This window comes from Vigna umbellata, chromosome 10, assembly GCF_029865625.1.
Source record: "Vigna umbellata cultivar VRB3 chromosome 10, Vumbellata_1.0, whole genome shotgun sequence".
NCBI lineage: Eukaryota > Viridiplantae > Streptophyta > Magnoliopsida > Fabales > Fabaceae > Vigna > Vigna umbellata.
The window spans coordinates 6,844,049-6,916,137 of NC_142174.1; the positions used below are offsets into that span (position 1 = coordinate 6,844,049).

Sequence of the window (72,089 nt, forward strand, 5' to 3'; positions counted from 1 at the left end):
GCAAAAATATATCAGTTTGACGTGAATGGATTTTTTTGGGCAACCCTAATCACAAAACATAAATCTCCTCTGTATCTAAAAAAAACTTAAAGGGTAAAATATTTATGGAAATAAAATATTTATAAAAAGGGCAATGGTGTGGACGTCATTATTTAAAATAATAAAACATAAGTATTGCAAAAGTAAAGGGTAACACAAATGATTAGAGTTTTTTTGTTGTGGATTAGTGATCATGTGTTTGATTCTTGTTGTGTATAAATGAGTTGCAATTATTATTATATTAAATGATCGTGTGGTATGATGATATATTTATATTATTTGTTATGTATGATTGAAGTAAAGATGATTGTGATAGTCATTCATGATAACTTTTTGGGTGATTAATGCAGGGTCATTTTCACGTTGCTTGCTTTTGTTACATGCACTAGTGGAAAAAAATAGGTTTCTATGAAGACCTATTATAACAGGTGAAAACCATCAATCATAAACTATCTCACCCATCGACCCAGGTCATCCCGTCTCTACTCCAACCCAAGCTAATCCATCTCAATTTCATGTCCATGTGAATTAGTTTGACACATGTTCAACTGTTGTCAGCCCCTCCCAACCTTCTTCCTAAGCCAGTCTATCTTGATGTTGCGTCTGGGTCGATCCATCTCAACATTGCTGAACCAAGGCCATTCAATCACAATTTCATCTTGGGCAGGCTCGTCTCGACGTTTGGAAAGGCTCGGTCGAATTCTACCAAATTTCATTTGAGGACGACTCGGTTAAATTTTGGCCTTTGTCGACTCTATCGAATTTTGGCAAAAGTTGGCTTAGCTAAAGAGGCCATATTTTGGTAAGAAACGGCTCAACCAAATTAAGTAAAATTTTGGTCGAGGTTGACTTAATGAAATTGAACAAACTTTCAGTCAGGGTCGAACTGATCAAATTGTTTATCTTTAACTAAAATTGTTTATCGTCGGTGTAAGGTAAGGGAAGCTAGATGTTTTATCTTTAACTAAAATTGTTTTGCAAGTTTAGTGGTTATTTTCTTATTAACTTGAGTGAGTATTAATTTGAGTAATTATGCTGTTAGTTAAATTAGATGTGTATTTTATTGTACTTTATTATCTATGTTTGGTATGATGAAATTGGATGTCCTTGCTGTATTGAACGATGTTGGTTCTGTAATTGGATGTTAAGGTGTTGCAATTTTGTTTTGAGTGTGTATCATGAAATGTAAGGATTCAAGAATTTAAGATAAAGAAGTTTTAATGGTGTTTTGAAGAAAGGAGGTGATATCTTAAATGGTGTTATGGTGAAAAAGAATTGATGAACTTGCTGGTTGCAGTTGGGGTTGGTTATACATGTTCAACATTTTAATTGAGAGAGATTTGAGTTAGGAGTGTGGGGTGGTGAATGTGGTCGCCCAACGAGCGTGGTTGCTGAGCAATTGGTCCAAGTTTTGTTTTATTCTTTTCATTATTGTGTCTTGATAACTTTGAGTTATGTTCTGATTCATTGTGGATGAGGCATAAGTATTTATAAGATTATCAGTGATGTTATATATGGGAATTCAATGAGATAGTATGCAATGTGGTATGTAAATAAAGTTATGAAGATGATTATGTATGAGGTGTGATGATGATGTTCAAATAATGTGAGTTGTGGATTTCAAGTATCATGTGGGAAAGGAATTCCAAGGAGGAATATCCTAAGTTGGTTATGTTGTGTTATGTATTAAAGTAGGGGCTCCTGGATTGGGGAATGACCCTGACACTCTCAATAACCCCATTTCACTTAGAGATAAGTGATTATGTCGTGGAGAGTAGTAGGAGGTCCTAGTTTATGGTCAGTGGTTAGGGCCATAGATGTTTGACGGATTAACCTTGGTGTATGGTATTATTGGTGGTGGTTGAGGATGTGGTTATTATTATTTCTGAGCTAGTTTGCTCCACCATACACGGGTGCAGGTTCCCCATGAGTCCGACATCAATGCATCTATTCGGATAGCAAAAAGGGTTACAAGTGGAATGGACAAATTGCTGTGTTGTTTGATTCATAACATGCGTGTATATTGTCATTGTTTTAAATTATATGTAAAATCTTTTGATACTCTAGCTTACCCTTGCTTTTTTGTAGTTTGTATTTGTTTATTGTTTCTTTTTTGCAATTATCACCTTAATGGTGTGAGCTTAAGGATATAGTCTTTTCAGTTGGCTCAACGAAAGTTTGGGAGTGAAGCTTGCAATATAGGTAATTACTTTTGTTCTTCAGGTGAATAATTTTATTCATCACAATATGTAGTTCTTGTTCTATCATTATCCATGTAATGTTCATTTTAGTAGTTTTATACTACTAAATTGAGATGTTATACTATTTGACACATTTTCACATCATCGTTATTTGAAACATCAAATAAAATTTGGTTAAAATAATTAAATCTATAGAATTCTAAAAATAAAAAACTAAATTTGGTTAAAAAACTAAATCTATAGAACTAATTTCAATTTTTACTAAATTGGAAATAAAAATATATTTAATCCTATAAATTATTAAGAGTAACTCTATGATTATAAGAATATCTTATTTAATAATCCATTAATCAAATATTTGTTTCGAGATTCCTAGTCAAATATTCTACAGTGCTAATATGCTTTTGCACAAAATGAAGACGTTGAGAAAAGAAATACAATTCTCATAAGCATTAGATCTAAGTTTTTTTTTTGTTCGGGTTCTTACAATCTTGCATAAAAATACATTATTTTCCATTTGTATTCTAAAAAATTTATCAAAAACGTAATTTCACTAATTTACACCTGGTGAGCAACAGGCACAGCATAAATTAGTTCATATCTTACTAGAACAATACAAGCAAGGTACATACAATAGATAGTATAAGATACGTATAATAGTTAATACAGGCTGTAAAACAGATACGGTCATAACTGTCTTTACCATGAACCATAAAGCTCAAGTGTAAAAAAAGCAAGTAACATCAAATGGTCATTACGAAGAATTCAGCAGAACTTAAACTGTGCTCAAACCAAACTTGCATTCTACAAAAGGCAACTAGCTTAGTAACGGTGAATGAGTTCCTTGTATGCATCCTTGTGCTTGGTGTAATGCTCAATTTCTGCCTGATAATATAAGTCACATTAAGCATCAAAATTAAGAATGAGGACTACTTAAAGCCTAAGCAGGTCCATACTTTAGATCTCTTAGATAAAAAGCCTACAAAAAATTTGATACTAATATATCTCTATTAAATTAATTATAAAATTATGTTTGAGAATGAAATTTAATTAAATTATTATGAATAATTATTAATTTTTTATAATAAATTGTTTTATTAATAAAAAGGCCTTATTCTTATGTTTGATTTATTCCTCTCAAAATTATGATATATTTTAACATGAATAGTTTTATTAGTAAATAAAAAAGTTTTAATCTTAAGATTGTTTTAAACTTCCCAAATCTTTGAGATATGCATGATTCTCCACTTAGCTAATCACTAACTTATGAACCCGCTGCAGAATAGCCAAAACGATATATCTAACATGAAGGGTAAAAGGCATCTACATCGAATACATCATACCTTTCGAATTGCTTTTATGGCAGTTAGCAACTTCTCGCTGATAAATTCCTTAAGGAAGTCATCCTTATGGAGAGCATCCAAAGATTCAGAAAGAGATGCTGGCAATCTCTGAAGGGTTTCCGGGTTTGGATTTGAATCTGTTTCATACATGAAATGAGAGGTTTATATTGATAATTTGTAAAGGAACATGAAAGAACCCAGCGAAAATTTATGCAACCGTTATGCAGATTGGTAAAAGGAACATGAAAGAGAAAACGGAAAAAAAAGGCTGCAAATTTGGAATTGAACTTGATAGAAGTAAATAAAATTTAGCATCCACTGTGCTTCCTAGGATTCTGATGAAAAACTCCAATAAGTATTTCACTGCAATTGTATTATTTGATAAAACTGTTGAAAATAATCGCGTGACTAAGTCTCACATTTTGAAAAAATGACAAAATTAAACAACATAAAGAAAAATGACCCATAAATCTAATATTTCGAATTTTTAGGTTAAAAATGGTATCAGTATCTTATCTAGATTTGATATATATAATCTTCCCTCATGAATATCCCATTATTGGTATCAAAAGCCACTGTTATTCCCAGGCTAACTATTTTAATATTTTGTGCAGCTCATGGTTGATTTAAACATTATAATCAAGGTTATATGATCTTACCAACAGGTTCAGGAAGAGGAAGATGCCTTCGAAGCCCATCAATGCCAGCAGCAAGTATGGCAGCTAAGCCCAAGTATGGATTGGCAGAACCATCAAATGATTTCATCTCAAAGTTGGTGGCTAGACCGTCGAGAGTTCCAGGTGGAGATGAAGCTCGCAATGGAGCCTCCTTATTTTCGTTTCCCCAGAAAAGGTACGCACCACTCCATGTATTGGGTTGCAATCGATCATAACTGCCACGAATTCAGATAACAAAGTAACATTGCGGCATAATTCCAAAACTTGGTATTTGCAATTTAAAATAACGCTTGTTAGAGAGGGAAAAAAGAATCCTATCTTACTCATAACAACTTAAACTTTATCAACGCTGGCAATATAATGTCATACAATAACATCAGTTTCAGTCAAAACACACAGAATAAGACCAACCTGTTAGGGAGTGGTGCTATAAATGCCAAGATTGAAGGAAGATGTTGTAGAATTCCTGCCATAAATTCTCTTCCCAAAGTTGATATTCCATGCTTAGATGATGTACCAGATCCCATATATACATTTTGGCCATTCCGCCACAAGCTAAGATGAACATGCGATCCAGAACCCATATCATCTAGTGCGTACCTAAACAATGTCACGATAAAACTTCTGTTACACCAACAAAAGTAATTTTAACGGTTTCTTAGATAGTTCATCAGCTGCAATTATGTTTTATTAACTAGTCTATACATAGAATGTTAAATGTTGTTAGTTATGTTTAATGTTTTGTTATAATTAATTGTGTTGGGGGATTACAAAAGTTAGGAGTGATTCTTAGTGTTAATTATGTCTTGTAATAGAGTTCATTAATTATGTTTTGTTTGTAGTTGTGTTTAAGACTTGAAGCTGAAAGGCCATGAGTTAAGGTCTAAGTATTGATGTATTCTTCAAAAGCTAGTGACAGCAAGTAATAACATTAGAGCATCTTTCCAGAAAGACTTGTTGTCAACATACACCACTAGAGCATATATGATATGTGACTTTATGTTAGATTGTAAAAGAATGGACTTTTAATAATTTTATGATAAAAGAAATGATTGTATACAAATTTACTGAAGTTATATATTTTAACATTTTAATCAGGATATTTTAAAGTGGTAGTAAGAGAAATGGTCCTGAAGTATAACTATTGTGTCTTGCTTAGATATTGTTATGATAGTGTATATTCAAATCATGAGGGTACTTTTATCAACACAGTAACACAATCAGGAATATTCTCCATAGAAGAAACAAGCAGGGGCTCCTTTTACAACATTATCGCCATACAATTGTGTCCATATGGTGTCAAATATGCTGGCACAGTCTTTAAAGCAGCTCTGAAATGCTACTTTGTTATTCTCTGTCGTTCAAAAATCTGAATACAAAGATATCATATAAAACTAAGACAAACTTTGCCACTTACTTTGGAATAAAAGTTGCTAGCAAGCCATGCTTTCTGGCAATTGCCCTAACAACTTCACGGGTGAAAATTAAGTTGTCTGCTGCTTTAGTGCAAATGGTATACTTCAAAACCACCTCAAACTGACCTTTAGCAGCTTCACAGTGTATCTAGGATATTACAAGAAAAGGTTAAGCTTAAAAAGTGGGCTGCAGCTTGAAAAGAAGTATCAGACAATGTCTGAAAACATGCTATAAAGGATAATCCTTATGAGGACTTGGTCATGCTTAAACCCCCAAATTATTCATAATTGATGGGCTTTTCAGAGCTTACGCTCAGTTTCAAGAATATAGTGTTGTGGTAGTGCGCTGTTAATCACTCTATTACTCTGGGTACAGGGTGTATTAGGTTTACCTTAATCTGGTTTCATTTGTGAAAGAAATCTTCAGAAGATAAGAATAGTATAATTGATCATGTTACAATTCCTTTTACCTGTTCAACTGCAATTCCCAAGGAATGAAGAGAATCAACAACTTCATGAAGTACGGGAGAAGCAGCATCAAATGCTGATGTGGAGCAGTATGGACTCGAGTCAAATGGCACCCATTCCTCTTTACCTTCCCTGAATATTTTTTCACCACATTTTTAACAAATTGTCTGTAATTTGCATTATTCAGATCACAGAGATAACATTATATAACATACCTTTTTAGCATCTTTAAGAGAATAAATTCATTCTCAAATCCTGCATTCATTTCCTGGAAGTGGAAGCAGAAAAAGTTAAACATCCTATACTTCTCAACAGATAGATGAACTCAACTTCGTACCAAGTCAAATTCATCTTTCAGAATTTTAGAAGCTCTTCTTAGGACATCTCTTGGACAATATTCCCAAGCTTCACCAGGTTTAACACACATATCAGCTAAAACCATTTCATCTTTTTTATTCCTATTCAAAAGAGAGATGCATTAGTTAACAAAATTGTATCTATCTTCTGAAGAATATATTTCTGAAAAAAAAAAAACTACAGCTTAAGATGATTTCCCTTCCAGAAGACACTTGATCCATGCAATGATGCAATTACTATTTACTTAATAAACAAGGCAACAATTAAATACAAAATTTATTTAACAGAAAGAAGAAAAGAAAAGAAATAAGATAAACAAAACATGAGCAGTAAAATAATTTCTGATAGAAAATGAAATGAGAAACAGACACATGTAAAAGAAAAATATAGGATAATAATCCAAAAATATCTGGTCACAGCTTCAATGACATAGATAACAAAATGGTAGTTGCCAATTGAGAGAGGGAAACTGGAAGGCTCATTGTTTCGACTTCTTCATACAATTCATAAAGACTGAAAACGGTTATAATGCGCATAAACAAGTATATCTTACATTGGCAAGGAGAGACTTTAAATGGAAACAAATTTTCCTTTCAGTTTTTCCCTCGTTAATTAATTGGAGAACATTATATGTTTGATAACTTGAGAATCAATTGAAAAAGAAGTTTAATTTATGAAAAAGCTCATATCCTGTAAAGAAAAGCAGTACTTACCAGGGAATTCTCCTTAGAGTAGACAAATCAGGCACTAATCTTGTTTCACCAACTGCAGTTAGACCAGACCCCTCTGCAGGTCCATCCATTTGAGAAGAGAATCCCATAACCGCAAACGCTAAACCAACCCCGTTCTTAACAACCACATCATTGAAACGCTTTTTAGGAACAGCCTGAAATAAAACACAACTCCATCTCAAGATGTAATTTTAAGAAAAGAATTTATAAACCAGCTGAACCGAACTTTTCCAGGCCTGTACAGCCAGAAGTTCAAGTTCCTAAAGACAAAAAATTTGCAAGCCCAGTATGTGCACAAGGAATGAGAGATGCAGCATTAGAACTTCCAAGAAAGTGATTCAGTATTCTGTTTTTCAAGTTTTAGAACAAAAGGTGAAAGGACGGCAAAGTGTAAAAAACATTTAATGTGATTTCTCATTATATTTGCATTTGGAGATAATGTCTCAGTCAATTCAGTGGGGAGGGGGACATTTTCATTTTATTTTTTCACTTGTGACATAAACCTGAAGTCAGTCAACTTGTTTCCGAAATTTCTCTAGAGATTGAAAATGTATCTAGCATCCAACATTATTTCTGAGTACTTTTATGTTCACTGTGTCAACAATAATGCAATTGAAACTTTGTCTTAGTGCAAAACGATAGCAAGTATTCTGTTGGAAGTCTCACATCTACTAGAGATAAGGTCAATTCATAGTTTATAAGTGGGTGCAAACCTCACCCTACAAGCCGGTTTTGTGGGGTTGAGTTAGGCTTAAAGTCCACTTCTAATATGGTATCAGAGCCATGGTTAGAGCCTATCCTAACGAGTTCTATGTGGGCATTCTATTCTTCTATTCCACCCGTTATCGGGCCGTTATCGGACCATCCAATTTCTACTATCACGTACGAGATATCTATACCTCGGCGTGAAGGGGGTGTGTTGGAAGTCCCACATCGACTAAAGATAAGGCCAATTCATAGTTTATAAGTGGGTGCAAACCTCATCCTACAAGCTAGTTTTATGGGGTTGAGTTAGGCTTAAAGTCCAGGTGGAGATGGATAAGAAAAAGACTTCCGCTTCTAATATAACTTGGTGTCAGAGCTCCTGATCTTGGGGCTCGATTCCGCTGCAACAAGTCGCACCGCCGTCGCTGTTCGACCACCGCCGCTGCCGTCGTCGCCGATTGGGGTCGTTGATAGGGCAAAAAGGTGCGCCCAACACCGGCGATCAAAAGGCCGGAAGTCGCTCCGTGAGAGGAGCCGCCACACACCGCCATCGTCGCCGGCACGTGTAGCCCTCGCGCCCACCTCCGGCGAGACCCACTCGTCGCCGCCGCCATAGACAGGGTCGCTGGAGCCCCTTGAGTCTATTCCTAGGGTCGGTGACGACTCATTTTGGCTGTATTTGAGTAGATCTGAGTTTTAAGTTTTGCTCCTTTCTTCTCGGTGTGACCCACTGGCCGTCGCCGCCACAGAAGAGTCACCGGAGCCTCCTAACTCTATTTTAGGATTGGTGACGACCCGTTTGGCCTTTATTTGAGTAGATCTGAGTTTGAAGTTTTTGCTCTTTTTTTCTTGGGTACGGGATGTCTGAAGAAAAAAGTATTCCTTTGGGGGTACCTAATGACCTACCAAATATAGGAAGTACCTCTTGGTTGGATGGTCAGAATTACTTGCAATGGAGCTAATTTATTCTAAGGATTCTCAAGGGTTGTTCAAAACTTGATCACATAGATGGAGGAGCACCAGGACCAGACGATCCTCATTTCAATTTGGGACAAGGAAGATTCATTAATTATGACTTGGATGTGGCAATCCATGATTCCTGAGATAAGGAAAAATTATAAGTTTCATTCTTCTGCAAAAGAAATATGGCATGATTTACAAAGTACTTTTTCTTTAAAAAAGGATCTTGCTGCTTACTATGACCTCAAGAACAGGATATTTAATACAAAACAGGGCTCCCTTTCCGTATCAGAATATCACGAAATCCTGAATGGTCTTTGGATGGAACTCGATCACATCCAAACAATAAAGATGTGTAAAACAGATGCTGCCGCTCTTGCTGAATTCATTGAAGGTGAAAAAATCTTTAAATTTCTCCAGGGCCTGAATCATGAGTACGACCGAATCCGGGTTCAAATTTTTGGAAGAGAAAAATTACCACCCCTGTCAGAAGTTTTTTTTATGGTAAGAGGAGAAGAAACTCGGATCCTTCATTTAGAGTTTGATGACCAAAGCAACACACAAATCATGAGTCAACAAGCTACATCTGAGACGTGGGCAAAATCTCAAATATGGTTACATCATCAAAGGCTTGGGCATCCTTCATTTAGTCTTATCAAGTCCTTGTTTCCCATTTGTTTACCAAGGAGTCTGTTGAGTCTTTTAATTGTGATATTTGTCAATTTCAAAACACCATCGTGCATCTTATCCTATTAGTAATAAAAAGAGTATTTCTCCATTTTATTTAATTCACTCTGATGTTTGGGGTTTTGTCATAGATTCTATTTCCGGAGTCAAATGGGTCAAATGGTTCGTTACCTTTATTGACGATTGTACCCGTGTCACGTGGACATACCTTATGGAAAATAAATCCGAAGTTTTTCAAATTTTTGTTAATTTTTTCCGTCTTGTCCAAACTCAATTTGGAAAAAATATCAAAAGAATTAGGTCTGATAATAGTACTGAATATGTGAATCATGAATTTCTCAATTTTTTGTCTCATAATTGTATTGTTCATCTTCTTGAAGTAACTAGACCTCTTCTTTTTCAAATGTTTGTTCCAAAAAATTACTGGGGAGAAGTTGTGTTAACTGCCACATATCTCATCAACAGGGTACCCACTCGTATCTTAAATGGCATTAATCGTATAGAGTCTCTATTGTCTTTTGTTCCTTCTTCTTCCCTAATAACAAGTCTACCTAGTCGAGTCTTTGGATGTGTTGTTATTGTTCCCTCTCATCATCCTAAACGTGGTAAATTAGATCCCAGAGCTCTTAAATGTGTCTTTATTGGGTATCCTTCTAATAAAAAAGGGTACAAATGTTATCATCCTCAGAGTCGTCGTGTCTTTATCACCATGGATGTCACCTTTCATGAAACAAAATCCTTTTATGACAGTCCACCACTCCAGGGGAGAAAGCACTTGAAGTGGATGAACTCTCCTTCTTGTCATTACCATGTTTGTCTTTGCAGGATGCCCAAGACCTGAGCAATGAAGCTACCATAGTCCACAGTGAGGAAGAAGAGGAAGACAGATTTTTTGGCAAAAAATATGAAAGAAGAGAACAACCCACTTCGACTCTCGAGCAAGAAAAATTGTCTAATCCGGAGGTGAGTATTCCTAAAGATATCAATGAGGAAGAGGTAAGTATTACTGAGGACTTACCCATTGCATTGAGAAAGGGAAGAAGATCATGTGCTAAATATCCTATTTCTCAGTATGTTTGCACTAACAATCTCTTTGATAAGCACAAAAGTTTTATTGCTGCCATTGATGCCACAGAAATTCCTACCTCAATCCAGGAGGCCATGAAACTTGAACATTGGAATCAAGCCATGAAAGAAGAGATGAATGCATTAGAAAGAAATTCAACTTGGGAGATTGTTGATAAGCCAAGAGACAAGAAGGCAGTAGGGTGTAGATGGATATTCACAGTGAAACATAAGGCAGATGGGACAATAGAAAGATATAAAGCTAGATTGGTGGCAAAAGGATATATACCCAAACCTATGGGATTGATTATGAGGAGACATTTGCCCCAGTGGCAAAGATGAGTTCGAGTTATTCTCGCTTTGGCTGCCCATTTTGGATGGGACTTACACCAGTTGGATGTGAAGAATGCCTTTCTTCATGGAAATCTAGATGAGGAAGTGTACATGGAGATTCCCCCGGGTTTTGAAGTGAAAAATGAAAGAAACAAGGTATGACTCCTGAAGAAAGCATTGTATGGTCTTAAGCAATCCCCTAGAGCATGGTTTGGAAGATTTACAAAAGCAATGGTTTCCTTGGGATACAGACAAAGCCAAGGAGATCATACTCTATTCATAAAGCACTCTTCTACAGGTAAACTCACTCTATTGCTTGTCTATGTGGATGATATGGTTATTGCAGGAGATGATGAAACAAAAAAATTGGCATTAAAAGAAAAATTGACAGCTCAATTTGAAATGAAAGACCTAGGAAAACTCAAATATTTTCTTGGAATAGAGGTTGCCTACTCCAAGAACGGAATTTTCATTTCCCAAAGGAAATATATACTTGATTTCCTCAAAGAAACATGAAAGCTAGGATGTAGAACCTCAACAGTTCCTATAGAACAGAATCACAGAATTGGAAGTGAAGAAAGTGCTCCTGTAGTAAAGGCCGAATATCAGAGATTGGTGGGAAAATTGATTTATCTATCACACACAAGACCAGACATTGCTTATGCAATTAGTGTAGTGAGCCAATTTATGCATGATCCAAGAGAGAGACACATGCAAACAGTTGACAAAATTCTCCAATACTTGAAGTCAAGTCCAGGAAATGGGCTATTATTCAAAAGGGAAGACACATTGACTATAAAGATATATACTGATGCTGACTATGCAGGTTCTATTACTGACAGAAAATCAACTTCTGGAGATAGTCTGGTAACATGGAGAAGCAAAAAGCAAGATAGAGTATCCCGTTCTAGTGCAGAAGCTGAATTTCGAGCCCTTGCTCAAGGAATGTGTGAAGGACTCTGGATGAAAATCATTTTGGATGATCTTAAAGTCAAAGTGGAACACCCGGTGCAACTACACTGTGACAATAAGTCTGCTATGAGCATAGCCCATAATCCAGTACAACATGACAGAACCAAAGACATTGAAATTGACAGACATTTCATCAAAGATAATCTTGATAGAGGCTTTGTGATTACAACTCATGTTCCTACAAAACTTCAAATAGCATATATTTTTACAAAAGGGCTTCCTCTGGGTAGATTTCAAGATCTTGTAGGCAAGTTGGGAATGATTGATATTCATTTACCAACTTGAGGGGGAGTGTTGTAATTTGAGATAATATCTTTAGAATCTTCCTAATTAGAGGAAATAGATACATAATCTTTTAGTTTATTTTATTTTATTTTTCCTAGTTTCTCTATTTCCCTTTTCAGGAGAACTAGATTATTACAAATAGAGGGTATGAGAATGTATTTTTTATGATTGAGAATAATAAAATAAGTCTTATTTTCAACTTATTCTTTTCTAGGATAGATTTCATCTTTTTCTCTTGCCACACGATTTCCAAGAAAAAACATGAAACTAACTATATACAATATGATTGGCATGAGAACCACGCAATTTAGATTGATTCCAAATGTAAACAGAATAAAAAATGGACCTAAAATTAGAAAACTCAAAGAACAATGAAATAAAAAGAAAAAAGCCCTTGAGGGTGACTCACACGACATCTGTGTTGTCCAACACCATCAACCCACATGACACGAACAAGTGAGACATCAATGTCTAAGTCACCACTCAAATTTTGGGACAAATTACTATGTGAATTGATAACCCTGTTAGCTGGAGTAATCTTGTAGAAATGAATTGCATTTCTTGCAAAGATGTCCTTTGCAGCTTCCACAGCTTCAGGAACTGAGAGATCACCATCAATGCATGCATCATGTAGAACAGAGAAAACAACTTCACGAGACTTCTTTGCACCTGTAAAAGAATAACTCATAGCTTTAACCAGTAATATTTACACCATGAGTTAAAAAATTTCAAAATCAGCAAAAGCCACAAAGAGATAATGTTGTTCTCATTTTTCATAGACAAGAAATTCAAGCATTAATTCATGACATCAAGTTGTGCATCACATTCTAATCCTAAGGTTTCAAAAGAAGTTACGAGCTAAAATATATTCAAAGGCTCATAAGTTGAAATCATCATAAAATCTTAAATATGATATATCCATCTACGCCTTTGAAGTTAGCACATTACATGCACCTTGGGAGTTTCCAGCATTAGCGTTGTTAAGAACTAGACTTTAGGTCTAATTTAACCTTACAAAATCAGCTTGTAAGGTGAGGTTTGCACCCACTTATATAATGTAAATTAGTGTTATCTCTAGCCGATGTGGACTTCATACCATGTCAAGAAGTGGACTTTAAGCCTAACTCAACCCTAACGTTAGCATTGTTAAGAACTGGACTTTGGTTTGCACCTACTTATATATTGTAAATTGACCTTTCTTTTGTTAATGTGGGACTTCATACCATGTTAAGAATTGACCTTATTACTACTTCTTATGTTCCATATGTGCAACAGTTAGCAAATCTATTTACCAAAAGTCATCCATAGAATGATTTCATGATCTCACAACCAAGTTGGGAATGACATCCTTATAGCACCAAACACAGAAATAGAGACAAAGGTGAAATAATTTGTTATTGCTCACTCTCTCTTAACGAAACAGAGGAGAAGAAAAAAAAACTCCACAAATCATATACTCTGACCTCACTCCCAATTTCCCAAAATTCTCATACCCCTTACACGTGCTCCCCCTCTCCTCTATATTCTCCCTTTCTCTCCCCTCCAAAACCGAGAAAGAATCTTTCGGTTAAGATCATAATCATTGGGTGTGTGCTTGTGATCCCCAGAGAATGGGTTTCCACTTCTTTCTTTCATAAACCTTAATGAACTTTCCACATCCATTCACCAACTTGAGGAGCAGGGTGGAGGGAAGGGGATGTTGGGGTGTGGGAAGTGTTATTAATAGAATACTAAGTGTATTGTTAGATGTTGGAAGATTCTAGAGATCACTTTGTAATCAATACTTCAGGGTTAGAATTCTCTATATACAGATGTTGATATATTGTTTCAAATAAATTTATTGAATAAAATCTTCTCTCATTCAGAAGAATCCTTTTCAAGTGAAGGATAACAGTTAGTTGTGACAGGGAATGCTTGTGTGAAAAGAAGTAATTCCTTTGTATTTTGGTGCTTGCGTTATGAGTGGATAATTGTTGAATAATACATAAAGGGTTAGATTCTGAAGGGATATAACGAAAAGTTGACTATGTTTGATAGGCAAGGGAAAAAGAGAGGGGTCAGGAAAGTATACTGTAGGAAGAGAAATAAAAATAGAAATAATTAATTGGTTAACAGTTGGTTGTTATGTGAAATGAGATGGAGACTTTTTGTAAAAGTCTATATATTGTCATGTATAAGAGAGGAGAAGGGGGAGTGAAAATTTGTAGATTGAGCTTCAGCCCTTTGTGAAGGGACCCTTGGAGGAGAGAGTGCTCTCCTATTTTTGTGTTCTTTTCAGTAGTTTCAATGAAGAAATATTACTCTTCTTTCTCTTGTCAGTTTTGGGTTCCTATCAATGTTGGAAAGATGGGCCAGAGAACAAGGAAAGGTTGTTGTAGAATTCAAAGTAGATTTGTCTATTATGAAAGAAAGCTACCGAACATCAAAGAAGTGAAAGAAGGTGGGGAGAATTCAGTCAACAACAATGACGAGAAGGAAGAAAGATATGTGCATGGTATCAGATTTGATTAAGAGGGAGAAATATTGTTGAGGTCACGGGCTATACAGGTGGAATTTCCCACATTCGAAGGAAGTGATCCATTAGAGTGGATAGCAAGAGCTGATTTTTTTTTGAACTGCAGAATTTCACTCAAACGGAAAATTAAATTTGGTTATCATTAGTATGGGAGGAAACACAAGTCACTAGCTTGAATTTTGGCATCAGATCCAAGAACCCATATCGGGAAGAGTTTCCAACATGTTGAATACATGATTCAGAGGTAGGGACAATAGTACTGTGTTTGAAAGATTAGCAGCCATAAGACACAATGGAAAGGTGGACGATTACACCTAGGAGTTTGAAATATTGGCATCACAAGCTCTATATATACATAACATAAACTCTTGGGATATTTCTATGCAGGGTTGCAAGCTAATATCTAGAATCGAATTAAGTGACCTGATCCAAAAAATTTGATTTGAGTCATGGAAATTGCACAGGATGTGGAGGAAGCTATGAGAGACTCTGATAGGTTTCTTTGATAAAGAAATCTATACATTCCTCCCACACCACACACAATCGCACAGAAAAGAAAAAAAACTGTATATTTCTTCTATAACCAGTAACAATGTACACACACAAGGCCTTCACAGGAGCTCTCTCCCTCCAAAGGATAAAGACGTCCTGTCTATACAAAAGAATTAACAAAACTGAAAAATATACAAGAGTTCCTCAGCCTCTTAAATAGGCTCCCCTCCCTCTAACTAACAGTTACTAACAGTTACAAACACCTCAGTATCCTCCTAACCCCTTAACCCTATTAATTCTTTTTCCTCCTCTCATAGACTTTTAGTATTCTACCAGATTCACATTAGGTAGATGGTTCTTCACACCAGATACTACATCTAGTTTTCGGTATCAAGGAGGAAGTGGGATAGTTTCATGTGCATATACCTACAAAAGTATTGGTAATATCCAAGCTTCAACTGGCATAGACAACAACGTGTGGATGAGGACACCAAACACAACATATGGATCAAGAGTTGGAGGAAACAAAACCATAGGGCTAAGAAATTGTTAAGCAGGAAAGTAATGAGAGGAGTTGGAAAGTATATTATAAGAAGTTTAAAAATAAAAGTAGTTAGTCGTTACATAGGGACTAAGACTTTCTGAAAAAGTCTATGTATATTTTCCTCGGGTGTGGCCAACATAGGTGTAGAAATTTTAAGAGTCAGCTGTTAGGTTACTTTATGCCAATAACCTAATCAAGACTCTCTTCTCACCACAACTCTCGAATAAAGAATGGAAAAGTATGTATATATGTATTAATGATGAATGAGTGAATCAGAATACAACAATCACCCCAAGGAAGCCTAACCTTCCTCCTCTGGAAAATATCCAGTCTGAACAAATTCTCCGATCCCCCTCTCCCCCTACTTAGTTTATTATTTATACCTTCTCTCTCTTCTAACAACTATAACATATTACTCTCCTTACACGTGTCTCACACGTGTCTAACTCATTCTCTTTTATTCCTAACATTACTCCCCCCCTCAAAATCAACCTTGTCCTCAAGGTTGAAGTTAGGGAACTGTTATTTGCCGTAATGCTCCTCTTCCCTTCCCAGGTGATGCCCTCCAATTCAAGTCTGGAGGCTTGGGTGGTGGCAAATCCTCCTCCAATATCTTCCATTCTTCCTGGATTCTATCAACTTCCAACATTCTGCTCCTCGAATCCTCCACCGATGTCTTCCATTCTTCCTGCTCAATCTCCATGCTCAACTGCCACCAATCTACTTTCATTTTTCCCAGGGATGCCAAACAGGTAGCTCCTAAATTCACATCCAAACCTCCCGACTCAAAGAAATAAAGTTTGTCTCTGATTTCTAATCCCTTCATCTCAACAATATATTCATTTCCAGTGCTCAATATGTCCATTTTGCTAACAGACTCACGTAGTCCACTCATCATCGCCCCCCAAACAGTATCCCAATCAGTCACCACATATGTAACATGATCTGGAACTGAATCCTGCCCAAAAAAATTTCGGAGAACCTTAATTGCATGTTTGAGATGACCCGAAGAGCTCCATCTTTGACCATCTGTGGCTACTTTACCAACTTCTAATGCAATAAGGGCAGGAACCCCAACTGCGTTCCTAACATTACAAAACATAAAGTAGTGACCTCTAGTGTTTCTCCTCGCATTTGTTGCTTCCAAGTAGTCCCCAGCATAATCCCAAACTTCACTAGGAAATTCCAGAACCACTGTATTTAGAGTTCCATAACTAAAACGCTTCCCCGAAAAACATTTCCATTGTGGCAAAGGTGGGTACCACTGTATAGTTCCAGCCTTCAAACTGCCCAGTAAAACAGTAACAAGAACAGTATCACCAAAGAAATCGTTGTTATTTGCTGTAGAAACTTTGATTTTATAATTTTGACCAGGCTCCTTGATATCATTTGACACATTTGTTACAATGTGGTTCAAGGGAATTGTGATTCTTTCTCCCAGATACTCAACAACGAAACTGTGACCCCTTATAATCATACCATGATCTCCTCCAAAACTCCTATACACTTCATCGTGATTCCAATCGGAAAGAGAAACATTATTAAGTGAAGCAGCACAATCATGCTCCAAGTGAGTGTAGTGCCAATCCCTAACCCTCCTCTCCTGAGAGCTCAAAATATCCTCATCAAGCTTTCTTTCCACCGAACTGTCCCTTTCGGAATTAAATGGTCTATTTGCCGAATTGTTTTGTTTGGTTTCTTTGTCATTGCGAAAGCAATCACTGTTCATCATTGTCGACCCAAGATCGAACGGATCACCAATCAACGAATAAGTATCTGATCTTCGCTCAATAGCCCCCACAGCCTCAACACCATTTATAATGCCAGCTCCAAGATCGACAGAAACAGAAAATGAGTGATCTGGTTTTCCCGATGCTTGTGGCACCGAATTTCCCAACTCCTGGAAGTCCTTGTTGACGCTTCCCTCCTGTAGCTCCGCTGCCAGCTCCTCACAAACGGTGTCTCGATTCAGTTCGCCGAACCTCCGCGTCAGCGCTTCCGTGAATATCTTCCAATTTGGATGTCGGGTTTTCTTCTGCCAGAAACGAATCCAATAGTAGCTCGCGCCTCTCTCCATACAGGTATATACCAACTTCATCTTCTTCCTCTCCGTCAAGTTCTGTAGATCGAAAAATTTCTCTGCCTTCGCGATCCAGCCCATGGGGTCCACTCCTTCGAATGTTGGGAGTTCAATGCGTTTCATCCCGCTACGTTGCACGTCTCCTCTGTCCTCTTCCGCTTCGTCCTCCGACTTCTCTGGTGGTCGCCGTTTGCGTTCAGCGTTGACGGAATCGCGACTCCCTTCGGAGCTCCGACGCTGGTTCCTTCTTCTCCCACGGTCGCGATTAATGTTTCGTCTTCCACGGTCGCGACTCTCATTTCGAGCCCTTCCTCTCATCTCTGCTCGCATCTCCATAAGCATTGCTTCCATGGAATCGAATCTTCCTTCCCACCTTTCCTCCAGTGCATTCATCTTGTTCTCCATCGCGCAACTCCTCCGATTTGGATCCGGCAGGTCGGACCAAATTGTTAGGTTACTTTATGCCAATAACCTAATCAAGACTCTCTTCTCACCACAACTCTCGAATAAAGAATGGAAAAGTATGTATATATGTATTAATGATGAATGAGTGAATCAGAATACAAGAATCACCCCAAGGAAGCCTAACCTTCCTCCTCTGGAAAATATCCAGTCTGAACAAATTCTCCGATCCCCCTCTCCCCCTACTTAGTTTATTATTTATACCTTCTCTCTCTTCTAACAACTATAACATATTACTCTCCTTACACGTGTCTCACACGTGTCTAACTCATTCTCTTTTATTCCTAACATCAGCAAAGGAAACTGCATATGTTATGGGACAAGTAGAGTAAGATACTTAAATACCACAACAAAGCATTTAAGTATAATATTTATATTAGGTGTAATAGTATATTAACCAACCTAAGTAAAATGTTTCAGGAAATGCATAGCCATTAGTACTGAACATCACCTGCATTGCAAAGTTTATTCTCGTGAGACATCAAATGCCGTGGCCAGAAAGTCGTTATCTTGTGATTTACATGTTTCATTGGATAACCCAATTCAAGAAGATTCTAATTTCATTATAAAATTCTTATTCCTTTGCAATTTACACATAACATTCAATTTATTTTGTTATAGCCACCTTATTTAGTGGAGCCAATTCTAATAGCTCTTTCATTGAAGAAATCATCCCATGTACACTCAACTTTGGAATTGCCAGCCCAAAATCAAGGTAGACCTGAAAGAGAAGATTGTGCTACATGCCAGTTATCCAGTAACTCAAATATACTAAAATACCAAGCCATTGATTGAGTTGTAAAATGTTTGCCTGTGAGTAAACAGAGGCTAGATATGACGCTTCCCTTGAGAATGGATAGGATGCATGCAAAAGCACAATCCGAGACTTTGAATATCTCTTGTCCTCAAGAACTGCACGTAGATGAAGAGGATTGGAGAGTCGCATATCCAAATCTTTATCCCCAAACCTATCGAACAAAAGAACAAATTAGTATCCTAAAGCTGGGAATAAGAAAAGAAAACGTATCTTTAACATTTAGGAAAAGTGTGGTAGATCCTAGAAGTGGACAAGACGCAAACTAATTTCACCTAACTAACACCTGTGATGTTTTGAGACCAAAATGTAAGATAGTCACAGCTCAATATGCTTTGTTGTTCAAGTAACCTTACTAACAAGGTTCTGTTAAGCACATAGAAATCAAAGTATTTCAATTTATGCTAGCTGAGTAATTTTTTGAAATTCCAAAATATATTTCCCCCAAAATACTCGGATATCATTATATGTAAAAGTATCAAACAATTTAAAATTATCCAATACCCCGTGTGTATCTGCATTGGCAGGTCATAGGATTGAGCAACTTCCAAACTTCGTAAGAAGATGTAGTCAATAAGATTTTTGTTTGCAATACGGACAGGCTTCCCAGCTGAAAGTAAAGAAAGATGAGAAAGAATATCCTGAAACAGATTATATTAAAATAAACCTGCACACTATACTCACCAATCAATGTTTGCCTTAGTCCCTCCTCAGCATCGTTATTAGTAACATTAGTGTTGATTTCTAAGCCACTGCGGTATGCAGCTATGCTTTTCAATCCAAAGATCTCACCAGCAACTGTAACAGCGTCGCTAAGGAATACAGCTAAAATATTATATTCTAATACAGCTAAAGAAGAATTGCTTCATGTGTGTGGAGGGAGATAGAGAGAAAAACATATAAAGGATATGATTTCAACTTTGAGAGAAATGCTTTAGTAAATGAATCCACAGTCCAAGAAGATCCATCGGGCAGGCCCTTCAACATAATATTTATATATAAGATAATATAACAACAAGGTGAATGAGAACGACCGAGAGGTAGAACATAAATAAGACTGAAAATAGACGGATGCAATTAAACAGGAGTTTGCAAAATATACAGTTGAACAATTACATATTCCTAACAATCAGCACTGGCCTTGATTCACAGCCTTCTTCTGATGAGAATAATTTCCCAAATAAAATTTAATTTCTTCACATTTGCTAAATTCACTTTTAGACTCAACTGCCACATAATAGTCTCCACTTCGGGGTGAGAAAATGATTAACTGATGGCAATCGGAAGGAGATGTCTGGAAATCACAATAAGAAAAAGCACCAAAATTAAGAATGTCACCGAAGTTTCTGTAAGACCTTCACTTGCATTAACAAGCTATAGTTATAGCCATCAAGCATTGTAGAGAATCCATCTTCTATTGATAAATTCTGGTTCTGGCGGAAAGCAAATAACTTTCTGGCCTGCTATCATGATGGGGTGTCTTGGACATTTCAGCCTCCCATAGACTAAGGATCAAAATTCTCTTTTTTTTTTCAAGTCAAATACTATAGGATCTTAAAATGTTGGGGAAAAAACACTTATTAGTTCCTTCCTTCCTTTTCTCCCTCGAAGAGTATATGTGTGAGTAGATGTTTAACACTCAAATTTCGAAAAATCCAAACCGAAGATGTGATATAAAGTTGATTAAATTATAATTGAATTGGAAATGAATTTGGATTGTCTGTTGGGTTTTTCTATGTTGTTCCTCTGTTATACCTTCAAAATATATTGATGGATACTAATTTTGATGTTTTAAAATATATTAAAAAGAATTTTAATATACTAATATAGTATATTTTTAATGTTCAGCAGAAGACAACACCAAAAAGCTGAGTAGAGAATTGGGCTCAAATCTCCTTTCCAACAAAGACTAAGGAATCTCTATTTAAAGACTTTTCTCTGATAAGTTATGCATAACGTAATTTGCCAAAACACTTTAAGTTCTATAAATAGCTAAGCAGATGAAGCCTTTGAAATGGATGCACATATTGTGAAAGTCCATATGCAAACTACTGGTCCAGAATGAACCTTGCAAAACACAAACGTATTTCTCCTCATTTCAAGACTTCTGTTTTTTCCTTAATTCTATAAAATGCTTGCACAGAAAGGAAGTAACAGATGTCTGAAAATTTGAAGGCCTAACCCTCTAACTTCAACAGTAGAGAAGGGCTTTGGATATAGTATTGTCTTTAGTGCATATATAATGACGTGGAAAAAAACAGTAACATTAAACGAATACCAGAGTAGGATTTTTTGTCCCCAAGAAATACTGTAATGAAATTTTACCTAAGATACCTAATAATCATGATAATGCAAATTAAAAGTGCCTTTGTGCTCGTATCTCACCTCATCGAGGATTTCCTCGGCCAATCGTTCAATTCTTAAGATTCTACCAACAAAAGGTATAAAACTCTTGTGCCATTCTACATCATGCTTTTTGTCCAATTGTAAGCCATCATCAATAAGTATGGCAGCTATTCTTGCAGCTTTAAAGCATGATGAGCTGATGGATTGCAATCCAGATACTCTACGGTATTCTTCAACACCTTGCAAGGATATCTCACATCTATACAGCTCAGCAATGTCTCTTAAATTTCTCTGTTATATTAACATGACAAAATAGGCTGTTACAATAAGATTCAAGCCAGACTGAGAATAAAGTTCCTCAAATAATTTTTTTATCATATTTTAGCAAATATAAGTTGAAGAGTAAAGTAATGCACGAGTGCTGAAATCACCATCAAATTCACCGACACTCTGAAGCAAGGAAACAGCACCTTGACTCGTGTAAGCACCTTGAATTGCTTACACATATGACTCGATGTCGCTCAAAGTTTGCGAGACATAGCAATTAAATATAATTTGAAATGCAGAAGGAAATGTTGTTCTTGAGACAGCAATAGAAGGTTGATGAAAGAAAGTTAGAGAGTAAATTGTAAAGGCGAAGTTACCTTGAAAGAAAGAGAGTTGGGTGAGAAAGTTAGCGCTTGACCATTGGCCTCAGAAAAGGCGTGGATGAAGGAAAGGTTTGAGTGAAGAGAAACTATATTGTGAGCATGAGCGTCCACTAGTTCCACCTCCTCCACCGCTTTTCTCAACTCACTCGTATCCATTCTCTCTCTGTTTTTCAATGTCAACTCTGCTTCTCACTTCAGAACTCGCTGCTTAGTGCCATATGCAACTATTATAAACACCGTTGGAGTTCGGACTTTGGGGGAGACAGATATAATATATAATAACATTATTATTATTATAAACTTCTTTTAAACTTATTGTTATTATAAACTTATATATTTTCTTAAGAGTATATTATTTTTATGTAATAAGAATATGAATAAACATCACCATATATGTTTCCAAGGGTGACATAACCTTAATAAAAGGAACTGAAATTTCTTAATTTACGTTTCTTAATAATATCTATATATATATATATATATATATATATATATATATATATATATATATATATATATATATATATATATATATAATCTTTATGGGCCAGATCCTATTGATATTACAGAGTATCCTATGTACGGATATTTAATGCAGCATATTATAAATATATACCAGTTTGACTCTCTCTATAGTAATTAATTGTATTAATTTAGTTGGGACTTGCGATTTGCACAGAGAGAGACACGTGGACATGTAAATGTTGGATAATTTTCTTAAAACGTTACACGTGATAAAATGGGTTATAACTGTAGGCTTATTCAGACTACCACACAAGTTTAGATTAACTCGGTTTGAAAAAATATAAATTTTTATATTAGTTTTCAATTTAATCCATTTAAAAATCGATTTATTCGAATTTAACTCGTAATAAGATGAGTTGGTTTATCAATTAACTAAATTTAATTTAATTATGTATTATTTTGTATTTTAATATTATTAATTAATATTTTTTTATCTCGATATTTGATAATTTATTTTGACAATATTTTAATAACGAACGAACATGAGTCAAAATGTTATTGAATTGTTTTAAATAATATTTTATTCAAAATGTTATTGTTGTGCATCCCCGATTTCAGTCTCTCTCTTCATTGGTTGGACCAAACACTTCGTTACCCTTAGTTTATTCTGTTTTCACTTATTATCTTAGGATTTTATTTTTATTTATTTTGATTTCATGTCCCCCACAATTGTTAACCCCACACCCCCTATGTTTTATTTTATCGTGGTTTGATTGTGTTTGTTACATCTTAATTGTTACATTAATAGATCAAGGTTCAAAAGCCGAACGGCTTGAATACAAAAATAACGAGCGTAACACCAGAATAGGAATTTAACTTTAACGAACGGTTTTACAAAATCCTAACCGAACGTTCATAACAATGCTGAAAGACTAAGAAAAGGAAGCCTAGCGAGCGCTCTAAGGCTCGGCTTTAACTTCTACTTCAACCAGATTAGCATCTTCCAAATTTTCTTCTTCCAGCATTTCTTCAAGAGACGCACCACCATCTGCTCACATCCACACGGATGATCATTGCAATGACAGGACGAACGTACATGACAGTAGACAACACAAGGAAAAACGAAAGGGTAAGCTTATAATATTTAATTCATACATTCGACATATACATTCAACATTTCAATACACACATACAGCATACAACTTAACATAACGTAACATAGAAATTTATATATACTAGACCGACCGTCCGGACTGTATGAACCGTGTAGCTACAGGCGTCCTTGCACCCGAGTGGTGTAGTAACTGGGATACACTCAACAGCTGCCACTCGAGGTTAGTCCGTTCTTACGTCGCCCATGTTAACTTATGGACTAAGGACCTCCTGCCATTCCCACACATGAACTACTCTCCTCTACGTGAAGATGAGTATCACGGAATATCATGATGGACCATGCCAGCATTAGCATAACCACAGTCATACTTTACCAAATTCCATAATCAACATATATGAGACGTTCCTCCCTGGAACGCTCGTCCAAAATCCAATATCATATAATCGCTCCATATGGCGTTCACACTTTAATTTATCATAATTCATCATCTTTTACATCTTTAGATTTAAGAGCATAAAATGACGAACGTTCAGTCCTCTGAAGAATTAGGACGAACGTCCAAGTAAGCTACGGGATGGACGAACGTGACCATCTGGTTGGTCAGTTAAATGAACTGACTCGATTGGAGGTGTGCTGATACTTAGAAAAATTTCGTGATAAAGACGTGGACCAGATCCAATGTAAAACGGAGAGTCAAGAATACTTAGAATTTTTCTTTGAAGAAGTTTGCATACGGAAACCGATGCCAGAAATTGAACGAACGTAAAGAAGATGAATACTTTTGAAATTTAACGAACGCTAGTTTATCCGAGTGTTTATTCAATAATACGAGCGCTTGGTATGTGACCGAGCACCGATTAGGACGAATGCTAGGTAGATGACCGAGCATCAATTTGTGACGAACGCTTCGGTATAAGACCGAGCGTTATTTAGGACGAACGCTTCGGTATAAGACCGAGCGCTATTTAGGACGAACGCTTCGGTATAAGACCGAGCGCTATTTAGAACGAACGTTTCGGTATAAGACCGAACGTTACGTATTTTAAAGTTTAAAATATTTATATACAGCTGAGCTGAACCGAACGCTCAGACATTTAAATGGGGACGCTCGTTCTCGAGCGGAGTTCTTCCCAAATGAAAGAATTCCATTCTAAGTTATTTTCGGGGAAAACCGAACGGTATAAGACCGTACGATGACGAGCGTAATTTATCATAGGAAGAATTATCATATCCATATTTTTTACAACCATCTTAATTTTAACATTTTTCATACGATTCATACTTTGTAACTTCACATCCAATATTAATTTATAGACTTTATAGAGTTCATCACATTCATAACTCATACTTACAGTAATCATCCATACGTATCAAACCAACATGCAGTTCAACCAATTCAGGAAAACATATACATATCAGTGATCGTTTCTAACAGTTCAAACAGCATACTTTTCATACATCCAAATCAAATCATACAACATGCAAGTATAAATTAAACATATAAGCTTCCCTTACCCGGATTTGTAAGCAACTTTATCCTAAGTGCAAGATTGGTGGCTTCGTTCAACTAACGTTTTGCTACCCTCAGTATCACTTTACTCTTTCAAAACAAATCTAGCCACAATAAAATCACAGGACTTAGAATACACTCTTGCATGCAGCCAAAACGCAGTTTTTCAAGAAACCCTAGAACGAACTACTAAAGGAGACTTACCAGTTTCAACCTTTGAAACTGTTCGGTCCAGTTGGTAGCTTGTAGTTGGGCGAACGTTCCTACGGTGCTGCAAGTTGATCGGAGAAGAGGCGTGAGATTTACAGTAGAGAGAAGTTGGGAGTTCTAGAGAGAAGTTGGAGAAGATGAAGGGTTGAGTTTCGTGAGGAAGAAGGTGAATGCAGAGAGTGAGAGAAAGTGGTTTTCAGAGAAATCATTTTCTTTCCCCACGTCAAACGGTCATGCACCCTCAGACTGCCACCTGTACCCCACTACTGATTTCCGAAAGTTCTAAAACGACACTTGGCAGGCGTGTGTCAGTGTGTGCGTGCGTTTTTCTGTGCAGGCAGAGAGTATGTAAGTGGGTTTTAATTGTCTGAGTAGTGACGTGGACTGCACTGCAGGTGGGTTTTAATGCTTTAAAAAATTGATTTGACTTGAGTTGCAGTGTTAATTATCTAGGGTCTCACATTAAGTCTCGGACTCATTTGATGATTAGATTTTTCATAATAATTATAAATATTTATTATCTTGTCAAATCTCAAATTTGCTTGATAATTAAATAAAAAAAATTGAAAATATTTTTCTTACAATTAAATATAAATATATTGTATGATTTGTCTTTGTCATCTAAATTTTTCATAATAAAAAATCATAAAGAAAATACAAAACCCTCAAAAATCACAGAAAAAATAATTTTATCTTCCATATGTGTTTTGTATCTAGCTCTTGTCCACTTTGTGACACTTTTTTTATAAAAAACCAGAAACACCAAAAAAATCATAAAACTTCTAAAAACAAAAAAATATCAACCTGTTTTTCAAATGGCAATCTCGGTCAAAACTACGTTATTTTTGATTTTTCATCAAAAGTGAAGATAAATAGGAGCAAGGCTAGTCCTTGCTAGGTTTACCTCCCAAAAATCTAAAATTTTCCTCAATCCTTTTCCAAATCAATTTCTCAAACATCTTTCCAAAATTATTTTCTAAAGAACTACGTACCCCTGATTGTTAGAGCAGCTGCAATGGAATGATTAGCGTGGATAACAAACCACGACGGGTGGAGGGGGGGGTTGAATTGGTTTTAATAATAAAGTGTGCTTTTTTAAATTTCTTCTCAGTTTTACTTACTAAGCATATAATAAAAATTAATAACAAGAGTAAGGTTGAGAGAAATTTGCACAGATGATTTTATCCTAGTTCGGATCTTACCAGTCCTACGTCCAGTCGCTTATCTCAAACCAAGATAAACACTTCACTAATCACAAAATGATTACAAATTACAATCACAAAGAAACAATTTGTACAAGTTTAGAAACCACCTCTCTTGATACTACAAGAGATGAACTTGCACCTCCTTTGAGTCTTCACAAAGGATGAATAACTTCCTCCGAATACTTCACGAAGGATGAACCTCTTCCAAACACTTCCTTAGTTGCACCAAGGATGAACCAGTTATTCCTCTATCACCGTAGTAGCACTTCAACAGCTTCGCAGACAAGAGTTTCCTTAGCTGAGCAAGAGTACACACAATTCTTAATGATTTCAGAGATCTAGAGCACAAGGAAAGAGTTGATGTTGAAGGAAAATAAGAGCCTATTTATAGACTCAAACAAATACTCTTTCGTTCTTCGTTTCCCGCCATCAAAATATAAAATATAAAAGTTAAATATGATTTTAGTATTTAAATTTATATGTAAAATTGAATAGTTGCTTTAATTTAGAGAAACCAGTTTTTTATATTTTTACTAACACGTGTTATATATAAATAATTCAAATATTAATTTAAAATATAATATTTAACATGTAAAACCAATTTTGCCTGAATAAAATGATGAAAAATTCCAATTTTGCATAAATAAATGTTGTACAATAATATATATATATATATATATATATATATATATATATATATATATATATATATATATATATATATATATATATATATATATATATATAATCTTTATGGGCCAGATCCTATTGATATTAGAGAGTATCCTATCTACGGATATTTAATACAGCATATTATAAATATATACCAGTTTGACTCTCTCTATAGTAATTAATTGTATTAATTTAGTTGGGACTTGCGACTTGCACAGAGAGAGACACGTGGACATGTAAATGTTGGATAATTTTCTTAAAACGTTACATGTGATATACATATATATATATTATATATATATATATATATATATATATATATATATATATATATATATATATATATATATATAATTTTTTATATTAGTTTTCAATTTAATCCATTTAGAAATCGATTTATTCAAATTTAACTCGTAATAAGTTGAGTTAGTTTATTAATTAACTAAATTTAATTTAATTATGTATTATTTTGTATTTTAATATTATTAATTAATATTTTTTTAGATCTCGATATTTGATAATTTATTTTGACAATATTTTGATAACGAATTGTCATAACCAGTAAAATCCACGCACGTATCGTTTTAGTGGAGTTCACGTGTCAAGAGGGGGGCTCCAGATGACGGACGTCAGGTGTCAAGCGAAGAGGATCCGGAAATCAGTTAGTGGAAAGCAGGTGCCGACAGATGAGGGGACGTTCGTTTTGACGTGGGAAGCAAAACTTGGATTTTCAGAAAATCTACTCCACTCTCTGCATGCACCCTCTTTTCAAATTTCTGAAGAATCTCATTCTCTCCTCCTTCTCTCTACATCCTCTTCATCTTCTCTCTAAGACCACACACACTTTTCCTTTTTCGATCTCCGTTCAGCCACCGTAGAAGCACTTCCAGCGTCAAGAGCTTCCAAATAAACCGTTCGATTTGTGAAGCTGAGCTGGTAAGTCTTTCTTTTCACCCAGTCGTTCATTTCCTAAACATGCAAACTCAGTTCTGGGTTCCTGTGTTGATCACCATTCTCAAAATGAGTGGTTCTGATAGTGTTGGGTTGTCACTTTGTGTAGTTGGAATTGTCGAGCGTTGACGGTAGGGAAACCGGTAGTGGTGAAATTGTATTCTGCCTCTGGAAATGTTCGTTCACGCTCAGAGGTAAGGGAAGCTTATTTAATTTAATTTGTATGTTTATTGTGTTGTATGAACGATCGTTAATTGACTGAAATGAATATAATGCATGATGGTTGATATGTTTGGATTGTATGAACGTTCGGTTATTTAATGATTGGAAATGAAATATGATTGTGCTATGTTCTGATGTATGAAAATGGACCATGATATTAATATATGAAAGTATGAAGATATATGTTTAGAAATTTAATTGAGACAAATGATTACGATATGAAACTTATATATGAAAGAGTACTTTGTCACCGAATGGTCATCGACCGTTTGGTATTTCAATAATAAATTTGATTAGACTTGGATTCTTTCATTTGGGAAGAATCTTAGTTGAGGATGATCGTCTTCGTTTCTAAATACTGTGCATAAGCGATCGTATGAGTAGTGCTTGGTCTCATACCAAGCGATCGTCTGAGTATTGCTTGGTCTCATACCAAGCGATCGTCTGAGTATTGCTTGGTCTTATACAAAGCGATCGTCTACGTATTGCTTGGTCTTATACCAAGCGATCGTCTGAATAATTCTTGGTCTTATACCAAGCGATCGTCTCATTCCTTTTATAATATATCTTGATGAAAATAGTGTTCGTCCAACGTCAATAGAATTTCCCTCTAACGTGTTCGGTCATTGACTGATGATATGTTTCTTTATGTGAATTCTTTTAAGTATGGTTCTTTAAAAATCTTGACGTGTCTGAATTATTGGTTCCGGCCTAGAGCCTTAGTAATTGATATGGTCTTTTCGATGTTCGGTTAGAACTCACAAGAGTCAGTTCATCTAAAAATTGGCTCACCTTTTAAGTAACGATCGTTCGTTCTGGTCGTTTATGCTTATATGATTGAACTCGGCTTCTTTCTCAAACCGATAGTAATCCTCTCGGTTTTAATCTATTATGGAACTGGAGACCTCTCGGTCTCGCTCCAAGTGTTAATTCTAGTTCTGAGTCAGCATTTAACGTTCGGTATTGAGTATCCTTAATAACCTTTGAACCAAGAAGAAATTTAGATGATTGTTAATGAAAGATGAATTTGAGGAGATGATACTGAAAGATGAAGAAAATATGAGATGAATTATTGAATTTATAAAGTATGATTGTGGGCATGCTAAGTTGGTTGTTCATCCTGATGTTCCGTGGGTACTTGTCTTCACGTAGAAGAGGGTAGGTCATGTGTGGGAACGGCAGGAGGTCCTAGTCCTTAGGGGTACTTTGGACAAATAGGGCTAACCTCGGGTGGCAGTTGTTGAGGGCATCCCAGTTACTACATCACCCAGGTGCACGAACGCCTGTAGCTACGCAGATTTCATACGGTCCGGACAGTCAGTCTAGTAATAGGCTTTGTGTGAACGAACTATGAATTATCTTGTTTTAATGATTTTGTGAAATGTACGTTTATGCATGATTTAAATTACATAAGCTTACCCTGTGTTTTCTTGTGTTGTCTGGTTTTGTACGTCCGTCCTTGTCATTGCAATGATCATCCGTGTGGATGTGAGCAGAAGGAGACGAGCTCCTGGAAGAGGCGCTGGAAGAAGAAAATTTGGAAGAAATTGAAGTGAAGACCGAACAGTAGGACGTTCGATCAATAGTCTAGTTATAGTAAGGTGGTCGTTCGATCAATAGTCTAGTTATAGTAAGGTGGTCGTTCGATCACCTTCTCTTTTGATTTTATTTGACCGTTCGGTATAAACTTTTGTAAACCGTTCGGTCAGGTTTGCTTATCCTGTGCAGTTTTAGTTGTAATCATTCTGTAAGGCCGTTCGGCCATGAGCGTACGCTCGACTCTAGTATAAGACTGATCTGGTTTATTAACTAATGTGATTATTCTATTATATAGTTTTAGACTATATTTTTGGGATGTTACACGAATGAACATGAGTCAAAATGTTATTGAATCGTTTTAAATAATATTTTATTCAAAAAAGTTAGCGTGCAAGAGTTAATGAATTTAGTATCCAAAAATACCCCTCCTATTTTTGTTTTCATTCTTCCTTCATTGTGCATTTTCGTTTGCAATTTCTGTGTGCGCTTTTTCTCCTTCTCTCTCACGAAGCAAGCATAAAGGGTCATCTTCTCCGACGAGACAATCCGGCAAGACTTCGGTGAAGCAATGGAAAGCTCTGGTGACAAAGTATTTCCTTTCTCCTTTGCATTTTCTGTTTCCCATTTCCCATTTCCCCTTTCCCCTTTCCCTTTTTTCTCTTACTTCATTTTCATTTATCCTTTGGTGTTTTTGATGTACCCATTTTCATTTTGAGTTCGCCCTTTGGTTATTGTTTTAATTTTTTCATGCAGTTAATTTGTTTATGGATTCAATGGAAGATTGACCCCGGAACATAGGACCGTTATTGGAAATACACCATTCATATTCGTCGGTCGTGGAGAAAAGCTCATTAGTTGGTGGAAGGATGGGGTGGGTTGTCGCGACAACGACATGCTATTGTGGAAGAGGAAGCCATTTGCTTTTAATTAGCGCATTCTGCCATTGGGGATTTGTTAGGGTTTAAGGTTTTGGAAGGACGAAGAAATTTTGAAGGGTTTAGATATGTCAGAGAAAGTGGGAGAGAGAAACAATTGTGACGACGTAGAGTGTTGGGAAACAAAACAGGGTTTTATTCTGTAATCGATTACCTAGCATTCTGTAATCGATTACCTAGCATTCTATAATCGATTACCTAGCATTCTGTAATCAATTACCTAGCATTCGTAATTGATTACGATTGTTTTTTTTAGGATTGAGTGTTGGTGTCTAAAAAAAGAATTTTGTCATTGGAAAGATTTTTAGTCTATTTTCTAATAGAAAAAGAATCACATCTGTCAACATCCAATTTTGTCCGGATAATTTGTTATAAAAATATAAAAAATAAAAAATAAAACATTGTATATAAGTAAAAAAAATTAGACAAGTAATAAATAATTTTTTTTCTCTTTGGTTTCTTCTTTCCCAATCTTTTCCTACTCACATTCAACCCACACTTCACGTTGACAAATATTTCTTTCTTTCTTTCTTTTATCTCTCGATATACTTGCACCTAGTAATAGAAGCTAATAGTATCACACTCAACATTTTGTTGGGTTCTACGAATAATTCAATAATCCTACCCCGCCATTTTATTTTCACCTTCATTTGAATAATACTCCACCAATTACACTACACCTTGGTTTTTCTCCCATTTTGTTCTTATGTTAATAATTGGCCTACTGGCCCCTCTTTGTAACATTTTCCAGCAACCTTCCAATGATATACACAAACAAATTTTCCTACCAACCCACTACATCACAAGCCAATCAAAATGACCGACATTTTACATATCTAACACTCTTTTCTCTACAAAAAAGAAGCTCTTGAATCCATGACAAGGGGGAACCTTTCAAGTCTGATTAGAATCCTCCTCTTTAGCTTTCCCTCTGAACTAATGGTCACAAATAGAACAATTCCTACTACGTACCAAGGTCATCACAATGAAGAACATGAGGGAAACCCGTCATCCATTCTAGCATATCCGAGAAATTGAAAATAGGTCTTCTAAAACCAAACCCAATTGCTTTCAACCTCTTTCCTCCTCTGCACTCTCCATATTCCTTACATCATTCAGCAAACCATCTTCAAAATGTTTCATCCACAAGTTTGATTTCCATCATCATAATCAAACACTGAAATCCTTTCACAACTCGTTTCTTCAAAATTGAGTTGCACCTAACTCAGAGGTCAAATGAAAGCCCTTTTAGTCTAGAATCTGATCCAAAAAGTTTCATTGCATTTAGAGTTCTATGGAAAAAGATATGAGCACAATAGTGAGCTGAGGTCAATGCCAGAAACGGAATTGCAAAGCCTGATTTTGAAATCATATTGCACCTAACTCATATGTCCAAAACATTTTGAAATCATAATGCAACTAACTCGGATGTCCAAAAAATATGTGTGAGTATTCAAATGAAAGCCCTTTGAGTCTAGATTCTAACCCAAAAGGTTTTATTGCATTTAGAGTTCTATGGAAAAATATATGAGCACAACAGTGAGCCAAGTCAGTGCCAGAAACGGAACTGCAAAGCCGGATTTCGAAATTATACTACACCAAACTCAGATGTCCAAAAAATATGTGAGTATTCGATTGAAAGCACTTTGAGTCTAGATTCTAACCCAAAAAGTTTCATTGTATTTGGAGTTTGTGGAGAAAGTTATCAATAAAACATTGAGCAATGGTTAGTGGAAAGGAGAGGCTCATGAAGCTGTGAGAATGGAAGTGTTGAAGCCAATTCGTTGTGCATCCCCGATTTCAGTCTCTTCCTTCATTGGTTGGACCAAACACTTCGTCACCCCTGGTTTATTATGTTTTCACTTATTATCTTTGGATTTTATTTTTATTTATTTTCAGTTCATGTCCCCCACAATTATTAACCCCACACCCCTATGTTTTATTTTGTTGTGGTTTGATTGTGTTTGTTGCATCTTAATTGTTCATATGCACACACATCTTAATTTTTCGTATGAATATTTATCTTAATTGTTCACATGCACACTCATCTTAATTGTCCACATGCACACATCTTATTTGCTAGTTGTACACTCTCAAATTGTTCATTATGTCATTTATGCATAGTAGTGAATCTTGTTAATTTTTTAAACTTTCTTATTATTTTTGGTTATCATGTCTCGAACTCACTTGATAATTGTATTTTTCATAATAATTAAAAATATTTATTATCATATCAAGTTTCGGATTTGCTTGATAATTAAATAAAAAAAATTGAAAATATTTTTCTTACAAATAAATGTAAATATTTGTGTGATTTGTCTTTGTCATCTTAATTTTTCATAATAAAAAGTACAAAACCCTCAAAAATCACAGAAAAAATAATTTTATTTTCCATCTGTGTCTTGTATCTAGCTCTTGTCCACGTTGTGACACTTTTTTATAAAAAATCAAAAATACCAAAAAAATCATAAAACTTCTAAAACAAAAAAATATCAACCTGTTTTTCAAATGGCAATCTCAGTCAGAACTACGTGATCCTTGATTTTTCATCAAAAGTGGAGATAATTTTCGTTGAGAACAACTTAGTAAAATTCAGCCGAATTTCAGTCACGACCTACTCAGTTAAATTTCGCTTGAGATCGAGTTGGCCAAATTCGGTCAAAATTTGGTTAGGCCGTCTCAATAGAATTCAATCAAATTTTGAATGGGCCGACTCAGGTGGCCTTTGGCTTGGACTGGCCCTTTTAAACTTGGACTCACACCAATCCATCTCGACCTTTTGACTTGAGCCAACCTATCTCGAAATTTTTCCCAAATTGACCTCGATCAATCCTTCTCGGCCTTTGGCTCGAGTCGACTTTTCTCGACCTTTAACATGGATGATCTATCTCAACTTTTGATACGATTTGGACTATCTCGATGGTTGGTCTGGATCTACTGAAAATTTAGATAAAAACATAAACAAGAAATCTAAATTTTCTATATTAGAAAATTGATATTAAAAGAATGATTATCTAATAAAAAAGAATATAAATATATTAAAATCTAAATTTAATAAAATGAATCTTAAATGAATTGAGTCTTTAATAAAATAGATTTTAAATATATGTGGACTAGAGAAAAAATATATGACGTGAATGGATTTTGTGGGGCACCCCTAATCACAAAACATAAATCTTCTTTCTATTTAAGAAAAAGCTAAAACCCTTCTAAAGTCCCTTCTTTGTGAAAATTTTCACCCCGGGTTGTTCCCCTATAGCTCGCCATCATTCAAGGTCTCACCTCCAGTAAAAAGCATCAACTCAATCTTGAAGAGCTGATAGTTGTGTTTGGGATCAACGAAGGCTTGGAGAAATGTGGGATTTGAAGCTTCTACTTATAACTACATATGGTATATCAAAAATTGGTGAGAATAGACTGGGCTTGAATAGTGTTAATGGAAAACTTTCACAAGCCTTCTAGCACGTTGCAAGCTCTTGAAATTATTCTTTAAAAGCTTAAATGCTCGACTTGATAAATATGTATGAACGAAAGTAATTTTTGACGTGTTATTCAGAATATATACATTGCAGCGCTTTGTAAGAACTTTTCTTAAAAATTGATCGTTTAACTTGGAAGATTCTTGTATTTAGAAAATAAAGCGCAACTACAAGTTTTTTTTTTATTTGTTTGGCATTTTTCCTTACATTAAGATAATTGTATTGATGAATATGACTTATGAGTAAAAGAAGTTTTCAATGTATCTTGTAAATATTTTTTAAGTTTTTAACACTTCTTCGTTGATTTATCATCGTCAAAATTCTTTATTAAAGTAAGATGTTTATTTTTTTTGTTAACATTTTTCTTCAAAATCTTTTTACAAATATTTTGTACGCTATTTTAATTTGTCTAATTGTTTCGAAATATAATTAAAACTTAGAAGATTAAAATATTTTAATAAGTAAAAGGTTTAATACTTTTTTAAGTTCCTAAATTTAATACAAAACTAAAATTTTTGTATGTACTAAACTTTAATATATTTCGATCTTAGTAGATTGGATATAATCTATTTAACCTCACAATATTAAAAAAGTTTAGTGTCAGACCTTGGAAATTTAACCCAAACCCCACCTGTTAAATCTCATTTATTACACCCTAAACCCTGCTCAGGTGCATTAAAAACGCACTCCCAAATTCTGCACACTGACGCCAGGTGTCAAGAATGGAAGGTTCGAAAATCAGTAGTGGAAGACAGGTGTCCGCATGAGAGGGAGCGTTCGTTTTACCTTGGGAAGAAAAATGATTTCTGAAACCATCTTTCCACTCTCTCTGCATGCACCCTTCTTCCTCCTGAAGACTGATTTTCATTTTCTCCTCCTTCTCTCTAGAAAGTTTTCCTCTTCTATCTACTGTAACTCACTACTTTCTTCTCCGATCACCATTCAGAAACCGTAGAAGAGTTCCCTGCGTCGTGAGATCCATTCTGAACCGAACAGCTTCAGAATCTAAAACTGTTTGAAAGAGTTGAGTGATCTTGAGGGTAGAAGTTGTAGTTGGGCGAACCAAGAACAATACGTTAGGACGTTTTTCACTCACGAATCCAGGTAAGGAAAGCTTATTTAATTTAATTTGTATGCTATGGAAATGTTTGAACGTTCGTTTAGTTGATTGAATGAATATGATGCATGCTGGTTGATATGTATGATGATGTTTGAGATGTATAAATGTGAATATGAGTTATCACTATGAAGTATGAATTATTAATGTGGAATTCTGTAAAGTATGTAAATTGATATTTGATATGAAGTTATAAGATATGAACTGATATGTTGAAACTTGAGTTGAAAATAGATGAAAAATATGAAAATGACATTCTCACTATGATAATGTACGTTCGTAATCGAACGGTCCACTACCGTTCGGTTTTCTAGTAAACTGTTTAAAATGGAATTCTTTCATTTGGAGAGAACTCTGGTCCAGAACGAGCGTCCTTATGTGAAATACTATGTTTGAGCGTTCGGCTCAACCTAGTGGTATCTGGATATCTGAAATAAAGTAATATATATTTATACCTTGTATTTTAAAAATAGTAATGCTCGGTTTTACACCTAGCGTTCGTAATAAGTAGCGCTCGGTCTTTTACCTAGCGTTCGTAATAAGTAACGCTCGGTCTTACACCTAGCTTTCGTAACAAGAAGCGCTCGGTTCTACACCTAGCGTCCGTCCTAAGTAGTGCTCGGTCTTATACCAAGCGCTCGCATTATTGTATAACCAACCTTGATAAAATAGTGTTCGTTCAACTGTAATAATATTTCCCTTTTTCCATGTTCGGTCATTTATTGGCATTTGACTTCCGTATGTGAATTATTCTAAAGATAGTCTTTAACACCTTGATTTTCTTCTCGCATTGGATCCGGCCTAAGGCCTCCATACTTGACTTATTCCTTAAGTATTGGTTGGAATTCAAGAGAGTTAGTTCATTTAACTGACTCACGTGGTAATTATCGTTTGTCACAGTTTGCCCTAGCTTACTCAGTCCATTTCTTAGATCTAAAAGATATTCTCTTAGTCTTCTTCTGTTCTGGACAGGAGAATCATTGGTCTCATTCTTATCGTTCGTCCTTGTTCTGAAGAGGGCTAAACGTTCGTTATTTATGTCCTTATAACTGATGATGAAAATGATAATAAAGTGGAAGATTTTAAAGGATGAATATTATATGAGATGAATAAGCGATTATGGATTTTGAACGAGCGTTCCGGGGAGGAACGACTCATCCTTTGAATATTGGAATTGGTAAAGTATGACTGTGGTTATGGTAATGCTGGCAATTCATCCTGATGTTTCGTGAGTACTCGTCCTCACGTAGAGGAGGGTAGGTCATGTGTGGGAACGGCAGGAGGTCCTAGTCCTTAGGGGTACTTTGGATAGGGTTAACCTCGGGTGGCAGCTGTTGAGTGTATCCCAGTTACTACATCACCCGGGTGCAAGAACGCCTGTAGCTACACAGATTCATACAGTCCGAACGGTCCGTCTAGAGATAGTGTTCGTATGATTATATATATATATATATATATATATATATATATATATATATATGAATATTGAACTAGATTCGTGTATTGTTTGAAATGTTTACTTTATCTGTTGATGTGTGAATTAAATTACATAAGCTTACCCTGTGTTTTCCTTGTGTTGTCTCGCCTTTGTACGTCCGTCCTGTCAATTGCAATGATCATTCGTGTGGATGTGAGCAGAAGGAGATGCCTTGTTGGAAGATATAATTGAAGGGGAGAATCTGGTAGATGTGGAAGTCAAGGCCGAGCCTTAGAGCGTCCGGTTATTCATAGATGATAGTTAGTTAATTTTGTTTTTGAACGTTCGATTATTTGGTTTTGTAAAACCGTTCGTCCCGAACTCTCGTTACTTCTGTATTATATTAATCAACTCTGTACTTAATGTCGTTCGGCTTTTGCGCGTTGATTTTTTTGTGTAAGACTGCACTGTTGAAAATGCAATGTAATTAATTCTAATTTATGGTTATTACTATATTTTGGGATGCTACATTAGTGGTATCAGAGCAGTTTTGTTCTTTTAAGGACACTGTAGGTTATGAGTGCACTGTGTTTTTGCTGTGTGCTCAACGTTCGTTTAATGAATAACTCTTGAACTCTTTAGAGTTCACTAACGATCGTTTTTCTCTGCTTCCCAGAGAAAAAATGGCACCTAGACTCCCTCCTCCACCTCAACCTTCCGAGCGCGATACGTCCGACAACACCAGGTTGTTGGAATCGGTGATAGATAGGTTACAACAGCAGAACACTACATTGATGGAACAGAACGCTACCCTAATGCAGCAGAACGAGAATGCTTTAAAGAGTTTGGAGGCCTCTCGCGCCAACTCTGAAGCTACACAGAGGCAGTTGATGGAGATCATTGCCGCTACCAGGAACACACCGGGAGCGTCCTTTTCCAACGTTACCCAACAGGCTGAGTGGAGCTTGGAGAGTTTCCTTCAGCATCACCCCGCAAAATTCAGTGGGAAATGCCTTCCTGATGAGGCAGATCAGTGGCTGCGGGACATGGATAGAATTTATAACGCTAAGAGGTGCCTGGACGAGAATCGCTTACCATTCACGGAATATCTACTGACCGGGGAAGCAAGTCACTGGTGGGCGAGTATGAGGACTATTTTGACGGACGCCCAAAGTCCCATCACATGGGAAGTATTCCGGAGCAAATTTTATGAAGAATACTTCCCAGACAGCGTCCGTTTTGCAAAGGAGGTGAAATTCCTTCAGTTGGTACAAGGTGGGATGTCTGTCTCGGAATATACCAACAAGTTCAAGCATCTCGTCCGTTTCAATACGATGGCCAGTAGTGAAGAGTGGCAGTGTAGGAAATTTGAGAACGGACTGAGGAGTGATCTGAAGGTGTTGATCTCCAGTTTATGTATTCGGTCATTTCCTGCCATGGTGGAGAGAGCCAAAGTACTGGAGAAGAATATGGCAAAGGTAGAACGACAGAAGAAGCAACAACAGGTGGTTAGGGGACCGATCGTATCCAGAGGTAATGTTAATCAGAGAAGAACACCTTACACTCATCCAAACCAACCATCAAATACAAGTGGGTCTCAAGCGCTGGTCGCTGCCAGACAATCTGGACAACAAGGAAACATTACTTGTTTCCAGTGTGGAGGACCACATTACCGTTCGTCATGTCCTCAGCTGGTGGGAGGAAAACACTGCACTCGTTGTGGAAGGAATGGACACTTGGAGAATGAGTGCAACTTTGGAGGACGAGCGGTGATGAGACCACCGAACACGGGAAGGAATCAACCAAGAGGTGGTCGAGCCCAAGCGGTTGGGCGTGTATATGCCATAACGGGCGCGGAAGCAGCCAGCTCAGGTACACTTATCATCAGCACCTGCTTAATGTATGGAATACCCTGTTGTGTACTGTATGATTCGGGGCGACCCACTCCTTCATCTCGAAGGCGTGTGTTGAAAAATTGGGATTGGCAGAGAGTGAGATGCAGTTCGACTTGGTGGTGTCAACCCCAGCGGCTGGAGAGGTTAGGACGTCTACCGTATGCATTAGATGTCCTATTGAGGTTGAGGGGCGTAGATATAAGGTGAATTTGATCTGTTTACCTCTAAAGGAGTTAGAGGTGATTTTAGGAATGGATTGGTTGGCTACCAATCGCATTCTCATAGATTGTGGTAAGAAGGAATTGGTATTTCCTGATGAAGAAGAAGAAGAGTTATCAGTGACGCTCGGTCAACTAAAAGAAGACATTATGGAGGGCGCCAGCTGTTTCCTGATAATGACGCACGAGGACAAAAAGATGGGAGAAGTGAACTTAGAACGATTGTCCAGTAGTAAACTCAGTAACGGACGATCGGTTGTGGATGAATTCCCGGACGTCTTTCCGAAAGAAATACCTGGACTTTCCCCTCCTCGCGAAGTCGAATTCACCATTGATTTGGTGACGACCGCAGCACCCATCTCCGTTCAACCTTATCGTATGTCGCCTGCGGAGTTAGCTGAACTTAAGAAGCAGATTGAAGAGTTGATGGACAAGCAGTTTATCAGGCCGAGCGTATCACCCTGGGAGCGCCTGTTCTCTTAGTGAAGAAGAAAGATGGCAGCTCTAGACTTTGCATTGACTACAGACAATTAAACAAGCTGACCATCAAGAATAAGTACCCATTGCCAAGGATAGATGATTTGTTGGATCAACTGCATGGGGCCACAGTATTCTCGAAGATTGATTTGCGGTCGGGATATCATCAAATCAGAGTTAAGGAGGAAGACATCCAGAAGACTGCTTTCAGATCTCGTTACGGACATTACGAATATGTAGTGATGTCGTTCGGTGTGACGAATGCACCAGCAATCTTCATGGATTATATGAACCGCATTTTTAGGCCATACTTGGACAAGTTTGTGGTCGTCTTCATCGATGATATCCTCATCTACTCCAAGACCCAGGACGAACATGAGGAGCACCTGAGAATTGTACTTGGCATATTAAGGGAAAAGGAGTTGTACGCCAAGTTATCAAAATGTGAGTTCTGGATGAAGGAAGTTCAATTCTTGGGGCACGTGGTGTCGGTTGGAGGTATCTCTGTAGACCCAGCTAAGGTACGAGCGGTACTGGAATGGGAGAGTCCACGTTCGGTCACGGAGATCAGAAGCTTTGTAGGACTCGCGGGTTACTATCGGCGTTTTATTGAAGGATTTGCTAAGATAGTAGCTCTGTTAACTTAGTTGACCAGGAAAGATCAACCGTTCGCCTGGACCGATCGGTGTGAAGAAAGCTTTCAAGAGCTGAAGCACAAGTTGACGAGCGCTCTAGTTCTAATTATTCCGGACACAGCCAAACCGTTCGAGGTATACTACGACGCTTCTCACCAAGGTTTGGGTTGTGTGCTAATGCAAGAGAAGAGAGCGGTCGCGTACACTTCTCGTCAACTGAAGATTCACGAGAGAAACTACCCAATGCACGACCTGGAGTTGGCAGCGGTCGTTTTCGCACTGAAGATTTGGAGGCATTACTTGTACGGATCCACATTCCAAGTCTTCAGTGATCACAAGAGCCTCAAGTATTTATTTGATCAGAAGGAGTTGAACATGAGGCAGAGACGTTGGCTGGAGTTCTTAAAGGATTATGATTTTGAACTGCTTTATCATCCGGGAAAGGCTAATGTAGTGGCGGATGCATTAAGCAGAAAAGCAGTTCATGTCTCGATTATGATGGTGAAAGAACTCAGTCTGGTTGAAAGCTTTAGAGATTTAAGGTTGTAGTTCGAGTTGGAACCGAACAGCATCAAATGTTGTAACCTTAGAATATTCAGTAATATTTTTGACCGGATCAAGATGAAGCAACGGGAGGACGAAGACCTGGTGAAGATTTTGAATACACTCGGTTCAGATCAAGCTAAGGAATCCAACACTGGAACGGACGGTCTATTACGCTATATGGGTAGGACGTGCGTTCCAAACGATGGAGATCTAAAGAGGATTATCTTGGAGGAAGGGCATCACAATCGTCTTAGCATACACCCTGGTATGACTAAGATGTATCAAGATCTCCGGAAATCCTTTTGGTGGCCTGGAATGAAGAATGATGTCGCTCGTTTTGTGGCATCATGTCTAACATGTCAACGTGCGAAGGCGGAACACCAGAGATCGGGTGGTTTACTTCAGCAGTTGGAAATTCCTGAATGGAAGTGGGACAACGTCTCCATGGATTTCGTGACCCACTTACCACGCACGGTTAGAAATCATGACTCAATTTGGGTGATCGTGGATCGACTAACGAAGAGCGCTCACTTCCTGGCAGTCAACTTGAAGATGTCGATGACCAACCTAGCCAAGTTGTATATCAGAGAGATCGTTCGTTTGCATGGAGTGCCTTCGAGCATCATTTCTGACCGAGACACGAGATTCACATCTCGGTTTTGGCAATCTTTGCAAGGCGAATTGGGAAGCAGACTGCAGATGAGCTCAACTTATCACCCTCAGACGGACGGCCAGTCTGAAAGGACCATCCAGACGCTCAAAGACTTACTGAGGACGTGCGTCCTAGATCACTTAGGTGCTTGGGATGAAGTCTTACCGCTAGTGGAATTCACTTACAACAACAGCTTTCAGTCTAGCATCGGAATGGCGCCGTTTGAAGCTCTCTATGGGAGAAAGTGCCGAACACCACTTTGTTGGTTCCAAGAAGGAGAGAAGGTGTTAACTGGACCCGAGCTCATCCAGCAAACGACTGAGAAGGTGAAACTAATACAAGAGAGGTTGAAGACGTCACTTAGCAGGCATAAGTCCTATGCGGATAAGAGAAGAAGACCTTTGGAGTTCGCCTCGGGAGATCATGTCTTCCTTAGACTCAATCCAATCATTGGAGTGGGCAGAGCCGTTCGTCCAAAGAAGTTATCCCCCAAGTTTGTTGGGCCTTATCAAATTTTGAGAAAGATCGGACCAGTGGCGTACGAGTTGGCCTTACCTCCTCAACTGTCAAACCTTCACCCAATCTTCCATGTTTCCCAACTCCGGAAGTACATAGCCAACCCCTCTCACATACTAGAGTTGGAAGACGTTCCACTTCGTCAAGACCGAACGCTGGAGTTGTAACCAGTCCGTGTGGACGATAGCCGCACCAAATACTACAAAGGAAAAGGCGTTCGTTTAGTGAAAATGGTGTGGGACGAAAAGACTGGTGACTCTACATGGGAAGTGGAGGATGCTATGAGGGACTTGTATCCTCACCTATTTCCGGGTAAGATTTAATTTTCGAGGACGAAAATTTTTGTAGTTAGGGGGAATGTCAGACCTTGGAAATTTAACCCAAACCCCACCTGTTAAATCTCATTTATTATACCCTAAACCCTGCTCAGGTGCATTAAAAACGCACTCCCAAATTTTGCACACTGACGCCAGGTGTCAAGAATGGAAGGTTCGAAAATCAGTAGTGGAAGACAGGTGTCCGCATGAGAGGGAACGTTCGTTTTACCTTGGGAAGAAAAATGATTTCTGAAACCTTCTTTCCACTCTCTCTCTGCATGCACCCTTCTTCCTCCTGAAGACTGATTTTCATTTTCTCCTCCTTCTCTCTAGAAAGTTTTCCTCTTCTATCTACTGTAACTCACTACTTTCTTCTCCGATCACCATTCAGAAACCGTAGAAGAGTTCCCTGCGTCGTGAGATCCATTCTGAACCGAACAGCTTCAGAATCTAAAACTGTTTGAAAGAGTTGAGTGATCTTGAGGGTAGAAGTTGTAGTTGGGCGAACCAAGAACAATACGTTAGGACGTTTTTCACTCACGAATCCAGGTAAGGGAAGCTTATTTAATTTAATTTGTATGCTATGGAAATGTTTGAACGTTCGTTTAGTTGATTGAATGAATATGATGCATGCTGGTTGATATGTATGATGATGTTTGAGATGTATAAATGTGAATATGAGTTATCACTATGAAGTATGAATTATTAATGTGGAATTCTGTAAAGTATGTAAATTGATATTTGATATGAAGTTATAAGATATGAACTGATATGTTGAAACTTGAGTTGAAAATAGATGAAAAATATGAAAATGACATTCTCACTATGATAATGTACGTTCGTAATCGAACGGTCCACTACCGTTCGGCTTTCTAGTAAACTGTTTAAAATGGAATTCTTTCATTTGGAGAGAACTCTGGTCCAGAACGAGCGTCCTTATGTGAAATACTATGTTTGAGCGTTCGGCTCAACCTAGTGGTATCTGGATATCTGAAATAAAGTAATATATATTTATACCTTGTATTTTAAAAATAGTAATGCTCGGTTTTACACCTAGCGTTCGTAATAAGTAGCGCTCGGTCTTTTACCTAGCGTTCGTAATAAGTAACGCTCGGTCTTACACCTAGCTTTCGTAACAAGAAGCGCTCGGTTCTACACCTAGCGTCCGTCCTAAGTAGTGCTCGGTCTTATACCAAGCGCTCGCATTATTGTATAACCAACCTTGATAAAATAGCGTTCGTTCAACTGTAATAATATTTCCCTTTTTCCATGTTCGGTCATTTATTGGCATTTGACTTCCGTATGTGAATTATTCTAAAGATAGTCTTTAACACCTTGATTTTCTTCTCGCATTGGATCCGGCCTAAGGCCTCCATACTTGACTTATTCCTTAAGTATTGGTTGGAATTCAAGAGAGTTAGTTCATTTAACTGACTCACGTGGTAATTACCGTTTGTCATAGTTTGCCCTAGCTTACTCAGTCCATTTCTTAGATCTAAAAGATATTCTCTTAGTCTTCTTCTGTTCTGAACAGGAGAATCATTGGTCTCATTCTTATCGTTCGTCCTCGTTCTGAAGAGGGCTAAACGTTCGTTATTTATGTCCTTATAACTGATGATGAAAATGATAATAAAGTGGAAGATTTTAAAGGATGAATATTATATGAGATGAATAAGCGATTATGGATTTTGAACGAGCGTTCCGGGGAGGAACGACTCATGCTTTGAATATTGGAATTGGTAAAGTATGACTGTGGTTATGCTAATGCTGGCAATTCATCCTGATGTTCCGTGAGTACTCGTCCTCACGTAGAGGAGGGTAGGTCATGTGTGGGAACGGCAGGAGGTCCTAGTCCTTAGGAGTACTTTGGATAGGGCTAACCTCGGGTGGCAGCTGTTGAGTGTATCCCAGTTACTACATCACCCGGGTGCAAGAACGCCTGTAGCTACACAGATTCATACAGTCCGGACGGTCCGTCTAGAGATAGTGTTCGTATGATTATATATATATATATATATATATATATATATATATATATATATATATATATATATATATATATATATATATATATATATATATATATATATATGAAGATTGAACTAGATTCGTGTATTGTTTGAAATGTTTACTTTATCTGTTGATGTGTGAATTAAATTACATAAGCTTACCCTGTGTTTTCCTTGTGTTGTCTCGTCTTTGTACGTCCGTCCTGTCAATTGCAATGATCATCCGTGTGGATGTGAGCAGAAGGAGATGCCTTGTTGGAAGATATAATTGAATGGGATAATCTGGTAGATGTGGAAGTCAAGGCCGAGCCTTAGAGCGTCCGGTTATTCATAGATGATTCGGTTATTTGGTTTTGTAAAACCGTTCGTCCCGAACTCTCGTTACTTCTGTATTATTGTAATCAACTCTGTACTTAATGCCGTTCGGCTTTTGCGCGTTGATTTTTTTGTGTAAGACTACACTGTTAAAAATGCAATGTAATTAATTCTAGTTTATGGTTATTACTATATTTTTGGATGTTAGATTTAGTATTAAATAACTAATATTTAAGTTGAAATGTGTCAACATAAAATATTTAAATTTTTTAACAAAAAAAAAATATCAGTATGAAACGGTAACCAGAAACGTCAATTTACACAAAAAGATTTAATGCAGGTTGATTGAAAAAATTATATTCATTTTTAAAGTTGAAAAATCAAATTATATCAAATTTTTTATAAAAACAAATTCTAATTCCACATGTTTAAAAACTAAAATATATTTAACTATTAATAAAAAGTAATGAATGAGATATAAATAATCATAACATGAAGAATTAAACATGTTCCCTTAATATATTATATCTTAAACGTAAATATTTCGATATAATATATTTTATCTATATAATTTTAAGTCGTATATACATTCAAATTAAAAGCTAAAAAAAATAGTTCACAAACTATTTATTTTATATTTTATAAAAGCATAAAAAAATTACAGAAAACAAAATGAAGTAAGCATAAGATATGGTCCAAACATTATTTTAGTAGCTGATCAAACCTAATATTGTATTATCTATGGTAAAACATTTTGTATGACGCATGATACACGAAGCATTTATTTAGAGTTGAATATCTTTTTAATTTTTAAATTTTGATGTGAAATTAAAGTTTGTTTATGTTTCAAAGGTCTATAAACTTCAAAATATAAATAAATATATCATTTAAACTCAATTGAGTTAATCTTTTTATATGTAAAATGATATTTTAAGTTGTCTTTGAACTGTTTACACTATTTGATTCGTTTACATGTTGAAACTCCTACATCGATTAAAGATAAGGTTAATTTATAATATATAAGTGATGTACAAACCTCACCTTACAAATCAATTTTGTGGGGTTGAATTAGACTTAAATCCACTTTCTAATATACCACTCAAATATTATTTTAAAATATTTGATTAATATGTAAAAAACGAACTGACAGGTTGGATGAAGAAAACTATATGCATTTATTTTTAGAGTTTGATGTCAAAATACATCAAAGTTTATGATAAAAACGGATTTTAATTTTGCATCCAACTTTAGAGATTAGAAATATTTATGATACTGAGTGGTGTTACATGAGTCCCATGGTGGTTGTTTTAGGGTGGTAATACATCTCTATTTTACGTCCATTAATCTGCTGAAGAGGCCTTGCATTGTGTTTAAACTGTGGGTTCAATGGTGCCTTGAGGAGGTTGAGTTGTTGGGTGGATAGTGTCCTCAACTGCATACATAATCACACATTTGGTTTTTGTTTTGTGTATATATTTCCACCAAAGGAAAGCATATATATAAGATTAGTTACCTTTCCAAGAATGGTCCAAATGACACCCTCTTTGCATGGTGGAGTGGTGAGAGAGCCAACATATCTATAATACCTTCTTCTGCTGCTTCTATTTATTTCTTCTAAATCAAAGCTCCCAATTGCAATTTCCTTCTTATTACCTAACTCAACCAACTTCTCTTCAAACTGTATCCAAGCACCACCACATATTATTTTTCACTTTTTCATTTGAACCACATCATTTTAGAAATAAAGTGAATGTGACTTGCACTGTACCTGGGATATCAGAGGATCTGGATCACCTAATCTGTAAAGCACTGCCACAACTGCTATGTTCTTTATATCTTCGGTCAAGTGGACTAGATGGAGCTCTGCGTCATGTCTATAATGGATCCCAAAATTATTTAATCAAATAATCTATTTAAATTTCATAATTTATTTTATTTCCTTATTCACTTCAATATAATATTTTATTATTACAACAAGATTGTATTATTTATAAAATGCTTTGTTATTGTTGTATAATTTTCCTTTACAGAATTTGATTCAAAGATTGGTCACTGACTCTATTAAATTGAAAAAACTCCTTTTAGCACCTTTTAATAAGATTATAAAATCGTGGATAGAATTCGTTAAATAAAAAATGACATATTTACCAATTTTATAAAATAAGAAAGGATTAAATACAATTGTAATCTTTAAACTTAAACACAGAATTAGAATTCGTCTTATCCCAAACTTGAACACGTTAATTAGTTTTTAAAGCTGATATTTGAATTAAAATGTGTTAAATTATAAACAACTCGATTATTTTCTTTTTTGAAAACTATTTTATTTTTTTAATCAATAACTTGATGGGTAGGCTTTCAGGAGATAATTTTTTTATCTTAATTTAATTAACATCCCTAATCACGCACCCAACTCATTAGGAAATGGAAATTAAGTGAAGAGTTCTTTGATGAGTGGTTATGGGAGTAAACCCCCACCTTGTAGAAAAACTCTAAAAAATCATGGTAAAATAATTGTTATTGAAAGTTTCGTAATTAAATAGCTTACAAAGATAGTTGTACAATCTTCAAGAGTTATTTATGTGTGACGAACCAACAGTTTTTCTCATTAAAGAGACATGTATTAAGCTTGGAAAATTTTAAGCTAATTTGACATTCAAAAAGTTTGTATTAAATATATTTGTCTTTTCCGAAAGATTCAAATAGAAAACAAAATCACAATATAAGAATATATTTTCTCTATACTTTAGTCGGTGTCTCGCAGCTCAGTTAGAAATTGACATGCATTGTGGTAGAATAACTTTTTTCTTTTGAATTTCGTTAATATGTAAAATAAAGTTATAAAATAGGGTAAATAATTGGTTTAGTGGATTAAATATTGACATATATTATTTTTAATATAATATACAAAATATTATTATTAAAAACACTAATTGAATTCATTTTATTTGATCTCCATCAATGTATAAGATAATTGAACATCTGATTGAAATATATCAGTACATATTATAATAAACTATTAATAGAGTTTTAAAAAAAACTTATTGGTCTATGGTAAACTTTTTTTCTATTATACTAAAAATGAAATATATCAGTACATATTATAATAAACCTAGTATTTATCCTAAAAAAATATGCATTGTGCAACTTTATAAAGCTGCGTATGCAAAAGGTTCTTACCCAATTATTTGGTATCAAAACTTTTTACTAAAGTGATCTTGTAACACTTAGATTGGTTCGAGAAAAAACGATAAGGTTTGCAAAGCAAATTCTTCGAGAAAGCGTAATCATTTTAAAAAGTGGTACGTTGGAAAAACACTAAAATTCTTATTCTTAATTTTTAAAACATCATATGTATCCGAAATCATTTTTGGGTGCGTGTAAACTTACATACGACCATTTGCCTTGTGCTCTGATGGCGAATGCCAGTGCAGTTGTTTCAAGGAGTAGTTTTTTCCATTTATGTTAATGTCTCCTACTTTCCCTTCGAAGTGAACCTATAAATGAAAATATACACATATTAGTTCATACAAAAATTCCTTAAAAACCTTATATAGTAAGTGTAACAGTGATATGTTTTATCGTGTTAAAAAGTAAATTTTAAATTTAATTTAATTTTATAAAATCGATTTATAAGATCAGATTTATCAATATTAAAACAAAATTTGATAGTTGAAGAACAAACCCCAATATTAAATTCGTTGTTAACCAACGTGGCATTGGCAAGGAGATAATTTGTTGCAATATTCTTCAACTCCTTGTTCATGAAAATATCAGTTTTGATAAGTTCCACAGGACTCTGTGCTTTCCCATTTGAGCAGGCTGCATAAGATGGACTCAATCTTCCCCAGTTCGCAGGTCCATTTGGACCACTATAACTAAAATTAACCGAAACTAATGAAAAAAGAAAAATTCATGTAAGCAATCATTACAGCAAAGTTTTATCTCGACAGTTTTCAGAATAAGCAGAGCAAATGAAAGCAATGATAAAGGAAATCTTACTGTAATCTGCAGAAGTGCATAGAGCCAAAGCAGCAATGGAAATGATAGCGAAGTGAAGCCTCATGGTGATTGAGAATAGCAAGCTACCTGTGTCTGCTTTGATATGAGAGTCTTTGTTTTATTCCTTAGCTTTATATATTTGTAACAGTATAATTACAAATATAAATTAATATAATTATGGATATATAATATAATTGACCTGCAACATGTTGGGTTGTGTTGTGTGCCACATATGTATTAATGCTGCTATGAACTCGTGGACCAATTGGTGATTTATTTTATGGAATAAATGAGTGGAGAAACCATTCCTTTCTCAGCACATGAAAGATTCTGTTTTTTTCTAATTTCAGAGGGATTTCTTTTCTTTCTTTTATGCTTTCTGTGAACCACAATTAAAGGGAACCAATTCTATCATTTTGGTTCACTGTATCAAAATGTTACAAGTTAAAGGATAAATTATATGAGACCTTCTATATATTATATACATTCATTACATTAATCACTTTGTAAGCATTTTATAAAATCTTAAATCCAAAGTTGAGAATACAATGCCAAGATGGACGTTGTTGACGTTGATTAACAATGGGTTCGTTAATTTTGGAGTAGTTTGTAATTTTTTTCTATGGAAATTTTGTAATTTTCTTAGTTTGTCTTTTAGGTTTAGTTCTTGTTTTCATCCAAACCAAGGTGCTTAACTGTTTGGAGGAATTCTCAATGCGCATAGTGCACATACTGAGTCCATTGAAAACACATTATAACAGCAATTATGCATTCAAACTTGGAAAAACAGAGTTCCAAGTTTCTTTGAGTTGGTACCTGTAATAAATTAAAGAGATAATTTTAATTTTATGTATTTCTCTTATGATAACCAAGGGTGTAATTTTTTTTTCAAAATATATTTATAGTTCTTAAATTAGAATATGAAATTAAATTTTCTTCATATTTTAAACTTTCATATATTTTAGTTTTAAAACTTTAAAAATAAATAAATATTATTTTAGACATTAAATGACATTATAAATTAACATTTAAATTGAAAAATATAAAAAAAATGTAAATAACTTAAAATGACAATACGAAACCTTGGTTGATACATAAGAAACTTAATTCAAGTTAAAATATTATATCTATTCATTTTTAAAATTTAAAATTAAATTCTATCAAGATTTAAAACATAAATAAATTTCAATTTCACATTAAAATTTAAAAAATAGTTAATCATATAATATATATATATATATATATATATATATATGGAATTATATCTATTATAAAAAGAAAAAAACTAAACTAGTAAAAGTAGGGAAAGAGTTAAACCACTTGAAATGAAATCCTTATCAATCTGAAATAGTTAAATGTAAAAAATTCGATATTTTTTATTTAATTTTAATCTTCATAATGTATGAGTGGTTTCGGTTCTGAAGATAATGTGACGGTGAAAGGAAGAACAAAAATACAAAAGTGAGTGCCTGTTTGTTGTCCTCAGAAAGTGCTTTTTCTATGCGTCCCAATCTCAATGAGAATCACCCAAAGTGGCATACTTTTATAAGCACAATAATTTCAATAATTTTTTCTTCTACTCAAAGGATGGTCATTGAAATGATAGCCTCAAGGTCCTGTTCTTATGAGTGGATTTAAGGGAGTGGATTTGAGGAGATTTGAAAGGATTTAAAGATAAATTTTTTTTCGTTTATTTGAGTGAATTTGGAGGTAAATGAGAGTGAATTTGTAAATAAAATTTGTGAGAATTAGTATAGAATTGTATTGACATGACAAATTAAAAAAATTATTTCTAAATTAAATCTCATTTACCTCCAAATTCACTCAAATAAACGATAAAAGAATTTATCTTCAAATCCCCTCAAATTCACTCAAAAGAACAAGGCCTAAAGGTATTTGTATAAATAACATAATTTGGTTTGTCACTAACAAAATCCAATGCTTGCATATTTTGCTTCTATGTCTAACGCCCTTTTCATATAAAAAATTGAATACGTTTGAGAGTTTGAAGTTTACAAAATTAAATATATTTACATGTGATATAAACTTTGATATTGTTTATAATTTAGGTTTAAAAGTTTAATTTAATTCTATAAAGTAGTTTATAAAGATATTTTATTTCTCACATATATAGTATTTTTGTTATATCTTTAATTATTGTAAGATTTCAAATAATTTATAAATTCACGAAATAAAAAAATTACATACGATTTCATGTGATTAATTATCATAATAATATTAATTGGGCAACGAAAACTATAAGAGTGGTTAAATTGTGAAAACATAATGTTAAATTACTTTGGATAACCTTATTCGTATAAACTTCTTACAACAAAAAGCTTTGAAAAAAAATAAACAGAGTTTCATGCATTAAAATTAGTTTATACATAGTTTGTAGTTTACAAGAGGAAAACTTGATACTATCTCATTTGATTATTATTATTGTGATTTTATTATTGAAAGAATATATAAAAATATTATTTTATGATGACTAGTCATAATTCATTCAGAATAATAAGTGATGTGATGACAAAATTATAAATATGATAAAATTTTATATATCGATTATTTTTAGAACTGACATAAAATATAAAAAGTGGACGTGATAGTAATTTCGTAATAAAATAGAAGAATTTTTATGTTAATTATACATAGAATGAGCATAAAAAGTTAAAACGAAGACAATTTTGTAATAAATTTAAAAGCTTTCTATGTTGATTATACCTAGAACAATCATAGAAAGTGGAAGTGTATGTTTTTTTAAAAAAGTTTAAAAGAAAAAATATTATGTTGGTTCTTCGTTATAATCAACATAAACTCTTTAATTTTTTTCTTCTTCCTTTTCCCCATCGTGTTGCACTTCACTGTTTCGCTAGCATTGATCTTTATTAGAAATGATGAGCTTTATTTCTCAACACGAAGAGGGGGGTGAATTAGTGTTTTATAAAAATACTCGCTTTTCAAATCTTTTTCGCAAATAAGATGAATCTTTAAACCTTTCTTGAACAGCAAGCAATGTGTACGCAATATAACAGTATGCGTATTCGAATGATGACAATATGTAATCGATTAATACAGAGAGATAGGGAGAAGAAAAATCAAACTTTGATTTTATACTGGTTCTTACCTTCTCTATTTTGCTACACTATGTTGTTGCTCTTGTCTTCTCCCTCTCATTGGTGGTCGCTTTTGCTCTAGCAAAGTTCATTCTCGCTAGTTTCGCTCTTGCTCTTGTATATCTTTAATGCTCTTGCAATCGCTCTTGTTGATGTGGTGTTTAGGGTTTGGATGTTTGCTATCTCGAGGGCACTCCATAGTCTTGGCCTAGTTCTTGCTGCAATGGTCTTACCATTATCATTTGTTGTTGTGCTCAAACTTCTCCCTCGCTTTGTTTCACTTATTTTGATTTCTAGGTTAGGAATTCTGATTTGAAGGTTATCTAATAACACATACCTCACGGATGTGAACGAAAAGGCAAAGGAAGCAGAGTAGGTAATGAATGACAGCATCAATGAACATGGAGGCACGGTAAAGTGTGTCCCCTATGGTGGAATTAGGGTTTCATGGAGAATATGTGAATGAAATCAGAGTGAAACTTTTTATGTCGGTTGTAGCATAACCAAAATATAAAGTGAAAATTTTCTATATTGGTGTATCTATGTCGGTTTTTCTAATTGACATAAAAAGTTTTCGTTGCACTAGTGTATGTTGATAATTTGATATTTAGTATTATTAAAGAAGCTTTGTGAGGAGTATTCTGTTATTATTGTTCTTGTAGACCCTAAATATATCCTAGAGCAGTTCCATCATGAGTACTCTTGAGCATCCCTCCTTCCTTCTGTGTGAGATATACTCCTTTAAATGCTAAGTTAATATGAGATGTCTCATGTAAAGATATCTCTAATGTTTCAAAACAATTTTAGATAGTTTCAAACCAAAAAAAAAAAAAGAATAAAGAGTTTCAAAATAGAGGTTTTTGATTTGTCACCATAGTTTGTTATGAAAAATTATGGAAAACTATAAAATTAAGTACAAGGTCAACAAAATTAGATATTTTGTCCGAGATTCAGTTACACTTAGGGAAGATGTTAGCACCCTGTAGTGCCACGACATTTTCATCGCAATGAAAAATCAGGGACAACAAAGTTCTAAATGAAAAACTATTTGAAAAATTTTGAATTTTTTAAAAAGTAAATCCGATAAGTACTAACCTCGTTCTTGCATATTTTATTTTATAATGAAAATAAAAGATCACATAGTTTTCGATAAAAATATATTTGATAAATTTTAATTTTTTTAGGTGGATCTATAGAGTTGACTTTAATCCTATTAGAGAACGAGATCAACACGTTCTTAATAAAAATCATATATTTGAAAATATTGATATTTTTTGAAAATTTTATGTTTTTATATTTTTGTAATTTGAATTTTATTTTAAATTATTATTATTATTATTATTTTTAAATATTTCATATGAAAAAAGTGTTAAAAAAAATTTATATGAAATGTGTTTAAGGGTAAGGGTAAAAATAGAAATAAAAATATGAAGGTGTTGCATGTAAGAGGATGATGTTAAGGGTGGTGCGAGGTGTAAAGCGTTTGGGTGAAAAAATTAAAAGTGATTCGTCTCCAAAATACCAGAAAGGTGTGCATTATGAAATGCGGAGGTGCAATAAGTAGTATGCAGGAGTCCAAACTACAACTTATATGGCGTGAGAAAACTAAAAGTGGGGTGCAGGAAGCATAAGCTGGTTAGCCCAAATTCCTCTCCTCACACACTCAAAAACTTCAAATCCCCTTCCTCGTCTTCTCCCTCACGCGTGAACAGTCCTCTCCACCCTGGACCACCGTCGAAGATGCCGATGAAGACGTCGATGACCACCAGGACCGCCGCCGAAGGCGTCGGTTACCACCAGGACCGCCGTCGAAGATGCCGATCACCACCAGGAGCCTCGCCGGCGTCGTAGCCGCTCACTTCGCGCGAAGCCTTCCTGCACCAGCGTCCACGACTGTCGCGATTTCTCGAGACTCCCGGTGAAGCCAGCGTCGCGTGACCATGCTCCGCCAAGCTATGGCCGCTATCGGCCACTCCGGTCACCACCGGAAAGTTTACCGGCGTCAAGGCGATCCCGTCCTTCTTCGCTCTTCTAATTCCGAGACGCCTTCTCCTCCGTTCGAAATCCAAATAGGGATTTAGCAAGCACACCGCCGCCACTGCGCGTCCTCCGTTCAACCACACCGCCGACCACTGTGCATCCTCCTTCTCCTCCGAAGCGCGATTTCTGCTTCACTGGGTGTGGGTTTTTCTGTTGGTGTTATGCGTGTTGGCTTTGTGAAAAAGGAGAGAGTAGAAAGAATGTTTCAATGTGTGTTTTGTATTGTGCGTGTTGAAGATGCGATGGAGAGGTTTGGATACGGTGGTGGATGAAGATGTGATGGTGCCCGCTGGTTTAGGTGTTATGCGTGTGGGGGTGGAGGAGAATAGAATGGTGATTGGGCTGTGATGTTGTGCGTGTTATCTCTGTGAAGACTGGATAGTGAAGGTGTTGGAAGAAGAACGATGAATGTGGATGCGGAGAAAATGTGATGTGGAAAACGCTGTTGGAGGATGAAGAAGGATGGAGGTTGAAGTGATGCTCTTTATTCTCCTTGCTCTATGGGTTTGTTCTGAATTTCGCCTTTCCTCGCCCAAAACGTCTGTGAAAGATGGTGATGGAGGCCAAATGTGGGGTGCTGGAAGGGGACGTAACTACTCTGTTTTGTGTTCTTCGTTAGTGGATGGCAATGGAGTCGAGTGGAGGAAAAAATGGTTGGTGATGATGACGCCGCTGTCAATAGTGTAAAAAATGATGATGATGGGACTGTTGTGATTGCCCCTGTTCAATGGAGGAATAGGAAGAATACATGGATGATTGGTTGCATGGAGGTGGTGAATACAGTGCTTGATTGCTTCCTTGAATTGCATGAAGGAGAAATCTGAAAATTGATAAGGGGACAGAGAAAAGCTGACACATGTCACCATTAGAGTGGAGGGGTTTTTGGGAGACTGGAAATAGTAGAGCAAGGGTGCCAGAACGTGAAAAACTTGGGCTGTGAGCCCACCTCTTAAAGGACGAAAAAAAACAAAAGAGTTTTCCTCTCTCCACCATCACCTAATATTTCTTGTACCACTCCGTACCTAATTTGTCCTTCCTTAGTAAATTTTCACCCAATCATTAATTACATATTAATGGTTCCCTTATAAGAATGCACCTCCACACCCGAACTTGCACACGGAAATCAGTTCTCCCTTTCTTCTTCCTCTATAACTTATTCATTATCCTCTAGGTGAGTGTGGTGGTGCTGTGAGTGTATGTCTTGGTAATGGGTTGTGCTTGGTGGAAGATTGCAAGTGGTGCAAGGAACCAATGGTGGTAAGAGCTCGATGTTTGTGGTGGTAATTATCGGAGGCAGGATTCGTCTCAGGTGTGCAGAAGAAGTTATGGTAATCCTTCAACGGATGTGATAATTCGTCAACGAATATCAACATCCGCTGAAGGGAAAACGGATGTTGATATCCGTTTTTACATTCACATTCACATTATTCACTAACACCACAACAACAAGAACAATAATCTTTCACCTCACCATTTAGCAACAACATCATCAATAACATATTCTTTCCAATCTCCTTCCGACACATACTCTCACACGCACGCATATCCATTCGTTCCTTTCACTCTCTCTCTTTCTCTCGCATGGCTTCCATGACCGCTCCATCCCTCAACTTCACTAACTAGAAGCTTGCCATTCCATTTCCTGCGCGAACGTCGTCGCTCCTTTCTTTACCTTCCTTCTCCCCCTACCACTGCATCTCCTCCGACGACCGTAGCGACGCCAAACGCGGTTGGATTCTGTGCTGCACCACTTCTCCGAGGTCGCCAAACACGTTGATTCTTACTAGAAGTCCTTCGGGGACGTTGTCGAAGATCGTAGCCACGCGGCTGGCAACGACGAGGATTAGGATTGGGATCGGTGGCGCTGGCATTTCGAGGAAATCGACAACCAAGAGCGTCTCCTCTCAATTCTCAAGGTGCACCGTTTTTTTTTGTTTTTCAATTCGCGTCCTCTAATTACGTGTAACTATTTCTTCTTTTTCTTTTTATCGTGAATCGATTTTAATGTTGTTTTCTTGATTCGTCGAGGAAAAAATGAATTTATTTTCGGTTTAATCCTTTTGGACATCCCTATTTGTGTAGGTTTGTCTCAAATAGATCCTCGTATTTTAAATGGTCTCAATTAGGTCCCTTATTGTGTAAAATTGAATTAATTTCGGTCTCGACGTTAATTACGCTGAACGACGTTAAAAATTATGGTTCTTGGCTTGGTGACTCAACCAATTTTATTCATGTGGCAACATTTGGACACCTGAGTTGGATTTTATTTATTTATAATTTTAAAAAACTTTATTTTAATAAAAACACAACATTTTACTTAGGGAAAACTGATTAAAAGTTAGGGATTAGTAGTTTGATTGTTGAGTACGTAGATTAGGGAAATTCGAAAAAAATAGGTTTTTTTTGGCTTGGTTGTTGTGGTTGGAAATTGGGGGTTTCTTCTCTGGGTTTCTTCTTGCAGGTTCGGGTTGTTGATGGTTGAGAAGCACGAAGACGAAGGTTGATGGAGGCAGGTTGTGCGACGGCGGACGGGAAGGTCGCTCTAGGGTTCGAACCCTTGCCTCTCTTCGCGATAGGGCTTCGCCTCTTCTCCTCTGCGGCGCTGCTGATGCTCTGTGGTGGCGAGATGAAGGTTCGAATGATTGGTTGGGTTCGCGTTAGTGCTGGTGGTAGAGAGGAGCGAGAATGTAGAGCTTGTCATGGTGGTGATTTAGGTTTTTAGGGTTCTTTTAGTTTGGGATTTTTCTGTGGGTTTCAGGGGTGGAATCATGGTGGTTCTGTTGGAGAAGATGAAGATTCATGGTGGTGATGTAGGTGGCGGGTAAAGGTGATTAGAGAATGGCGGAGACGCGATTTGCTTCATTTGGGTTTCGAACAGGTTTCCGGTGCAGTGGTTGTAGGTTCTCGCGTTGAGTGCCGCAAATCTTACGGTGGCAACAGCCTGAAAAGGGTTTGTAGCATGACAGTGGTGGTGGCGACCTTGCGGCGGCGTGTGCGTGTGGTGGTGTGAGGCAGTGGCGACGATGGAGGATGACGATGTTGTGGTTTTTTCGAGGCTTGGTTGTTGTGGTTTCCCAAATTTCCATATCTGGCACGGACTCAACAATCAAACCACTAATCCTAACTTTTAATCAGTTTTCCTTAACTAAACGTTGTGTTTTGATTAAAATAAAGTTTTTTAAAACTGTAAATAAATAAAATCCAGCTCAGGCGCTGCCATGTGAATAAAATTTGCTCAGTCACCAAGCCATCAACCACAATTTTTAACGCCGTCCAACGTAATTAACGGAGAGACCTAAATTTATTCAATTTTACACAATAAGGGACCTAATTGAGAACATTTAGAATACGAGGACCTATTTGAGACAAACCTACACAAATAGAGATGTCCGAAAGGATTAAACCTTTATTTCCTAAGGAATTTCGTGTGTAGAAACAACGACAATGTTCCCAGCTTACAGTTCTAGTATTTCTTTTTTACTCTAGCATCTTTTACTTAAGCAACTCTGTTTCGTTTAAATTAAGCATTCTGACTTTTCTCCTGAGCTTTGGTGTTTCTTTTAATTGACGAATGGAATTTGTTAGTATGAAGATATAACTGTTCCCAAATTTGATGTGCTTCCAAGTTACAAATTTTTGCTTGTTTTCGAATAACAGTTAATAGTCTTAAATGAGTTTTTTTGCCAAAATTGAATGACAAGTTGGTGTAAAATAAAACGCCTCTTTCAAACTTATCATGAAATTTATCATGAAGGAACCTATTGTTAAAGCTATCAAACTTGTTTTACGTGCCCATGATATATCGTATGCCATGACATACTTTAAGTTGGATTTGTAATATTTTGAACTTTCGTCTAAGTCTCATCATCGCCTGAAGTTTTGGTTTAGTGAGAATTAATTGCTGACGATTTTGTGCTTGACAGTCTCAGTTAAGTCGGGTTGGGTATTTGGAGAACTATGAAGATGTCACCAAGCTAAAGGTGGATTTTGCGGCTATAACGGACGTGACATATCCGTCAACAGATGTGACAGATCCGTTTAATGAAATACAACATATTCAAATAATTAAATAAGTTAAAGCTTAAAGGGTATTTTTGTAATTAAAAAAATTGTGGGGAGGTGCAGAGAGTATTTGGTGGTGGTGGAGGGAGTAACACTCAAAACAAAAGTTTGAAAAGAAGTTGAAAATGAAAATAGTAGTGTTAAAAACATGAATTTGGATCTAAGGAGGCAATAAGGTAAGAAGCAAATAAGGTGTAAAAAAAATGTATTGAAAAAGAATTGACTCTTTTTTTCCTCATTTTATCCAATTTTAATTTGGTTTATAATCGAAAATTAAAATCTCTCAATTAATTAACAAAATTTAAAGAAACTTTATTTAACCACAAAAGAAAAAGTTAATTAAACACTTACTTCATATTTCTTTTTCAGTTAAATATGTTTTTTGTTTCTATATTTTTATGTGAAATTGGAATTCGTCTTTATTTAAAAGTTCATATAAAAAGCATCCTTATACTTTTAAAATGCATGGATATTCCTAATTTGACATGTATTGATAATCGATTACACCCTGTATAACGGACAAGATGACATAAACATTTATAATTTGGCACATGTTAGTAATTGATTACACCTTGTTGGTAATCAATTACCAATTCAAAATTAAAGTGAATAACTATAATTTTAGGCAAAATTGAAGTATTAGAAGTTTCACTCACACCTTAAGCTCCAAAGTCACTGAGTATTCAACAATGCAAAATAAAAAAGATTGATAAAAGGTTGATAAAAAAAAATTGAATTGGTAATAAATTACCAACATGGTGTAATAAGATTACGTGATGTTCAAAATTTTGAACTGGTAATCCCAATGAAATGATGCTTAATTTCAATGTCTTTTGTCCTAAAATACAAGATGAGATTCTTAGCTAAATTTATAACAATATTGTTTTCATAGAGTATAGGATTTTATTCTCATTTAAATTGTAATTCTTAAGTTGATTTTTAATCTATAGGATTTGAGAACAATAGTTGGAAGTTGATATTTATTATGCTTAAGCAATTGATAATGCAATTGTTCCATGCTTATTGTTCACTTCATGAAACTAAATTTCATCCAATGAAGTGACATCCTCCACTAGTGCTTATTTATTCTACCTTGTCTCCTGTATAGTTAACATCATAGTATCCCTGTAAAGGATAACTTGTTCACCTTTTGTATTAGAGACCAAGATTAGTGGTATTTTTAAGATAATTTGTAACAACATTTATTCTCGTATAACAACACGAGTTATATGATCATCGCACAAATACAAACAAGTAAGGGTGAGCTAACCATAAAAAAAACACATGATATAATACATCCACACTATTCAAATCAACAATTCATATCCATGCACAAAACCATACATCAACCACAATTTTAATGATTAAACGTATATACAATTATAACCATAATTATCCATGTATTGAAGTACAATCCATGATCTTTACCACAAAATTCTGCACATTAATTTATTGTGTATGCCTTAAACCTAAAAAAACAACAATTATTACAAACTAGTAAAAAGAAGTCGTCTACTTTTGAAAGATTAAGTATGCTTACTATCTACTGCAACAAACATGTTTCACAAATAAAATACTCATTATCCCTACTCATCACGTGCAACACGTAAAACCTATGAAAATTCATCACATTATTGTCAGCTGCCAGCATTGTTAAAGTAAAAGTTCCTCAACCCAAAATTGGTCGTTGACATCAAATGTGACACGAGAACCTAAAATAAAGTCAAACAACACGACAACCTCTATTTTGTGATTAATCAACACTTGTGCACTAATTTCTTGTGAAAAGTTCATCATATATTAAACATTTACAGAATACGAAACCACAAGTTCTAACATCATTATGCACAAAAAAACGTTGTGTGTATTTATGCCTAAAACAAATGCAACAAAACATTCTAAATCATAAACATCATAACAATTTCCCATGCCACTTGATAGCACAAAAATTAGAAAAATTTATCAACATGAAAACAAAATCATATACCTAAAAAATTGCTTCATGTAATCAGACAAGGAACCATCAATATAGAGTTCTTCACCATCAAAATAATGTACCATACTTCTAGAAAGTACCATTACCAACAAAAAGAACATACCAACATCATATAAAACAAAAAGAATAGATAGCTCCCCTTATTTTGGTTTCCACTACTTTCTTTTCTTGATCAGAAAACGCCCTTCTACTACACCCTAAACTCTTAGGAATCTTCAACATGAACATTATTCTCTCTCACTACACACTCGCGTTTCTACCTCTTTTTCCAGGTGTGTAAGGTTTTTATCTTAACCTAATTTAATAAGGAGGCATGTCTAACCCTAATTATAGAATATCTAGGTCCATCCCCCAAGCCTTTGAAAAAACGTTTTATTGCAAAATAAAATCAAAATAAAATATATTTTAATTTTTTATGGTCTCTAATTAAATTCTAATTATTAACCTTTAAATGTCCCATTTTAACTTTCCTTTCATGTATTATTTTTCACTTTGAACTACTAATCACAAATCCTAGAAGATCAACCTTAGACCAAACAACTACCTCCAACCTATAATAAAGAGCTCTAACCAATTGTGTTACACATCACTTATGCATAACTTATTTTTTCTTATTTTAATTAATGTCATCCACTCATACCACCTTTCTAGATATTTTATTTTTCCTGGATCTAGTGGTCGTCTGCACTGATCACACAATCTTGAAGATGTTAAGAAAGCCTAATCTAATTGGCTAGAAGGTAAACTAGTCAGTGGAGTTGCCAGATTTCAACCTTTGATATCAACCACGTGGCTTGGTTCGTGGGAAACACCTAACAGAGTTTGCGTACAACTTCCCAAATAAGATAATCGCTCAGACCAAACATGAAGGGTATACATTGACGAGTAATATAATAAGAAGAGCGACAATGCATGCATAATTTTTGAAGGCTCAAACAGTGTAAAGATTGAGAACTCTCTAGTATTCAATTTGAAATTTCTAACAACCAGGCTGGATATGAGGCCTTGATTGTAGGTCTTACCTTGGTAAAGGACACAGGGGTAGACAAAGTGGATTTTAGAACTGACTCTCAGCTTATGGTCGACCAAAATGAATGGAACATTGAAAATCAAGGATGATAAGCTCCTTCAATACTTCACGAAGCTATTGGATTGATCAAAAGCTTTGAAGCTGCAAACATCAAACACAATTCTGAAGCAGAAAAGGCAAGGGCAAACATATTGTCCAAACTGGTGAGCGGTAGTTGTCTACAGTCATAAGGCAAGTGTTAACGAAGCTAATTGTGGAATGTATATCCAAAAAAAGTGGTCGAGCAGGAAGATTGGCGAGAGAACGTCAAGGTCTTGATGGGAAGCAAGACGAAGCATCATCCGCATGTTGAGACAGAATCGTCTGAAAGAATAGATCGTCTAATATCCCTAGTTTTAAAGTTCAACAATAAACATTAAATGAAATAGTGTCTCAAAAAGAAGAGCGTCTGAAGGAAGTAAACCTAGACACAACCTAAGAAAACGTAGAAACATCCCTGAGTGATCACAAGAGAGAGTGTCTGAAAGTTAGGCAATAGACAATATCTTAGAATCATCAACAACATGTATGAAATAGAATCATCCAAATGATTGTTCGACCAAGAGATAAAAACCAAAAGAATTAGGCTTAAATCATCTAGAAGCATCGAGCAAAAACACTAAAAGCCTAAGAAGACTTAAGCTTAAAAGCGTCTAAGCGCTATCTAGAAAGTTTTATCATAAGGGATTTAAGCAAACAACATTTTCCCAGCCTACAATGATTATCAAGTTAAAACGTCTAATCAATATAAGAAGAGTTCAAAAGAACACCTTGTAAAACAATAAACTTAAATGATAAAAAAGAAATGCATTTTGTAAAGGCATTGGCCTAGAGAAAGAAATGAGCATTAGACAATATGATGCACTCTTAAATAGATGCTTATGATCAATAGGAAAAACCTACATAAAATCGTGAGACACAATGCTTAAGATATGTATATACATTCACAAAGTGATGAGTGAAAAAATGTCTACGAGAATCTTGTAAAACAATAAGCGTGAAAAGCTATCAAGTACAAATATGTTTTATAAAGATAAATTTCAACGAGAATCATCTAAGGATGACATGCAAAAATATCAGGATAATTTCTTATGTGTTGAAACTAACATATCTATCCTTGATAAGAACAAAAGATTTAAAGCCTAAACATTGTATATTCAATCGGTGTTAATGAGAGAAAAAGAGCTAAAGCGAAGATATTGTCTAATGAATATAAGATTTGAACAATGATATCTTAAACATGTTATCAATAGAAACGTCTTAGAAGAAACAATTTAATGGAAAGTGCGCCAAACAAACAAATCTTAAGAATGCTTTTCATTCATAAGCGTCTAAACGCTTTGTCTTGTCTTTCAATATTTGAACGTTGAACTAAATCAAATACATTTATTATTGACATGACATATGATAAAATGTTTTTGAACGAGAAATGATATTTAACATGTATAAACATTCAAAACATTAAACGCCCATTAATGCATTTACTACAAAGTGCTATTTTGCTTGTATACTTTGTCCTCCTTTAATGTGCATATTAGAATTACACATTAGATTAATTAAAACAAATTCACGTGTTGGATAAAGACATTGAGAGAAGAAGAGAACATTCTGGGAATATTTCTATTGAAGACTTATGCTCTGACAAGCCGTACAAGTTACGCTATCAATTAAAAACTTTGATAAAGCACTGCACAAGTGCAGAATAGACCCGAGTCTGACTGGAAGCTGAAAAGGATATCAACCTAGTTTATAAGAAGTCAACTCAATACTCAATAGCCATATTCTCAAGAAAACCATAAATAACCAGACGTATGAAGATAAGACAAAAGGGATAACAAAGTGAATACATTTTTCTTATTCAATTCTCTATGCTCATAGTTTATCAATCATCTGAAGCTTTTCAGAAAAGAAAGAGTGAAACACCATCAAGATTTACAAATAGTATTGAATCAAAACATATCCTTTCTTAGAGAGTTATTCATCGATATATTGTTGTACATCCCGCTATGGATTTACTGTAACCAAGAGTGATGTGAATACTCATTGTAACAACAAGTGGTGGGAATACTTAATGTAACCAAGAATGATGCTAATACTTATTGTAACCAGAAGTATTTAGAAGACTTGTGTAACTAGGAGTGATGCTAATACTTAGTGTAACCAAAAGTGGTAAGAATACTTATGTAACCAGGAGTGGTGCTAATACTCGTTGTAACCATAAGTGGTGATAATACTTAGTGGAACCTCTCTAGAGAGTTTTTGAGGGAGAACTCGACGTAGCTCAGTTAGAGTGAACCGGTATAAAATTATCCTTGTTCATTGTTTTATCTTTCCAATCTTCACTTGAAAAGTTTTTCAAAAAACCTAGCATCTACACAACTTTTGTAACAATCTTTATAAACCTTCTTCTAGACGTTGAATCACTAAACATATTCCTTGTGCTTACGACACTATTTTATTAAACATACCTTTATACCAATTTTATAAAACAACAACGTCTAAACAAGAACTTGATCAAACATATCTTACAATATTTGTCTGATGCTATATTGCGAAAGGATTTTCGAAAAACACTATTCAACCCCCCTTCTAGTGTTTTTTTGTAGTTTCATCGTGTACCCTCTGCCACTTCCCCTAGAAGACTCCTCAGGCGAAGAAAGACAAACAATCAACATGATTACCTTAGTGTGATGAACACTTGGTTTGAATTGTTAGTAAATTATGAGAGGAGAAAATAATAGACTAGGTCCACCTCAACTTATAGTCTTGAGGACTTTCCTATCATTCATCCCTAGTCATAAGATCAATCTGCATCCAATGACCCTGAGAATCCTAACTCTACGCATTCTATTGACACAAAATTTAAAGCATTACAATTTTCTCTCAATGGTAATAATTTAAAACGAACAAGTTCCAAGGGTAGGTAGGCAAAAGTTGAACGGTCAAGCAAAACCCTTTGTGCTTCTTGATGAGAGGGTCGCACCTCCCACAAAAGTTGTGCATAAAAGAATGCAGTATAGTTACTAGGAAGTGACTCCTAGGTCGTCTCTCAAGGACCAAATTGGGTTCAGTCTCAGATTAACACGTAGTGGGGGGGGTTTTGAAAGTGTTTTTGTGGTTGCGGTAAAATTAAATTAAAATGGAAATTAAACACAACTAAACATGATTGACGGTATTCCAGTGCATGAAAACATTAAACTGAACATTGCAATAAATAAATATCCAAACACAATTCACCACCCAAAAGAAGAAAATCAATTCAACCTATAATGCAAACCATTCTTAGGCAAAAGAAATTAAAAGAAAATAAATTTTTCTACCATTTCACGTGACCCATATACTCTTTTCAAGCCAAAGGTAAAGTGGAATTTCTTCTACAATGGAATCCGTGCCTCCTTCAAGGTGTCACATGTGCATGCTCAAATGGAATAAGAATTAAATGGAGACATTCTTTTTCTTCCAGCAACCAAGACGGTGCTTTCCCAAGCAATGAATTAAACTTCTCCAGCGAGGACGTGTCAGCTGCTCAACATAACAAAATGAAAGTGGTTCCCTAAAATTAAATTCTATCACAGGACGTGACACATCCAGCGTGTTGCTGGAACAACTCCCAGCCCCTCACAAGTCACCGAATGCTTCTAAAGAAAGAAAACAAAATGAAATCTGCGTTCTAAAAAAAATAACAGCTGCCAGCGTGGAGAATTTCTTCAAGGCCGTGCACACCCCTCTCCTCTCTCCCAAGATGTGACAATGCTACTTACTAAGCTAAATCCAAATGCCCTTTGCTCCATCTTCCTTCAAGCCGTGGCACCCCAATTCTCCAACACGTTCCAGCAGTATCTTTGCTTCCAACACGTAACACCGTGCTTCATTCTCCAAGACCGAGACACATACCACTTCCTTTTTCAATCACCGCACTCCACTCAGCACCTACTCCCATCACCTCTTCATTCCAACCGTGCATCAACTTCAACAAAATGATTCAGCCTTCCACTTCTCTTCCAGTGCCGAGACACACACTCCTCTCAAAAGGAATAGAAAGGACGCTCGTTCACGGAACGAGCACACCATTCCAGCCGTCCGCGTGCATTCTCCTCTCAACGTGCTGCTGCTACCTCACTTCCAGCTCCACGTGAATCACCGGCTCCCTTCACACGTCCACGCGCACACCACTTTTGTGCTTCTCTTCCTTGCTCCACCTCAGCTTCTTCATATGCACACCACTGCTGAATGAAATTACCTTAACATACTAAAAGAAAAGAAAAAAAATGTGTTTCTCAATTTCATCCAAAATCCACTTCTCATTCTATGAAAACGAAAGAACGGCTAGCACTCTCCTTCCAGTAGCCGTGACACCTAATTCCTTTCTTTCTATCAATCCACGCCCATTTCTCTTTCCAAATGAATCAGCGTACAAAGTAAAAAGAATGAAAATGAGGGTGAACGTGGCAGCAGCGGCCGAACCCAAACTTCAATCAAAAGCTCATCAAAAGGTCACCAAACCAAGATGAAAATGGCAATGAAACAAAAGCTCTTCATTCCTCATGAAAAACGTCCAAAAGCAAGAGCTCGGACCCAAAAATCAAACCGAGAGTTAGTCCCTTTGGAACACAAGCCGAGAGTGTGTACAGTAAAAAAAACAAGTGGCGGCTGGCCCCCAAACTTCTAAGACCGTGTGTCCCCTTTTTTAGGGTAGGGTCCACAAAAATAAAACCCTAGGTGCCAAGTCATTAATTTCTAATTTTGGGTCTAATCTAATTTACCAAAAATTGACCCAAAATATAAGAGTTGATTCAAAAATTCTAAACTACTGAATTACAATTTAATTAATTCAAAAATGTTTGTCTGGAGATTCTTGAATTTATTTGGCAATCTTCCTGATGTCCCAAAATGTATTTCCGAAATTTTCCTGCACTTCAAAAAATGCACTTAATCAGCTCAGAAAATCCAAATTAGCACAATTACAAATTTCCGACCAAATTAAGCAGAATTCGGAAAAACGGGGAAATAACAAGCAATTAAACACAATTCCCTGGTTTATTTAAGTGCAAGAAACTAAATATAATTCAAGAAATAACGACTCATCAAAATAGACCACACTTAGTCTTTTGCACTCCTGGGCAAAACCAAAACGAAAACCAGGGAACTACTCAAACATCAGGGAGCTGACACAGACTCGACAGACAGACAACAAAGACTCCAAAACAGAAACACAGTTGCACAATTCTCACAAAATCTGGACGGTAAAAGGTATAGGCAGAATCCCACACAGAGTCAATGAAAGCAACTACTCAAAGAATCATCCAAACAGTTCAGTACAAGGGAAACAGTCAATCAGTTCAAGAGATGAATCAAAAGCAACAGATCCTCACAGATGCACACAATCAGTGTTTCTCTCAGGTGTTTAAGGTAAATCAATGTCACTCAATGCACTCAAGAAAGCAATCACAAATAGACTTGGCAAGCCTCTAATATCAACACTCAAGCACATACGCATGTTCAAATCAAAAGGTCTTTTCATGGTTGTAATGGGGCCAAGGACAAGGAAGGATATATCTGGATAAGAAGCTACAAACCATAAGGAACAGAGGAGCAATGGGGAACAAGTGTAAACACATTCAAACACACCCACAACCTCTACTTCCATCCTCTTCTTGACTCCATTATTCACAATTATTCACTATTTTTTTTTTCTATTTTTCTGCTCTTCTTTTTTTTTTCTTCATCCTGTCTCTTTTCTTTTCTCTCTTTCAAAACAAAACTGTAAAAGACAAGATACACATATATTTACCAAAACAAAACAAGAAGAGGAACCAACTAGCCAACTCATCAGAAACCCCCAAGAGACCACACTTGTTCCCAAAACACTTCCAAAGCTCCAAAATTCCCTAAGGTTAAGGTAATCATGGTTTTTCTCTTAGGGCTAGTGTATGAGCATTCAAAACAAAGAAATGGTGGAAAGTATAGGCTCAAAATGGGTTATCAAAGAATTAAAACAAGGTAAGCGTATTTGGATAGAGAGGCTCAAGAACAAAATTGCCTTTATCACTTCCAAACATGCATATCACTCAAGAATTATCAACAAGAGTCAAGCCAAGGCATATGTGCAAGCAATCAAGAGACATATCTCACACAAGAAAGAACATACAGTGGCTCAAATTCTCACACAGGGCATTTGTGTCACAATCAATTCAACTCTCAAACATCATGATCATCTTCCAAGCAAAGAAAAGCAAGGAATCCACATCTCAGAGTATCAATGGAGTGAAGGAAAACTGACAACCTAACCACAATCCAGAATTTACGAAAAGCATGCAAAACTGTACACAAGACACAACAAACTACATAAAAACCGAAACATGAACAAAAAAAACAACCTCCCCTAATAGACCACACTTAAACGACACGATGTCCTCAGTGTGTCACAATCAGTAGATCAAACAATCAGAACAATCATCAGATATCGACAAAGTGCAATAAAAGTGAGGAGGGAAGGAGAAAAGAAACTCCCTGAGTCAGATGGGAGGATAGGTGGGGTGGACCAAAGACGTCTCCTCCACCACTACATCCACTAAAGAAGGGTTGCTGAGGAAAGGCTTCAGTCTATGCCCGTTCACCTTGAAGCTTTTAACTGTGGATGGACCTTGGATCTCTACTGCACCATAAGGATAAACATTAGTCACAACAAAAGGTCCAGTCCATTTTGATCTCAACTTACCACCCATGAGGCCGAGTCTAGAGTTATACAACAAAACCTGTTGGCCCACCTCGAAGTCCTTTCTAACAATAGAACTATCATGGAACTTCTTTGTCCTTTCCTTGTAGAACTTCGAGTTCTCATATGCCTCCAATCGGATCTCATCCAATTCATTCAGTTGCAACTTTCTTTCCTCTCCAGCTTGGTCCATGGAGAAGTTGTAAATCTTCACAGCCCAATATGCCCGATGCTCAATCTCGACCGGTAGGTGACATGCTTTTCCGAAGACAACCCGGTAGGGAGACATCCCTATCGGTGCTTTGTAAGCTGTCCTGTGAGCCCAAAGAGCATCGTCCAACCTATTGCTCCAATCTTTCCTGTTGGGCTGGACAATCTTCTCCAAAATCCTCTTAATCTCCCTGTTGGAGATCTCAGCCTGCCCATTTGTTTGGGGGTGGTAAGGTGTAGAAACTCTGTGCGTCACCCCATATTTCTTGAGCAAGGCTTGCATGGATCTGTTGCAAAAATGGGTTCCTTGATCACTAACAATTGCTCTAGGCACTCCAAACCTGCAAAAGAGGTGAGATCTAACAAAATCTACAATAACCCGAGCATCATTAGTCCTGGTGGCTCTAGCTTCCACCCATTTTGAAACATAATCCACAGCAAGGAGAATATAACAGAAACCAAAAGAAACAGGAAAAGGACCCATGAAATCTATACCCCATACATCAAACACCTCACAGAACAACATAGGTTGTTGAGGCATCTCTTGTCTCTGTGAAATTGATCCTCCTGCTCTCTGACAAGGCTCACAAGTGCTGCAGATCTTCTCCGCATCTTTGAAGATGGAAGGCCAATAAAAACCACAGTCCAGCACCCTGCGAGCTGTTCTCTGTATCCCCAGATGACCATCAGGTGAGGAGGCATGACAAAACTGCAGGACCGAGTCAATCTCATGGTCCGGAATGCATCTCCTAGTAACCTGGTCACTGCACAACTTCCACAGATATGGGTCATCCCAAACATAATACTTAGCATCACTCTTAATTTTAGCAATCTGAGCACGTGATGCTAAAGGAGGAAAAACAGAAGCAACCAAATAATTTACAATGTGTGCAAACCAAGGAGTGGGGTGAGAGTAAGAAATCATCAACAAACTCTCGTCAGGAAAGGTATCCTGTATGGGCAACACATCAGCTTCATCATCAGCTTTTTCAATCCGGCTTAGGTGGTCTGCAACCAAATTTCGTGCTCCACTCCGGTCTTCAATTTGCAAGTCAAACTCTTGGAGCAGTAGCATCCACCTGATCAATCTAGGCTTTGACTCCGCCTTTTTCAACAGAAACTTTAGAGCTGCATGGTCAGTATACACAATAACAGGTGATCCAAGCAAATATGACCTAAACTTATCAAGGGCAAAAACAATTGCCAACAACTCTTTTTCAGTGGTGGTATAATTTGCTTGGGCAACATCCAAAGTGCGTGAAGCATAGTAGATCACTCTCGGCAGCTTGTCAATTTTCTGTGTCAAGACAGCCCCTAATGCATAATTAGACGCATCGCACATGAGCTCAAATGGGGCTGTCCAATCTGGTGCCTGAATGATAGGGGCGGTGGTCAAAGCTTCCTTCAGGCAATCAAACGCCTGCTTGCATCTGTCATCAAAAGAAAAGTCAATATCTTTCTGCAGCAGTCTGGACAAGGGAAGCGCCTTCTTGCTGAAATCTTTGATGAAGCGCCTGTAGAAACCTGCATGTCCAAGAAAAGATCGCACCTCTCGCACGCAAGAGGGGTAAGGCAACTGCGAAATCACAGATATCTTAGCAGGGTCTACCTCTATTCCCTTTTCAGAAATGATATGCCCTAGAACCAAACCTTGTCCAACCATGAAGTGACATTTCTCAAAATTGAGAACAAGGTTTGTTTCTATGCATCTTTTCAAAACTTTTTCCAGACTGTCTAAACATGCATCAAAGGAGGATCCATACACAGTAAAATCATCCATAAACACCTCTATGCAATTCTCAAGAAAGTCGCTAAAAATGCTAAGCATGCACCGCTGGAAGGTACCAGGGGCGTTGCATAGACCAAAGGGCATCCTCCTATAGGCAAAAGTGCCAAAGGGGCAGGTGAATGTGGTTTTTTCTTGATCCTCAGGCGCAATATTTATTTGAAAGTAACCAGAAAAACCATCAAGAAAACAATAATGAGATTTACCTGCCAGGCGCTCCAGCATCTGATCAATGAATGGCAGGGGGAAATGATCTTTCCTGGTTGCTTGGTTGAGCCTCCTATAGTCAATGCAGACTCTCCAACTGTTCTGCACTCTAGCTGGGATAAGCTCATCCCTCTCATTCTTCACCACAGTGAGGCCAGTTTTCTTGGGCACAACATGGATGGGGCTAACCCACTGACTGTCTGAAATAGGGTAGATGATCCCAGCTTGCAAAAGCTTGGTCACCTCCTTCTTGATGACGTCCATGATCACGGGGTTTTGCCTTCTTTGTGGCTGTCTCACTGGCCTTGCCCCATCTTCCAAAAGAATTCTATGCATGCATGTGGATGGGCTAATGCCAGGTATGTCAGCCAAACTCCAACCAATGGCCTTCTTGTGCTTCCTCAGCACACCAAGCAACTTCTCCTCTTGAACAGAATCAAGGGAGGTGGAAATGATCACCGGTTTCTTCTCATCATCCTCCAAGTACACGTACTTGAGGTTATCTGGGAGCTGTTTCAACTCAAGAGTAGGTGCCTGCAAGTCAGATTCATTTGTACTTCCTACAAAGTGGTTAGTGCATTCTGACTCCAAAGAATTCACAGGTAAAGGCGGAACACCTATCTCATCAAGCTCCAAATCCATATCCATGACAATTACATTATCAACATCATCCATATCAAAAACATCATCAACATCATGGATATCAAAATTCTCTTCAAAATCAACATCATTCTCAATTTCAGATTCAATGCATGTATGTAGAGAAGATAGAAAAGAATGCTCTTTCTTATGCAAAGAATCAAAATCATCAACAACATATTTATCAATAATGTCATCCAATGTATCGATCCTAAACAGAGAATGGTCCTCAGCTGGAAATTTCATTGCATCAAGGATATTAAAATGAACAACAATATCAGCAAATTCCATAGACAAAGTTCCAGCATACACATCAATCTTAGTTCGGGCAGTTTTCAAGAATGGCCTGCCTAAGATAATGGGAGCGGATCCATGAGAGAATCCCTCCTCCATTTCCAAAACATAAAAGTCAGCAGGAAAAATCAATTCACCAACCCTAACCAAGACATCCTCTATGAAACCTGCTGGGTGGGTAACACTCCTATTGGCCAACTGAATGACCACACCCGTGGTTTGCAAAGGACCAAGAGACAAAGATGCATATATAGACAAAGGCATGACATTAACAGAAGCACCCAAATCAAGCATGGCATTTTCAAATTTATTGTTTCCAATCACACAAGGAATGCAAAATATACCTGGGTCCTTGCACTTTTCAGGGATGTGCGGGACCGACTTACCAATAAGCGCAGATACATTCCTTCCCATGCTAATCCTCTCATTTCCCTTCATCCTCCTCTTGTGTGTGCACAGCTCCTTCAAGAATTTGGCATACTTCGGTATCTGCTTGATGGCATCAAGTAGAGGTATGTTCACCTCTACCTTCCTGAAGGTCTCTAGAATTTCCTTATCCACATCTTCCATCTTTTTGCTAGGAAGTGCCCGTGAAGGGAATGGTAGAGGGATAGGTCGGTCAACCAATGGAGAAGGTGCGGCAGCGGTGGTGGTGGAAGAGGGAGGAGATCCACTTGAAGAAGAACCACCGGCTGGAGAAGAAGATTCACCCACCTCAAATGCCTTGCTCGGACCGTCATGGTCGTTCTTTCTAGGACAAGTAGAAGGCATGGGTGTAGGTGTAGAAGCGGGCTCTGAAGGCACAAAAATCTGCTTCCCTGATCTAAGGGTTATGGCACTCACATTCCTTGGGTTCTGCACAGTCTGGGATGGTAACTTATCCGAATTCTGAGACTGCGCCTGGTTTATCTGAGTAGTCATCTGACCCATCTGGTTAGTGAGACTCTGCATGGAAGCTTTAGTCTCCTGCTGAAACTGCAGGTTTTGCATATTCATCTGTCTCACTAACTCTTCCAATGAAGGTTCAGACGAAGTGGAAGGTTGGGCAACTGGTTGGGTAGGTGCCTCTTGTTGCTGCTGTTGTTGTTGCCTCTGGTGTTGTTGCATTGGTGGAGGCACATATCTGTTAGGTGCTCTAGCATTCTGGAAAGGTGGTGCCTGCTGTTGATGCTGTGGCGCATTGTTCCATCTCAGATTGGGGTGATTCCTCCACCCTTGGTTGTACCTGTTGCTGGATAAGTCATGATTTTGCTGTTGTTGCTGCCTGTTGTTGTAGATGTTCGTAGCATAAGCCTGAGGCGCATCAGAGGCAGCAGAGTGCTGCAAAGAAGGACAAGCATCTGTATAGTGGTCACTGGAAGGACAAATAGCACATAGTCGTGCAACAGATGTAGAT

The 72,089-nt window shown here is 36.4% G+C and overlaps 3 protein-coding genes across 4 annotated transcripts; 1 reads left to right on the forward strand and 2 right to left on the reverse strand.

The window, feature by feature from the left end:
* Nucleotides 1-2,808: 2,808 nt before the first annotated feature.
* Nucleotides 2,809-22,385, reverse strand: LOC148191763 (protein fluG-like). Of its 2 annotated transcripts, none has more exons than XM_088100559.1 (18): nt 22,136-22,385; nt 21,531-21,782; nt 20,055-20,123; nt 19,830-19,944; nt 19,650-19,755; nt 19,143-19,299; nt 18,957-19,052; nt 18,734-18,782; nt 12,648-12,907; nt 7,214-7,386; nt 6,481-6,601; nt 6,359-6,411; nt 6,146-6,275; nt 5,678-5,823; nt 4,672-4,860; nt 4,243-4,475; nt 3,584-3,720; nt 2,809-3,121 (listed from the first exon to the last, which is right to left on the reverse strand). In XM_088100559.1, the coding sequence occupies exons 1-18, from the start codon at nt 22,295-22,297 to the stop codon at nt 2,984-2,986; spliced, it is 2,586 nt and encodes an 861-aa protein (XP_087956685.1). In that variant the 5' UTR covers nt 22,298-22,385; the 3' UTR covers nt 2,809-2,983. The 2 variants fall into 2 exon arrangements, with proteins under 2 accessions (XP_087956685.1, XP_087956687.1); XM_088100561.1 differs by having other exon boundaries at nt 2,809-3,125; nt 22,136-22,384.
* A 15,275-nt stretch (nt 22,386-37,660) lies between these two features.
* LOC148191764 (uncharacterized) lies at nt 37,661-39,573 on the forward strand. The gene is made up of 2 exons (XM_088099952.1): nt 37,661-38,978; nt 39,158-39,573. The coding sequence occupies exons 1-2, from the start codon at nt 37,661-37,663 to the stop codon at nt 39,571-39,573; spliced, it is 1,734 nt and encodes a 577-aa protein (XP_087956078.1).
* A 6,140-nt stretch (nt 39,574-45,713) lies between these two features.
* LOC124822509 (alpha carbonic anhydrase 1, chloroplastic) lies at nt 45,714-48,706 on the reverse strand. Its single transcript, XM_047294518.2, has 6 exons — nt 48,560-48,706; nt 48,243-48,451; nt 47,948-48,054; nt 46,326-46,431; nt 46,071-46,235; nt 45,714-45,989 (listed from the first exon to the last, which is right to left on the reverse strand). The coding sequence occupies exons 1-6, from the start codon at nt 48,621-48,623 to the stop codon at nt 45,840-45,842; spliced, it is 801 nt and encodes a 266-aa protein (XP_047150474.2). The 5' UTR covers nt 48,624-48,706; the 3' UTR covers nt 45,714-45,839.
* Nucleotides 48,707-72,089: the final 23,383 nt, after the last annotated feature.

Excerpts from the sequence above, each read along its gene's own strand:
- LOC148191764 (XM_088099952.1), top strand. The coding sequence starts at position 37,661 with ATGGCACCTAGACTCCCTCCTCCACCTCAACCTTCCGAGCGCGATACG. Across the intron at positions 38,979-39,157 it reads TTGGCAGAGAGTGAGATGCA|ATTGTGGTAAGAAGGAATTG; the intron begins GTTCGACTTGGT and ends GCATTCTCATAG.
- LOC148191763 (XM_088100559.1), bottom strand. The coding sequence starts at position 22,297 with ATGGATACGAGTGAGTTGAGAAAAGCGGTGGAGGAGGTGGAACTAGTG. Across the intron at positions 18,783-18,956 it reads AATTGGCTCCACTAAATAAG|GTGATGTTCAGTACTAATGG; the intron begins GTGGCTATAACA and ends TTTGCAATGCAG. Across the intron at positions 6,602-7,213 it reads ACTCTAAGGAGAATTCCCTG|GAATAAAAAAGATGAAATGG; the intron begins GTAAGTACTGCT and ends TCTTTTGAATAG.
- LOC124822509 (XM_047294518.2), bottom strand. The coding sequence starts at position 48,623 with ATGAGGCTTCACTTCGCTATCATTTCCATTGCTGCTTTGGCTCTATGC. Across the intron at positions 48,452-48,559 it reads ATGCACTTCTGCAGATTACA|TTTCGGTTAATTTTAGTTAT; the intron begins GTAAGATTTCCT and ends TTTTTTCATTAG. Across the intron at positions 46,432-47,947 it reads CACAAGGCAAATGGTCGTAT|ACATGACGCAGAGCTCCATC; the intron begins GTAAGTTTACAC and ends GATCCATTATAG.